Source organism: Medicago truncatula, chromosome 4 (genome assembly GCF_003473485.1).
Source record: "Medicago truncatula cultivar Jemalong A17 chromosome 4, MtrunA17r5.0-ANR, whole genome shotgun sequence".
NCBI lineage: Eukaryota > Viridiplantae > Streptophyta > Magnoliopsida > Fabales > Fabaceae > Medicago > Medicago truncatula.
In genome coordinates, this window is record NC_053045.1 from 45,211,511 (window position 1) to 45,272,044 (window position 60,534).

At 30.7% G+C, this 60,534-nt stretch overlaps 5 protein-coding genes across 6 annotated transcripts; 4 read left to right on the forward strand and 1 right to left on the reverse strand.

Annotated features, from left to right (window-relative positions):
• The first annotated feature begins 560 nt into the window (after positions 1–560).
• Positions 561–4,285, forward strand: LOC25493263 (ABC transporter G family member 1). The gene is made up of 7 exons (XM_013601726.3): positions 561–636; positions 716–1,186; positions 1,374–1,460; positions 1,542–1,667; positions 1,764–1,964; positions 2,048–2,137; positions 2,745–4,285. Exons 1-7 carry the CDS (start codon positions 574–576, stop codon positions 3,336–3,338), a joined length of 1,632 nt encoding a protein of 543 aa, XP_013457180.2. The 5' UTR covers positions 561–573; the 3' UTR covers positions 3,339–4,285.
• Positions 4,286–6,983: 2,698 nt separating this feature from the next.
• On the forward strand, positions 6,984–11,157 carry LOC11409801 (ABC transporter G family member 1). Its single transcript, XM_003608391.4, has 8 exons — positions 6,984–7,210; positions 7,636–7,715; positions 7,834–8,304; positions 8,382–8,468; positions 8,791–8,916; positions 9,347–9,541; positions 9,845–9,934; positions 10,304–11,157. The coding sequence occupies exons 1-8, from the start codon at positions 7,021–7,023 to the stop codon at positions 10,961–10,963; spliced, it is 1,899 nt and encodes a 632-aa protein (XP_003608439.2). The 5' UTR covers positions 6,984–7,020; the 3' UTR covers positions 10,964–11,157.
• A 13,722-nt stretch (positions 11,158–24,879) lies between these two features.
• Positions 24,880–34,145, forward strand: LOC11405258 (ABC transporter G family member 1). 2 transcript variants are annotated; one of them, XM_003608388.4, is made up of 8 exons: positions 24,880–25,233; positions 31,067–31,146; positions 31,226–31,696; positions 31,945–32,031; positions 32,155–32,286; positions 32,400–32,597; positions 32,706–32,792; positions 33,200–34,145. In XM_003608388.4, the coding sequence occupies exons 1-8, from the start codon at positions 24,918–24,920 to the stop codon at positions 33,890–33,892; spliced, it is 2,064 nt and encodes a 687-aa protein (XP_003608436.2). In that variant the 5' UTR covers positions 24,880–24,917; the 3' UTR covers positions 33,893–34,145. The 2 variants fall into 2 exon arrangements, with proteins under 2 accessions (XP_003608436.2, XP_039689755.1); XM_039833821.1 differs by lacking the exon at positions 32,400–32,597.
• Positions 34,146–36,425: 2,280 nt separating this feature from the next.
• LOC11405257 (ABC transporter G family member 1) lies at positions 36,426–43,285 on the forward strand. Its single transcript, XM_003608387.4, has 8 exons — positions 36,426–36,784; positions 39,984–40,063; positions 40,144–40,614; positions 40,917–41,003; positions 41,127–41,258; positions 41,356–41,553; positions 41,662–41,748; positions 42,406–43,285. Exons 1-8 carry the CDS (start codon positions 36,469–36,471, stop codon positions 43,150–43,152), a joined length of 2,118 nt encoding a protein of 705 aa, XP_003608435.2. The 5' UTR covers positions 36,426–36,468; the 3' UTR covers positions 43,153–43,285.
• Positions 43,286–54,469: 11,184 nt separating this feature from the next.
• LOC11410822 (ABC transporter G family member 1) lies at positions 54,470–58,078 on the reverse strand. The gene is made up of 8 exons (XM_003608383.4): positions 57,648–58,078; positions 57,104–57,183; positions 56,400–56,870; positions 56,224–56,310; positions 56,000–56,143; positions 55,721–55,912; positions 55,554–55,640; positions 54,470–55,240 (listed from the first exon to the last, which is right to left on the reverse strand). Exons 1-8 carry the CDS (start codon positions 57,892–57,894, stop codon positions 54,551–54,553), a joined length of 1,998 nt encoding a protein of 665 aa, XP_003608431.1. The 5' UTR covers positions 57,895–58,078; the 3' UTR covers positions 54,470–54,550.
• Positions 58,079–60,534: the final 2,456 nt, after the last annotated feature.

A 60,534-nucleotide genomic window follows, 5' to 3' on the forward strand; every position in this document is an offset into this window, starting at 1 on the left:
AGCAGGTTATTATTATAGTATTAGTAACTCACTCAAATCAAATCTATTAAAATTGTGCTAATGTCATTTGCATGTGCTTATTATTCGATAATAACCGTTTTAAATCATGGTAGTCTTTGTGTTAATGTCACGATTATTGATATTACGTAGAATCACAGCATATTGTGGTCTAAATAGCGGTTGCGGAGACTTGATAAACCACAACCCAACTATAGACCTTTCTTAAAAACCTTGATTATGATATCTTCATGTACTGTTAACACAACTAAGCTTTTGCTTTTGAGAAGTAAAAGCCTTTTAGACATACTTCAAACATTTTCCTAGGAACTCGAAGGTTAAGATGAAATCAAATATTTTAAACAAGCGTGTGAAGTTTTCGATACCTTTATAAATTCCTTTTTGGGAATTACTTGTTAAGAAAGTAATCTCATATCTATGATCATATGAAATTAAACTTTGCACATTGGAGAGGTAAAATTCTTTTTTTTAATATGTAAATGATGTGTCTAGCTATATAAATAAACGACTTTCACTTGATATAATCAATATGTTGTAGGAAGGTTAAGCTCAAACATGAAGCACACAGGAAATATTCTAATCAATGGCCACAAACAAGCACTGGCTTATGGAATATCAGTAAGAGAAAAAAAAATGTTATAGACATGAATAATTGTTTTATGAAAGGAAATTCATTAACATCTCCATTTGAAATCAGGGCTATGTAACACAAGACGAGGCTATGCTATCAAGATTAACGGCCAGAGAAACTTTATACTACTCAGCTCAGCTTCAATTTCCAGATTCCATGTCCATAACAGAGAAGAAGGAACAAGCTGATCTTATACTCCGAGAAATGGGACTAATAGAAGCTGTTAACACAAGGGTTGGAGGATGGGGTTCTAAAGGTCTAAGTGGAGGACAAAGGAGAAGACTTAGCATTTGCATCGAGATTCTAACGCGCCCGAGACTTCTCTTCCTTGATGAACCGACTAGCGGACTTGATAGTGCAGCTTCCTACTATGTTATGAGTGGAATTGCACGTTTGAATTTAAGGGACGGAATTCAAAGGACTATTGTTGTATCCATCCATCAACCTAGCAGTGAACTTTTTGAACTTTTTCATGACCTTTGTCTTCTGTCTTCTGGTGAAGCTGTCTATTTTGGTCCAGCCTATGATGCAAATCAGGTTAGGAACTAAATCCCTTATAAAAAGTACATGTTAATTTTAAATTTTTTATTCTTTCTAATTTAATAGTTCTGTTTATCATATTAATTTTGTACCAACCTCATGTCTTACACTTTAACATTAATGTATCATATATATTTTAAGCTCAAATTATATTATACATAGCGTGACACTTGATTCGATGCAGTTTTTTGCTGCAAATGGTTTTCCTTGTCCAACTCTCCACAATCCTTCTGATCACTATTTAAGGATCATAAACAAAGATTTTGAAATGGTAAGAAAACTAAGTTAGGTTAGTTTTCATTTAGGAAGTGGAAAACTTTAAACTTAATATGATTCATTTTATTATCTACAGGATGTTGAAGAAGGATTTGGTAAGGGAGTAACCACAGAAGAAGCAATTGGTATCCTTGTAAAGTCTTATAGATCATCTCAAATTAGAACCCAAGTTAAAAAAAAAGTGGAAATTATAAGTAAAAGTGTAAGTTTCATGTTACAAGAGAATTTTGCCAAAAACAAGAGAACTATATATGAATCTAAGAATTTTTCCCTCACACTAAGATTTGCATGATTTTAGGACTCTGGTGCAATAGGGAAGAAGAGGATTCATGGTGCATTTACCACTCAATGTCTTGTTCTAATAAGAAGATCTTCTTTGCAATTGTTTCGAGACGTAGGCAATTATTGGCTACGTTTAGTCGTCTTTGTTATGATTGCCATAAGCATTGGTTCTATCTTCTATGGCATTGGCTCAAGTAGTGGTTCGGCATCTATTCAGGTAAGATAGATAAACATAAAGATTAGTTTTATTATACAAATTTGGTAGGTCACACAATCATAGTATCTTCATGCATGTTTCAGGGGAGAGGTTCTCTGCTCACATTTCTTGTTTCAGTTCTGACTTTCATGACCCTTGTTGGTGGATTCTCTCCTCTTTTGGAGGAAATGAAGGTAAATTTTTTGACATTATATATGTGCTTTTATTTTAGATGAATTTAAGCTTAGTTTCATACTTTTGTTACATTGCACTTGAGCACATGTTCCATATAACATATTTTTAGGCCTAAAGTAAGTTTTAATGTGAGCTCTATAGAGTAACTGAGTGATTAAGAGCCTTTGCTAAAGATTATGCTAGGCCGGCTAACGATGCAGGTTTTCGAAATACTAACAATAGTAAATAATCTTTTTTGTTGCTCGTCCTAAAGGAAGAGTCTAGACCAGTGTTTTATGAACCGAATCAGACTGCCCGCTTCAATCCTTTGTATCGGAAACCAGCTAGTCTTTCGGCTGGTTCAACCACGGTTGGTCTCAGTCTTTCAAAGGTAGATTGAACCAGGTTAAGCCATGGCTGGTTTAACCGGTTCATTTGTTTCAAACAAAATATGTTTTAATTATTGTTATTAGTCATCTGGTTCAATCGTGGTTCAACCAATTGAACTATGACTCGAAGGTCTGACCGGTTTTGATTTGCGGTCCGGTTTTAAAACATCGGTCCTTAACTCCTTTTAGTTTAGCAATAATCTAAATGAAAATGTATTTTCTTTTTTTCATCTGTCAGGTATTTGAACGAGAGAGATTGAATGGACACTATGGCGTTACTGCTTTTCTGATTGGAAATATATTCTCTTCACTACCTTACATAATAATGATCTCAGTGATACCTGGAGGAATAGCATACCAACTTTGTAAAATGCACAAAGGACTAGAGCATTTTCTATACTTCATTTCATTGCTAATAGCCATTGTAATGTGGGTTGAAAGCCTAATGTTGGTAGTTGGAAGCATCTCTCCAAATTATGTAATAGGAATGTTCATTACTGGTGGAATTGAAGGACTCATGATTTTAACAGCAGGATTCTATAGATTACCAAATGAACTTCCTAAATTACTATGGAAATACCCTTTATACCATATATCTTTCCTTAAGTATGCATTTCAAGGATCATTCAAGAATGAATTTGAAGGGTTAAAAGTTGATGTGGGGACCAACATTGTGAGTGGTAGAGAAATATTGAATGATAAATGGCATGTTGAAATTGGTCACTCTAAGTGGGTTGATCTTGCTATCATGTTTGGCATGATTGTGTTGTATAGAGTTCTATTCTTGGTCATCACCAAGAGCAAGGAGAAGTTGAAGCCAAGTGGTCCTTAAGCAATAAATTTTCACATGTCAATGATCAATAGACCAAGGAGTAAATAAATATTCAAATTATTACTTTCTGAATTCTGACAAATGTAATGGTAGATATATATAAGTTGTTGAAAATGCTAAATCTTGTCTTTCCTCAACAACAAAAAGAAAAATGCCAAATCTTGTCTTGATTTAAAAAAATAATAGATATTTGTCGCATTGATATTTCTTTATCAATCAATAAATATTGGCAGACCATTTACCTGCAGTAGTTGTGAGTTTTATATTCAAAGTTCATCCGTTGAAAGGTTACATAAGAAATTTTCATTAGAAAAAAATGGATGTCACAAAACATATACAGTTGTGTTAGGTCACTACAATGACACTGAACTAATTTGACGATTGATTACGATATTGCCGGGTGTAGTGAGGATTGAGGTTGTTCTTAATTTGTTTGCACTTGCATAGGTTTCTAAGTAGAGACAAATTTTACACTATGCATAAAGTCATTTTAAATAAAATGAAGTATGAATAAACATATTAATTCAGTGGTGAAAACAAACTTGTGCATGATGTAAGAACAATTTTTTCTTTTTTTGGTACAGGTGTAAGATCAATTTACTTATAGATTTTGGATAAAATTTTTGAGATATATAGAAATATTATGGAAAACGATCCAACTATTACTGTCTACTTTGTTTGACTCAATTACGATCCAATTTACTCAATGTAAATGAATACAATACGACCGAAATTGCAGTTCTAAGTTGTAACAGTAAGTTATAAGTAACAATAAATTGCAATTTAAAGGTGAAAATCAATTTATCCAACTTAAGTAACAATATGTTATAAGTAACATCAATTGCATCAAAAGTTGGATCAGTTGATTCAATCCCCATGAAAAGTTCAGATATTGCCATATATTTACAAATTACAATGTTAGTGATTGATTTGTTAGAGGAAAAAGTGTCACTTTCAGTAACATGAATCGAGCTCTAATCTTCTTAGATATACCTAACTCCTTCAATACTCTAATTCATATACCACTAGACTATTCTTCCTTTAGGACATATTTCCCGATGCCTGCCATTGAGGTGACCTAATTGTTGACATAAATACAAAGTGATTCAATTAATTGATCATGAATTCAATAATTGAATCCATATTTAGACGTTCTTTAATTAATAAACACATCCAACAGCTCAATTTTCTATCTACTTTCCTTAAAGAATATTAACGATGCTAATTAATAATTTTTTTTTAAAGGTTGGATGTCAATAACTATAACAATGGGCGTGTTTATTTTAGCTTTAAAGAAAATAGATTTTATATTAGAAAAATCTAGAGAATTTTTTTAGAGATTTTGAAAAAAATCTGAAGCTACTTTTGTTTTTTTAGAGAAATTATATTTGTATGTACAACTTTTATGACAACTTTCTCTCTCTCTCTTTCTTTAGTTTTTGCACCAGTACATACATTTCTTTGTAAAAATATAATTGTCACCTAGATTGTCAAACAAATAGATGTTCAAATAATACAATTCATAAAAAAATAAGTGGAAAAAAGATATTTTTTATTACTATTTAGGCCTGGAGAATTGTTGTTGACACATTACATTTGGCTGAGAAACACTAGTAATTTACCCAAATGCCCCTCGGCAGTTAACTGCAGAAGAAAACTTCGGCAGTAAACTACCGAGGAAAACTGAAAACTTCGGCAGTTAACTGCCGAGGAAACCTCAAACCTGTTTTTTTTTTTTTTTTGACAAAAACCATAAATTTTCATTAATAATATTTATTGATTTTGAATGTTTCAATCATTATTTTGGAACGTTTCAAACAATTGCAGTATTATACTTATGTGTATATATCTTATTAAGAATAACATTTAAATCAGTGTAAAAATTAAGCATTTGAATATTCTTTTGCACATTACTTAAATAAAAATAATAATAATAATAATAAATCGTTAAAATAATTGTGCACAACGATTTTTTTTAAGGTATAATATGTTGTTATATTTTCTACATTAAAATAATTGTGCACAAAGATTTTTTTTTATTTAAGTAATTTGCAAAAAAATATTCAAATGCTTAATTTTTACACTTATTGAAATGTTTTTTGAGGACTTAAATGCTCTTTTTATTTATAATGTTTTTTTGTTGCATTTTTTTTTATTGAATCACCATTTTAGGTCTATTAATTACCGATGACAAACATTTTTATTTGTTGTTGTTGCGTTTTTCATGTTAATTAAATTAATAATATATGAAATATTAATATAAAGTAATAATAGATTATTCAAACCTATGAATAATGACAGACATCAATGAAATTAATTACTAATAATTACAAATATAATTATTCTATCATTTCTAACGTTTTTGTTGTTGCATTTTTTTTATTGAATCATCATTTTAGGTCCATTAATTACTACCGATTGCAGATATTATTCATCTCTCATATTTCTTCATTTATGGCAACAAAATCATATGAATGAAATCATAAAAATAATTATGTTTAATTCCTTAAAAAGATTAAAGAATTAAATTTAATTAAGGAAAATTTAGGTGTATTTCCTTATTTAATTTCAGGTTTGAAATTCCTCGGCAATTAACTGCAGCCGGTTCTTTTAAATTTCGGCAGTTAACTGTCGAAGGGCATTTGAGTAATTTACTCGTGTTTATCAGCCATTAGGCCTGACATACCAACTAGTAGCCACATGTTAAAATCTCATAGCGTTGATTTTTTCTTCACAAATGCTTAAATCATCGGGAGATAACTCGTGAAGGTAAAATAGAGGGCCAAAAGAGCACCTATCAAAATCTCAACTCACTGAAAAGAATAGGCTAAACAAATCGACCCAACGGAATAACATTCCTTGGAATATAAATATGTGAATTTTATTCCAAGGAAAAAAAATGTTTGGTTAACATTAGAATATCCCTAAGAACCTTAAAAAATAGAGATTATAATTAGTTACACATGAATTTATTCTCATCTTCATCAGAACTTATTCTCATCCTTTTCTATGGGAATTTTTTTTCTATTTCCAGCAAATTTAGCAAACTAGTAACAAACATAAGCATGTATATTTCTATCATTTTATTTCCAGGAATCTATGAATATAACCTTAAACAAACGCACCCGAAAGACTAAAATTTAGAAGAAAAAAGAAGTTAAATTAAGAAACTAACAAAAACTTCATTTTTTTATTAAATAGATGAACCAAAACTGCATTTTAAGTCTCTGCTTATGGATTGAAGTTGACATTGCTGGTCCTAGTTTAGTTAAAAAAGAGTGCGCTGGAACATTCAAATTCAAAAATACGGCAATCAACTCACATCAACGTACAGAAACCCTTCTGTTCTATCAGACACAATTAATACACGCATGATGCTGCATGATCTATATAGTGGAAAAACTTCCTGTAGGTTACAATAAGAGAAATGATATTTGAACAACCATTTTTTACAACTTTTGTGACAATTTTCTCTCTCATACTCACATTATCTTTTTACTTTCTCTCTCTATTGCTTTGGTTTTTGTGTCACTACCTCATTTCCTTGTAAAATTTTGGTTGTCACAAAAGTTGTCAAATATATGGATGTTCAAATAACACAACTCTTACAATAATTTGTCATCTTCTGACCATAAATAACCATTTGTAATGATGTAAGATGTACACCAATTAGTTCACTGACATGGGTGGTCATGAGGGAGAAAAGGGTGGAATTACTGTGACCTGGGAGAATTTGGAGGCCATTGTTACAAATGGAAAGAATAGAAAACTAATTCTGCATGGACTTACAGGTTATGCTCAGCCAGGGAAGCTTTTGGCAGTAATGGGTCCTTCAGGCTGTGGCAAATCCACACTCCTTGATGCTTTAGCAGGTGATTAGTACTAGTAGTCTATGTCTACTGCAATTCGCATGCATGTGTGACCACTAAGTATGAGTCTCATAGCATATTATTATTTTCAGTCAAATCCTTTCTTTTATGTATTATTATAACTACCAAGGCACTAACTTTCAATATTATGCTAGTTTTTTGAAACCTTGAACTCTGTTTGAGAATTGCTTCTTGAAAGACCAATTTCAATGATTTGGAGTTTGGACATAAATGAAATTAGTCAAATTACTCTAGAGTGAGGTTATATGCGACACAAAAAGGAAGATAATGGTCTTTCAAGAAGCAATTCCCAAACAGAGTTACATGTATCTTCCTTTTTCTTGAAGCTAAATTAGTCGTATAACTTGTTACCTATGATTGGAAGCTAGTTATACAACAATTATAATATGATTCGAGCAATGTTGCAGGAAGGTTGAAATCAAACATACAGCAATCAGGGAAAATTCTAATCAATGGCAAAAAACAAGCACTGGCTTATGGAACATCGGTAAGACAAAATACCTGAAAAACTACACAAGTCCTAAAAAATGAAACAAAGTATTAGAGAGCAGATAGATTATTTACAGTTACTGACCTTTCTGCCACCATGAACAATGTAAATTCAGGGCTACGTAACACAAGATGATGCTATGCTGTCAACTTTAACAGCTGGTGAAACTTTATACTACTCAGCTCAACTTCAATTTCCAAACTCAATGTCTATAGCAGAGAAGAAGAGGCAAGCAGACATCACACTCGCAGAAATGGGCCTGCAGGATGCTATTAACACAAGGGTTGGAGGGTATGGTTCCAAAGGCCTAAGCGGGGGGCAAAGAAGGAGACTAAGCATTTGCATTGAGATTCTAACTCACCCTAGACTTCTTTTCCTTGATGAACCAACTAGTGGACTTGATAGTGCAGCTTCCTACTATGTTATGAGCAGGATCGCAAGTTTAAGTCTAAGGGATGATATTCAAAGGACAATTGTTGCATCCATACATCAGCCTAGTAGTGAAGTTTTTCAACTTTTTGATGACCTCTGTCTTCTTTCCTCTGGGGAGACGGTATATTTTGGTACAGCATCTGAAGCAAATCAGGTTAGGAATTAGAATCCTTGTACATATTGATTTCAAGTTGGCAAATTACACATATAGTAACACTTGATTCAATGCAGGTTTTTGCTTCAAATGGTTTCCCTTGCCCAACTCACTATAATCCTTCTGATCACTACTTAAGGATCATAAACAATGATTTTGAACAGGTATATATGCCAACCCTGACCCTAAATAATGTTTATTTGAAAGCTTTGGGAACTTTAGAGGTACTGTATACTACAGACAGTATAATAAAATAGAATTAGCAAACAAAATTTAATACCTGAAAAATTAAAATTCATCTCCAATTCCGTGCCAGCCTTTAAAAAAATTAGAGATGGATTTTTTTTTTCCTCTTGATTTTTGTCGCTAAGTTAGTTTTTTTTATAGTGATATTTTACAGTTAAGTATATTCAAAATTCCCTAGATTAGAAGGAAAAAAACAGTTTAAGAACTGAAACATAATGGATTCGTCTAATTTATTTTCAGGACACTGAAGAAGGCTTTGGTAAAGGAGTAATTACTGAAGACGCAATTGGTATCCTTGTAAATTCTTATAAAGAATCTGAAATTAAACGTCAAGTTTTGATTGAAGTTGCAAAAATAAGTGAAAGAGTAAGTATCATAGTACATTCCTAAACAAGACTTAGACTAGAAAACCACAGAATATAATGTACTTTTCAAATCCAGCAGTGAGGGAGGTGGAAAATCTACTCGAGATTACTTTGATAGATGGGACCTGAAAATCTTTCGAAAAATCCAACAACGACAAACATCGTCTTCTGGAAGTAGAAATTCTCGTATCCTCGCCCTCATGACTGAGACACTGACTTTATCGGTGTCGGTTTGATAAATACAAGGGAAAACAAATACAATATGAAGGACGGTGAGCTTCTACTTCCAATGGTTGTTGTCGATTGTCGTTAGAATTTCAAAGTGGCTTTTAAGTATTGATCCACCGTGACCATATATCAAGGTGTTCCACCATAGAACCAACATTAACTATATGATTTAACATTTTGCTTCGTGAAATTGTACATACTAGGATTTGAGTGCAATAAGGAATAGGAGGACCCATGCTCCATTTCAGACTCAGTGCATGGTTCTTATAAAAAGATCGTCCCAACAATTGTATCGTGATATCAGCAATTACTGGTTACGTCTTGTAGTCTTTGTTGCCATTGCTATAAGCCTAGGCTCTATCTTTTACCAAGTCGGTTCAAGTACTCGATCTATTCAGGTAAAATACGAAATGATAATGAAAGCATGCTTTAAAAGAAAATTAACTTTTAATTATATAATGTAACAATCATTAATATTAAATTTCATAAAAATGCTAGCAACATATTCTTCCTTATCATTTGAAATTCATATAAGTTCTGCTAATTTTAATATAGAACCTAGAAAATTTAGTGGAACCAATGTCAATTACAAACTGTAAAAAATTGTGTCAAAAGAAGTATATTAGATAATATATTACCAGCACTCCGAGTGATTTATAAATTTGAACGGTAACCATATCATTGTACATGGCATGCTTCAGGTTAGAGGATCGCTACTTTCATTTTTTATGTCAGTTTTGACTTTCATGACACTCGTTGGTGGATTCTCTCCCTTGATTGAGGAAATGAAGGTAAATTTGTTGTCTTTTGCAATTGAAGTTTCACTGCATTGAACTCTAGCAGTAGACTATTGTATCCAAATTCTAAAAGAACTAGACTCATCTAAAGTAAAAAGAAGTGTAAATAGAGTAAATTAGGATTGCTATATCAACATTTGATTTGTTCACATTCGATATGTTAACCAATTGTTGATAATGCTTACTTTACACTCTAAAGTGAGTTAATCAATTTTTTTAGTTTAATTTTGTTATTTTTATTGAATTATAGTATCAATTTACGAAAGAAAAATGCCCTCCTTTGGTTATTATAATTTTGGGTACAAATGCGTCTGCAATATTGTTTTCATTTCTAACTAACAATGTTCCCTTCTACCATATTAGGTATTTAAACGAGAGAGATTAAATGGGCACTATGGTATTACTGCTTTTCTCATTGGCAATATATTATCTTCTATTCCATACATGGTAATGATCTCTCTCATTTCCGGATCAATAGTGTGTTACCTTTCTGGACTACACAAAGGACTAGAGCACTATCTATACTTTGCTTCTATCCTATTTGCCATTATGATGTGGGTTGAGAGCCTTATGATGGTTGTGGGGAGTATCTTCCCAAATTTTGTGATGGGGGTGATCATTGCTGGTGGAGTTGAAGGACTTGCGATTTTAACAGGTGGATTCTATCGAATTCCTAGTGATCTTCCAAAGCCATTATGGAAGTACCCTTGCTACTACATTTCCTTCCTCACTTATGCTTTTCAAGGATCCTTCAAGAATGAATTTGAAGGCTTAACATTTGTTGGGTATCAAGAAGGAGGTACCATAACCGTTAGCGGTAGAGATGTACTAACAGATATATGGCATGTGCAAATAGGTCACTCGAAGTGGGTTGATCTTTTTATCATGTTTGGTATGATTGTTGTTTATCGAGTTCTATTCTTGGTCATCAATAAGGTCAAGGAGAAGTCAAACCCCGCTGTTCCGTCCATAAATCGATCCCAAGCAAAAACTTTCTCTAGAACCAATATGGATGAACTCTAAATAATGTTCTACATGGATAATAAAGGATATGATATTATGAAAAAATTACAAGTCAATTGTAACTTAAAATATTATACTTGTACTTTGAGTGTGGTTGTTTAGCTCAAGTAATAAAGAGTGCTATATTAAATTTGTAAGGACTCAAAGCAACAATTTCCCAAGTTCTAAGTTAATGAAGGAAAAATTTAGATCTATATATGTTGGAAGCATCTCAATAAAAAGGAAACTATGAATATTTAGATTTTAGAAAGTAACATGTTTTATTATGTTATGATTGTTATCATCATCGGGACATGTATGAGACATAAGTAAATTTTAGCGAACCTGCGCAGCTGCCCAAACTTGATCCGTATCCTGGAGGAATAGGGTCCCCCAAATTCACCGGAGGCCTTTGGCGCCTCCAGCCTCTTGTTCTTGTTGCCATGAATCTATGTACAATGCACAAAATATTGAGCTTAATAATCTCAATATCTCATAACATAGTAAAAAGAATTTCAGAAGAGACAGACATAACATGTGATCTAAGAAAGTTTCTAACTAACCAGAGTCCAATGAGATGTCTTTATCTATATCTTAATTTTATCTTATTATATGTTTCCATTCAAGCACATACATTAATCAATTGAGATATTAGTAAAAGCAAAATATCATTTTTCAAGTTGTGAATCGATTCATAAAGGCAAGTGAATTGTTGATTCACATAAAGCTCATCAGATTATGCATAATTTCCCAGCAACTATACCAAAAATGTTCCATTTTTTTTTCCTCATAGAAGAACGATTTACCAAAACGGTAGAACCAGAAAATTAAACGAATAGGGAAATGTGGTGCAGGAATGAAAACCACAAATATCAAATTGAATGGAGCATAAAAAAAAGGAGAGAAGAACTCACATGTATCCGAAATGTGACGAAGCAATGGTGGAATCATAAGCTCAAACTTCTTCGGCGCATGCAACGAAGGAGAATCAACGGGGTCTTCTCTTCCTGGAAACTTATGATGAAGTTATTATGTTTATCCCGTAAACTTATTAAATTAATAAAAAAAAATTGTATTAAAGTTTTTTTTCTTCTTCAAATAAAATTGAGTAGGTTTCGTCAATATGTTTTATAATAAAATTGACTAAATAGGCAATTACCCGCTCAAATCGTAAGTTTCGTCAATTATCCTTTTGAAATTAACAAAACTTCAATTATCTCTCTGAAATTGCACAACGTTAATCAATTTACCCCTTCCGTCAAATTCTCATGTTAGTCAACATGATGTTTTGCAAATAGCCCCTGAAGTTTTGCAGTTATGTGCAAAATGCCCCATGAACTTAAAAGTTTATATTTTTTTTTTTGGCTTAAACTTCGCTGACGTGGCACCCACAAGTGGGCGATGGGATTGGTCCCTTCGGATTAGTCGATTCTTGAATCGGATACCGAATTTTTTTTAAAAAAAGTTATAATTAATATGTTTTTATAATGATTATAACATATACTTGTTTTTGAGTTTTTTTTTTTTTTTTTTTTTTAAGTTTCAATGACAAATATTTATCTAACTTTTGTTTTTCAGTGATAATTGTCACGTATTTTTTTATGTATCACTCACAAATATTTAGCAACAATGTATGAGGTTGAAGGGGGTTGTATTAAGGAAGGTGGGAGGTCATGATCTGTTTAGTGGTGGCAAATTGTGGAAATTCGTAAAGGGGATGGGTTGACAGTGCAGTGCATATATGGTTTGATGAGAATTTGGTGCCTATTGTGGGCGATGAGACCAAAATGCTCTTTTGGTCGGATGCGTGGATGGACGGGGTCTTTGTGTGATAGGTTTAAGCGTAAGTATGATTTAGCTGATAATCGTCTCTTAACAGTTGACTGGATGTATTCTTTCGATTGACAATTTGGTGGAGATGCTTGAAAATAGCAGCGTCATTTATTTGCTTGGGAAGAGGAGATGTTAGGGGAGAGTTGTGAGCTTTTAGCTAACATTTTTTTACATGTTAATGTTGAAGATAGGTGGAGCTGACATCTCACATCCAATAAAGGCTACATCATTAGTGGGGTTTATCACATGTTGATGACATTGAAGTTGAGGAGTCCGGTCGAATTTCTTGACATTATTTAGAATAAAGCAATTTCACTCAAAGTATCTATATTCCCTTGACGCTTGTCAAGGAATCAAATTTCTTGAAAGGACAATCTAGTTAGGTGTGAAGTTATTCAACCAAATTTGAATGTGTGTGTTAGTGGTTGCCATCCAGAGGAAGGCATTGATCACCTGATTTTGAGTTGTGACAATTATGGAAGCATATGAGTCTTAGTTAGGCAATGGCTCGGTATTCATTTAGTGAACCATTTACATCTATCTGACCATATTTTGCAGTTTGGTGCGATAGGAGGATTCTCCAACAAAATATAAAAATCAGATATTTTCTCCATGTTATTTGACTTGCTTGTGTTTGAGTTATTTAGAAGGAAAGAAATTGCCACTATTTCCGGCAAAAGGAGATATCACTTAAAGCTAAATATCCAATGTTAATTTTTGACCTTAATCATTAATTAATGGGTGAATTAGATATTGTATTTGGGTTTAGCCATTTAGCTTGTGTGCTTTGTTGTGATATTGTATGTAACATTTCGTACTCTTGAGTTATATATGTGCACTTCTTGTGATGGTTAGAACTTTTGTTTTGGTTAATATACTCTTTAGCTTGTTAAAAAAAAAATTAAAAAACAAAATGTTATTTTTTTCGTTGAGGGTGGTAATCAAACTATGGATCTCCTCATCTTTCAATTTCTTAACTCCTCTTTTTCCACACAAACCATGATGTAAAAGTAATTAACTCAAAACAATATTTTATTTTATTTTACAAATTTTATTTAGGAACCAAGGCAAAAACTACATATTACTAGCAATCAGCTGTTCCTTCAAAAAAAAAAAAAAAAACAGTAAAATAACTTTTACTGATGGTAACCTAATTCAAGTGGCCGGAGTATGAATGCTGTTTGGTGACTTTGTCAGTGTGGACTCTGTCTTTGGGGGACTATTCATACCATACATGATCCATTAACTAGGACTCGACCAACTTTAACTACTGTTCACGTCCAACATTTAAGAGCCCTCCCTATGTGTCTGGGCCTTTGGTTCGTCCACATGTTTAGAATTTTAGCTTTTATGTTACAAAAAATAAAAAATATGTATGTATAATTTGACAGAAATATGATATATATGGGACCAGTAAAAAAACATAACGCAATCTGGTGGCACTTCTGGCTGGAAATTCTTTGGAACTGACAGAAGAAGCTGTGCATCATGTGTATGTGCTCTGAACTGACATAACTCAACGATTTTTCAAAAAAATTGAGTTCTTCCCTATATATTTTGGACTAAAAAATTGTCATTTTGGTCTATAATCTTGAACATTATAGATAGGAATCGACCAATTTAGTCTTCCAAATTCATGAGAGAAATGATATATGTGACGATCGACATAATGCATAATGAATGCGCTACCAATGTGTTTTGCTGGTTATCAAACTTTGACGCCATCCACGATTTCCTTGAAATAAAAAACTAAAATTTCATCTGTAACCACGTGAAAACCCGCAAAGTTGTGCATAACATTGCTCAAATCACTATATTGATTAATGCAATTTCAGATCTCAATCCATGCAAAAACTTACTTGTTGATATTATCAAGCTTAACATTACTATGAGGTTGGCATCCCTAAATAGGTCCTGTACCATAAGTGTACACAATCACACTTCACTGTAAAACTTCTGTTGATTTCATTTTTCATGTTGTCTATCACAAAGTTTGCTCAAGTGGCATATGTTCTGTTTTGTATTCTACCTTGCTTTAAATTAATTTAACACTTACTATATATTACACAAAATATATTTTATATAGTAAGTACTAAATAGACCAAACACATTGAACATACATATTATCATGAGTTCTCTTCTTCAACCACATGCTAGTGATTGTGAGCAAGACAATAGCTCTAAACTGTTGCCAACAATTGTGGAATTTGAGTCCACATTTGAGGTGGAAGCCACCAAATCAGTGGAAACTGATAAGGAGGAGGGTATTTTCTTGACATGGGAGGGGACCTTTGGGTGACTATTTCAAATGGAAGAAAACCAATACTTCAAGGTCTAAAAGGCTATGCAAAACCAGGACAATTCTTAGCTATAATGGGTCTTTCTGGTAGTGGGAAGTCAACTCTTCTTGATGCTTTAGCAAATAATGAATGGTATCTATTTAAAATATCTTGTTTGACCCTATTACTTTCATAGTTTATTTAAGACCCTATTATGTGATATGTAAATATTATCACAAGCATTTGATGCTGGCTGATGTATTCATGGGCCTCAAATTTGTAGAAATTCATATATCATACAATTGTCACCTAATAATATCACCTTAAAATATATTTTTGTACCTGATTGTTATTATTCTGGTCAATGACGATGATTCAGATTTTGTGCAATTTGTCTGCGCACAATCAGTCAAGTCTATACCATTCAATCAAGATCGAACGATTCAAATTTCAATAATTTTATTTGTTTAAATTTAAAATACTGACCTTGAAATATAGATTGTCTCGGGACAATCTAGATATAGCTAACTACATGCATTGACGAGGATGTAACACCGCAAAACCTAAATCCTATGATGATGACCTTTAAAACCTCAAATTTTATTTCTTAAAAAAAAAAAACCTCAAATTTTATTTCAATTCTAAAATGTAATTATAGGGGTCTCCTCTTGAATAATTCTTGAGTGGACACAAAGATTTGGACCTTCTATTTGGTTACACACACAAAAAAGTGGACATGATATAATCATTTGAAAATTAGTGATATTTAATTATTACTTCTTCTAATTTTTTCCTTTTTATGTGTGTGTGACCAAATAGAGGGTTCAAATCCTTGTATCCACCCAAGAGTTTCTCGTCTACTCTTAGTTTCAAAGATTTCTTTGTGGGCCAAACTAAATAACTTTGCATAGAAGCAATTCCCTCCATGCTTAACTCAAATTTCAGTAGTTTATATCTTTTGAAACACAATAATAATATCTTATACTTGATATGAATGTTCAGGAAGATTAGGCTCTAAAACAAAACAAACACGGAACATCCTAATCAATGGTCGCAAGAGAAATGCTAGGAACACTCTCTTTCTAGCACTCTCTCTAACACTCACTCTTATATTGGGTGAAACTCATGTGGGTCTCACCACTTTATGTGAGATCCATTTCCAATGTGTGGTACCCACATGAATTTCACCCAATAAGAAAGTGAGTGTTAGAAAGAAAGTGTCCATAGCACTCCTTGTGGCCGCAAACAAGAACTAGCTTATGGGACATCTATAAGTATTTTTCTAAATATAAATAAATTTTACTTTTTAGGTTCATTCAATTAATAATTACGTGGTTCATATTAACAAGGATTTTGAAGAGGTATGTTGAGTATCTATTGTTCTTGCGTTATAGTTTTGCAAACATTTTGTGTGCAGGGAGAATCTTAGTTTTAACCTATTGGCTTCAAAAAGTGAAATTAGTTCAGTTTTGAATAAACTATATACTCCATCCGTTTCTAAATATAAGCAAATTTTACTTTTTAGGTTCATTTAATTAATGATGTATTTTTAGTTTTTAGGTTCATTCAATTAATGATGTATGAACTATATACATCATTAATTGAATGAATTTAAAAAGTAAAATTTACTTATATTTAAAAACAGAGGGGAGTAGTAATAATTTAACTGGTTCACTTATTATTTGCAGGACCCTGCAATAGCGATAACTGGAGGACTATGCACAAAAGAAGCTATCCAAATTCTTGTTAAATCATATGATTCATCTGAAATTAGTCACCAAGTTCAAAAAGAATTTTCTCAAATTAAAAAAAAGGCTGAGTTTTAATTTGTTATACATCATAAGAAGGGAAGCAAGGAAAAATAGAAGAGAAATATTACTAAAACTATAAATTATGGTTTTATATCATGGTGCTATGTGAGCAAGTAACGATTGCGTCACAATCTTTAATATTGTGAAGAACAGCTATTGTGTCGTCTGATGCATCTTTAACTGCAGCCACAGAGACATCAAAAACATTGATGTCGCAGCCCAGATTACAGTTACATATTTTTATTAAGCGTGACTCTATAATCATAAAAATGGACAAAAGAAATATAAATATAAAGTAAATGAACTGATTTATAGTTCAAGGGAAGTGTATGTTCTTATTTAAAAAAAAACTAATTTAAGCTAAGATCACAAAAGAGAATATAAAAGTTGATGAACAAATTGATGCATGCAGGTCTTCGACACAAGGAAAAAGAAAAGTCATGCTGACTTTTTAACCCAATGCCTCATTCTTACAAGAAGGTCTTTTGTGAATATGCATCGTGAAGTAGGTTATTATTGGCTACGTTTACTTATCTACGGTGCATTGGTTCAAGTCTTGGAACTACATTATGTTCTTTGACATTTGTAACGTGTGAATGTACACGGTCAACCCTCCTACCGTCCAGATTGTGTGTAGAGTGACTGCAAACAATCATCCACATTTTTCAAGATTTTAATGCATGTTTTGATTATTTGAATCTATAATATTGAGTTTGAAATTTAGACCTTCTCATCTTGATCATACAATCTAGATATAACTAATGGCTTAGAGTCACGTGATTGTGAATGCACACAATCCAAATCGAAGTGCTTCATATCAAAACTTTAAAAAGAAGAAACAAAATGAAACAATTTGGTACTTTTATAATTGAAGATGAATGTATTCAAAATTCATTATAAACTAATTTATATGTCATTTGAATCTTAGATTTTTAACCCTAAAAATCCCTCTCTTGAGATTGAGATGCTTGATCAAATATATGCCACAATTCTAAATCTTTTGGTGTTTTGATTAGGTATTTGAACGAGAAAAAATTAATGGGCATTATGGTGTCATTGCATTTACCATTGGCAATATTATCTACTATTCCATTCTTGCTATTGATGTCATTGTTCCCAGGACCAGTGGTTTATTACCTAGTTGGACTTCACCAAGGACATGACTTTATATCTTTGCTTTTTATTTCAGTCTTCTTAGTTGAAGGTCTCATGATGATTGTTGCAAGTATGGTTCCAAAGCCATTTTGGAAAAATACCCTTTGCACTATATTTCCTTTCACAAATATGCATATCAAGGATTGTTCAAAAATGAGTTTCAAGGTTTAACATTCGCTATTAGCAATCAAGTGACTAGTGGTGATGACATATTGAGACACTTGTGGCAAATGGAAACAAGTTACTCAAAGTAGGTGGATTTTGCTATTTTGGTTCGAATGGCTTTGGTTTATAGAATTATGTTTTTGATTATCATCAAGTGCTTTGAGAAGGTGAAGCCTATTGTTGCAGGAATTAATTCTCCTCAAGAAATTTTTAGGTTCACTAAAGTGACTAGGAGCAGTGAGATTTGATTAGCTTATTTGGCTCTTGAGTAAACACACAGTGATAATAAATTTGTTGCTGAGGCATGCTAAAATTACAAATGAATCTGAAATTCACAAGATGCTGAAATTCTTAAAATTAACTCACATAAGCTAAAAAAACAAGAAAATTGTATAGATATTTGTCTGTGATGCTTGTGTTTCTAAAAAATATTTAATGGGTTGAAGTAGTGTGTGTGTGGACATTTTATTGTCAGATAAGCCTTGAGGAACAGTTTTATTTGGTGAGACTTTTCAAATTTCTTCGTTGATAATAAATTATACCGTAAATGTTTTATAAGTGTAGCAACCAAGGTCATTATTTGTAAGGGTCAAGATTCAGATTTCAGATTTCTCACTTCTTTACACAAATCTATATAACTAAATTACTTGATAAAAAAATAATATGGTAAATTTTCCTTTACAAATAATGACTTTGGTAAATTTCATCGTAAATTTTTGTTCAAGCTAAAGATTTTTTTAAGTATAAAAATGCTTATTATGAGAGTTGGATTCCGAGCTCAACATTAGTCAAACTGTCAAAGAAAAATTTAAGACTCTGAGGACATCAACAGAGATAACTTACTTATGGAGTACATTACTTCTATCAACAAAGTCCCACAAAGCGTGTTTGTATTCAATGATCTACATTAATGTTTATTGAAAAAGTTGAGCAATGTAGTTGAATTATATAAACAACAAAATCCGTATGCTTCTTCCATATCACAATCAATGCACATTTGTTTATTTTACCTATATTAAAAACATACGATGAATAATTGAGTCATAAAAAAAGTACTACCTACAAATCATCCTAATACTACCTACAAATGAAAGATACTAATTTTATCATAAAAAAACAGTATACTCCGTCCCATGATAATTGAGTCATATGCAAAAAGAAAGTGTCTCAAAATATCTGAGTTATTTCAGTTTTCAATAGAATATTAACTATTGTTTTTCCTTTATAACTCTAATTAATATTACTTTCATCACTCTCAATTCAATATATTTAACTTTGCATTTATGATAGTAGAGAATGCATCAATACTTAACAAGAACAATTAAAGTCATTTTTCTCTCTCATTTATTTATGCATTTTTCTTAATATATATGAAATGAGCAAGTGGCTCAGTTAATTCGAGAGATGGAGGGAGTATTAATTTGACATTAATACACAACTTTGGCTTATTCAGAGCGATGTTGACTATTGGTCATGACAATCAAACAAAACAATGTTAGGTGCAATAGCGATTTTTATCAAATTAAAAATAATTTTTATTTTTTTTTATATCTTCGTGAGTTTAACTCAGTTGGTATGGATATTGCATATTATATGTAGGGGTTGGGGTTCAAACCCCGTACATCCCACTTCTTCATAATTAAATTGTGTGAATTCTAACCACTAGACTACTTGACAAAAAATAAATAAATATCTTATTAGTCGAAACCGGCAATTAAGCAATTTAAGAACATGAGTTTATGATAGCAGGTTAGGCGAGCGTTAACATAGATGAATGAGGTTCAGCCGAATCTTTCTCGAGTCTACTGAAGTATGTGAATGTCAAGAAGACATTAAATTTAGTCAAAATTCATTAAAACCGACCAATAAGGCATTTAACTCGTGCTACATGTTTATAGTGCTATTGATTGAAGGAAGCAATGAACACAAAGTGTAAGATTGTAAGTTGAATGTGTGTGCCATGTACTCCTCACTAGAGGGACACTCACGTATTACGCACATAAATAATCGAACAATAGCTTACACTACAAAGTGGAAGACAGTAAGTTGAATGTGGGGTGCCATGTACCCTCATTAGAGGAACACTCACACATTACCCGCGTAATTAGTCAAACACGCCTAATTTCTGTAGGTCAAATCATTTTGGCTACTAGGATTGATGTTGCCTTTAAATTTTTGAACTTTTATTTTCGACACACAATTAATCAATCAAAGTTGTTTTACACATTTTTATATCTTTATTTTTCTGTCTTTATCTTTACTTTATTCATTTTTTTAGATTAGTAACTCAAAAATCCCAAAAATACCATATTTAACACTCTTCGAAGTAGTTAAGGAACCCATAGATGAGGGACATAGTTCCTTCATCATCATAATCGCTTGAAGAAATAAGATCATAGTTGATAGCTATTAATAAATACATCTGCTAACTTTCAAGTTCGACAATAAATTTGACACGGCTGACAGGACACTACAACTTTTACCATTGAAAAATTCAAGTCACCAGGTCAAGACTACGTTTAGCATATAAACTTGAAGTTTGGAAACAGTCATAGAAGTATGAATTAAAAACATTAATTGATATGATAATTTTAAATGTTTTAATTGATTAGATATGCAAATTTATTTTTGGACCGTCAACCATCATCACTAAACCCTTATATACGTGTGTTTGTGTGTGAACTACGGTTTTCTACAAGAGAAGCAAGTAATGTCGAAGTAATTCTGTCTGTCATCAACTTGTAAGGTTTAGACATGAATTCGCGAGCCCACATGAATTCACGAAAAAAACATGTGACATACCTTTCTATACTGTTTTATTAAACGAGAAATGCTACACATATCTCACCTAGTTATTCCTCTCGGTACGTATGGCTTCAATTCATCTATGATCCATACATTGATTGTGATAGTAGACACATAGCTACACATTCACATTACCCCTAAAAAAAATATAGCTGCACATTATTATTATTATTATTATTAATGGAAACACTGACATATATTGTGATTAATTATATTTTTTTTTTAAATTGTGTAGTAGTTAGAATTCACTTTTTAAAGTGAATAAGTAGTATATTCGGAGTTCAAATTCAAGTCTTGCATATTTCAAATTTGGATATGAATTTTTAAGTATGCATCGTAATTAAATAATTTGAGTAAAAATAATCAAATTTGGCCTTGCCCTTTCCTTTTCTACTTTAGCTTTATAGATAGATTTACATGACTTTATAAAGATGGAGTACACTATGAATAGGTTGGGTATGCCAAATTCCAGATTTATTACCTTTTAAAAATGTCTTTGGCCTAGTCCCCTTTTTCTTTCGAGTACTTTTCTTCTTTTGGTTATCTATTTGGTGTGGTGTTCCTTAGTTAAAAAATAAATAATTTGAGTAAATAAGATCAAAATAAGCCTCTTTATAATGTAATACGGTAAAACGAGAACTAACTTGCTTGTTTTTTTTGTTTTGTCTATCGTGTTTAATTGTATACTTAATTTATCATATTTGGTTATAAATTTTTTAGAATGATCACAATCAAATAAACATTTAACTTCCCTAAAAAAATATTTAACTTTTTTTTTTTAGCAAATGTTTAACTTATATTGTTCCTATTAGGGTGGAATTGTTCTTATCAAAATGGGATTTAATAAGTTTTTTAATTAAAGATTTAAGAGGGTATAGAGGAATTTTGGCTGACTTTTTCATTATTTCAATTATGTTAAATAAATTTTTCTATAATAATGTTTATTGTTGCTGTCGTTGAAATAGATAAATATTGTTTGTTGGATTTGTTATATTGTAATTTGAAAGTCATAAACATCTATATTTATACTTTTAATTAATCATAATTTCATAATAATCCTGTTTATAATTTACAAACGTTAGCACAATAATAAGAGTGAAAATACTGGTGATCGTCTTTCTGCTAGTTATAATAATTTAAATGAAATGGTGTTCAATTGAAAAATATCTCTAAAAAAAAATCAAAATTGGAAGATAATAAGTCAATCCAAAATCTTGGTGGCTTAACCCTTTAACTTGTTTACGGACCATGTTGTAAATTTATTTGCTTTTGTTTCTTTTTGGTTTATGTTTTTTTCGATCTTTGATGTAACTTATACTCCTTTTTCCGATCTCCTCTTGACACATAGTGGGCTAGAAAAACCAGACATTTTTAATTTAATATAATCTATTTTAACTTCTTAAAAAAAGATATAGGTAGAGTTTTTTTTTTTAATATTGCTACTTTTTTATACAAGAATACTGTTCAAATTTAAATGAGATTGTTACTACTTCCTATTATAATGAGATTTAACTAATTTTTAAATAATCCCATCAGAAGAACTAATGTTTAAATGATATTATATGACTTGTAACAAAAAAAATTGATATTATATGACTATATTAAAAGGATGTAACTGTAAACGTTCTAGTTTAAATGAATGTGTTGCGAATTTGATGAAAAATCACACCAATAATAAACTTGATGTGTGGAGCAAGGGATAGTCAAGCAACCAAAACAAAGTGTATGAAACAATTATAATCATAAGCCAAAAGTAGAAAACAGCGAGAGAAAACAAAAGAATTTGTTGATCCAATTTGGTCCAAATTGACATAGTCTGGGGGAAAGAGCAGCCCTCCGTTCCACTATAATGATGAGTAACTTTACAAAAGAGATATTAATGGGTTACAAGAATAAGTCTCCCGCCTAATTCTACCCAAAATCCCAATCTCTTTCCGTAACCAAGAGACTCAATCCTAATAGTGTTTCTCAAGGTGAATCAACTCTCAAACCCTAGTGTTTGTTGCCAAGAGACAAACTCTATGCAAACCCTAATTTTGTTGTTGCCTTTCTAAACCCTTGTTTCAGCCCCCTCTATCTCAAGGTTTACTTTGATACAAAACCTATATTTATAGTAAAAAATCCCTCAAAAATTGAAACAAAATCAGGCCCAAAGATACGTTTTATTTTTATGATTCTACGCAAAATCGTACTCCGATTTTGCCAGATCGTGCTCCGATTTTACGAATGGAAAGTGTCAATTCTTCTCCAAAAATCGTACTCCGATTTTGACAGCTTCGTAAACTTCAATTTCTCCAATTTTGAGTCACTTTCACAACAGAATCAATTATTTATTTGAAAAGGAAGAAAGGTAATGCACCAACCCTTTATTGTTGTTTTATTAGGAGGTTTATAGAATTTTTATTTTTTTAAACTATAATTGTTGATGTTGTTTTTATTATTATTATTATTACTATTACTATTATAATTATTATTTTTTTGTCTATATTATAATTATTATTGTTGTTATCATTATTATTATTAATAATATTATTATTGCTTCAATCATCCATCTGTCCTAGAGATGCATGGCTCAACATACAGTTATTAATATTTTTGAGAGGATATTCAGTCTTATTCTTATTAAGTTATTTTCTTTTATCAAAATTACTATATTTTTTTTTAAAGATTTTTGCAAAATTGAAATTAAAATCTATCATATTCGATTTTTTTTTTTTGTTACACATTATATTCGAATATATCAACTTATCAATATTTGTTCTAAAGCAAAGAAGCAAGCAACATCAAAAATAGAGTCATCCCATTGACATAACTAACTCAATCTTTTGAATTACGAATAAGTTTCACTTATTAGTTTTATAAATAAATCTTAGTAGTATTTATTTTTGTTTGAATTATATTCTTTTAGACATATTTCTTTCACAAAAATGAAATATGGGGGTCAGATGTTTGAATTTATGTTTAACACTTTTAAAAAACACTTATAGACTTGCATGTGGGGAAAACATAAAAGATCAATTTAATACAAACTCATAGATTAAACGACTATAGATGCAGTTTTTCCTAAATTATAATATAATATATATTTAATTTCCATTAGTTCAACCGCACGAGTTGAATCATTAAACTAAGGAGGCTTATTATAGAAAGAAAGAAAAAAACGTGTGTCTTTCATAAGGTGAGATATTTTGGGTGAAGAGATCGTGATTCAATCTAATGTAAGAAAGAACTTAGGGGACTTTATTTTTTGAAAGAACTTAGAAGACTTGTAATGTAAGGAAGAACTTAGGAGACTTTTGTTTTTTTGAAAGAACTTAGGAGACTTGTAGAGCTTGAACCTCTGAATTCAAAACTTCAAAGTTTATCTTTCTACCAAAATACGAGAGGGTCTTTCGTAATTCTAAAATCAATCTAATTTATGAACAATGTTGCTACTTTGAATGTTTTTAATTTGGTAAAATACTGTTATTTGTAATATTTTATGCATTGATTTGAAATAATTCGGATCATATTTAAATTTGATCGTTATATTTCTTTTGTTTTTTATTGTCTTTACCATATTAAAATGAAGGTAATGTGTGCGAATACGATGCTTAGATACCATATGACATGTGAACATGTAGTAATGTTGTGCCTACGAAGATATAAGTTCGATTACAAATATTTTTTATAAACACGGAAATGGAGACGACATTATAGTATCCTGTTTATTGGGGCCGTTGCCATATATGCATCCATTGTACTTAAGCCGATAAAAAAAAATGTGACGTGAATGATAAAAAAAAATGTGACGTGAATGAAAAATGTGGAACACGCACGTGCTTAATTAAAGCACATTAAAAACTCTATATATGTAGCATGACTTTTCTCACAAGTTCACACATTCTTCTTCTGCATATCTCTCTCTCCTCTTAACTATTGCTACCGATGGCTTCCCTGTGTCTTCCATCTTCTGGTTGCTGTGAAATTAAAACAAGTTCGGAATATGTACTCCAAAGAACCGTTCAAGACATTGAGGCTAACACAACCACACTAGAAATGATGATGAAGAGAGAAAAGGAAGATGAAGTTGATGGTACATGCTTAACATGGAAGGATATATGGGTAAATACAATTTCAAATGGAAAGAATGGAAGCAAATCAATTCTTCAAGGATTAACTGGTTATGCTAAACCTGGTCAACTCTTGGCCATAATGGGTCCTTCTGGCTGTGGCAAGTCTACACTACTTGATACATTAGCAGGTACTAATAAACTTAATTAAGTTATTTTTCTGTGTGAGAAATGCTAGCAACACTCTCTTTTGAGCACTCTCTCTAACACTCACTCTTTTGGGTGAAATCAATGTATGTCCCACCACTTTATGTAAGTTTCATTTTCAAAGCGTAGGTTCTACATTGATTTCACCCAATAAAAGAGTGAGTGCTAATGAGAGTGCTCAAAAAAGAGTGTTGCTAGCATTCATCTTTCCTATGATTATCATAGTTTGTATTAGTTTTTCTAAACGTTACCTAATTAGTATTAATTTATCTTTGAAAGATGAACATTAATATTATATACTCCCTCCGTCCCGTTTTAATTGAGACTTTGGCTCATTTAACACTTATTAAGAAAAAAGTGATAAGTGAAAGAGAGAGAAAAATGGTTTTGGATGCCCTTATTAACTATTAGTGCATTTTTCTTTATCATAAATGCAAAGTAGAATATGTTGAATTGGGAGTGGTGAAAGTAGTATTAATTAGTGTTATAATTGGAAAAATGTAATTAATATTGTATTGAAAAGTGAAATGGATCAATTTTTCTGAAACAATATTTTTTTGAAAATGACTCAATTATTATAAGACGGAGGGAGTATATACTAACATAACTATATACACATGCCATTAAAAAATAATATCTTTACAAGTGACATTTTTGTAACAGTGATACACAAAATGTGTGTCAAATATATATTTTTTAACATGCTATCTAGTAGAATGACCGACTAATAATTTGAGAAGTTCAATCTCATCGTCTATGTATGGATGTCCCATTTAACAACAAAACTTAGTTTTGTATGGACTTGTTCCACCGAAATTGACATAAGGAAAAATCAAACATGAGATATTAAGAGGAGTCACTCCAAAGTCTCAAGTCAATGTGTGTTATAAAACTTAAAAGCAGAAAAGAAAGACATATAAAAATGGACGAGGCATGATATATTTTTGCAACAATTATACACAAAATGTGTGTTAAAACTTTTTTTGAAAACTCGATATCCGACACAATGATCTGACTAATCTAAAGAGTCTAGAAAATTGCTTTTTTGACATACAAAATTTCTTAAAGATACATGAAAATAATGTTTTTACCCTTAACGCTGGATTTGTACTGCAGTATGTATACCATTTTGTGACTGATTTTCACATTCTCTTACTCTCTTATAATATGGCGTGGATATTACAAGTAACCATTTTCATTCTCTATTATAGGACATTTCTCTTGTTCATCGGTCAATGTCTTGTAATTCTGAGCAAATTTATTGTGGTCACAAACATTAGATAAATTACACCATCCATTTCAAAATATAAGCAAATTAGATACATCAGTAATTGAATGAACCTAAAAAGTAAAATTTATTTCTATTTTAAAACAGATGGAGTATCCTGTTTCTTTTTCGGGGAAGATAAAATATACTGTTTCAAATTTATTGTATTAATGCCATTCTATCACAGAGAAGACAAGATTGGTTCTCATATTGTTTAGACAATAAATGCATGTGGTAAAAAATATTGAATGCATCCTCTCTCATTTTGCTTCTGATAGCTACACTTAATTCTTCAAAACCGATCAGTTCACTCTAAATGCATGAATGGATGTATTATATTTAATCAAAAAACAAATTTTGATGCTATCGTAGTTAACTACCGTCGAACAAATCCGGTAATTAACTACCGTTAGGGGTAGCGGTAGAGGCATAAACGTTATTTCCATGTATTTTTAGAAAGTTTTGAATGTCAGGAAAACAATTTTCAAGAGTTTAATCCTACCGTTCACTTACGGGTGTCCCATGTAAGCCACAATGAAAATGTGTGTTTAACACATCGATATTTGTTTTAACTCATCAAAGTTGACATAAAGAAAAATCGAACATGAGATTTTGAGAGGAGTATACTTCAAAATCTCAAACCAACGTGTGTATGTTAAAACTTAAAAGCAGAAAAGAAAGACTTATAAAAATGGACAAGGCGTAATATATATTTTCTAACATATAAATGACATTTTGCTTAAAAAAAACATATAAATGACATTTTTTATTTATTTAAAATTTCAAACTTTTTTTCAATCTTATAAGACACTTTTTATTTTCATTTAAAATCTTAACTCTTAGGAAAGAAAAGGACACAAATGAGTTAGGGTGTGGGTTGGAAACAATTTTTTATAATTGAGCCAAATATTAGTAAAAATATTGATCATCCAAGCAAATTATCTCATTCATCATAAATTTTCTAAGAGATAAGAACCTAGTATATATTCTGGTAAAAAAGAAAAAAGGGCCTACATATATATACATATAGTGAAAAAACAACCAATATATAATCACTAATTATTGCTCCCTCCAATATTTCAAAGATGAATATTGAAAAAGAAATGTTTTATTTTTGTGTGGTGAATTGAAAAACAAATGTTACGAATAATTAATAATTCATTGATATTTTCTAAATAAGAACAAAAAGCAAATTTGTCTTTGATCAAACAAAAAGCCAAAAATATAAACTCCTGTCAAATTATAAGTACGTGATGAATATAACATGTTTTTTTTATCAAATAATCTAGTGGTTAGAACTCACACAATTTAATTGTGGAGAAGTGGGGTGTCCCTATCAACTGAGATAAACTCACGAGAATTTATTTATAAATAAAATATAAAATGTTTTTTTTTTTAAAGAAATCATAATGGAATTAAATAACACACCAAACAGCAGTTCTCAAGCACAAAGTGTGCCTAAGAAACCACTAAAAGTTACAAGAGTTTAAAAAATACAACAACCAAAGGTAACACCAACTAGCTAAAATATAAAAAGTTAGTTATACGTAACATACCACTGAACATGTGAACGAAAATAACAACGACATTCTTGCCGACGTTTGACGTGTATATACAGATTGTTTCTACATCCTTATTCCTTAATTCGTGTAGGGTACCATACATGTGTTCATGATGCACGTACAAAATTGAGACGACTTCAAGGAGAAATATCAAATTAGTTTCATTTTTTTTTTTAAGTAGTCTACTTGTTAGAATTTTATGAATATATGTGAGAAATCTGAAGTTTGAACACAGTTTCTATATATATAAACGATGATGTTAGATAATTTAAGTTATTTCTCTTAAAAAAATTATCTGGAGGTAAATTCTTAACTATTTGGTTGGATATTGGTACTACGTTGACAAAAACTCATTTAAAATTTAATTTATAAATAAATTAATGCAAAAATATGATATTTATGTTGACGAGTATATATCCAACTAAATTTCAAAGATTCAAATGTTAACAAAATGGAAAACTTGGGTCATATACTTTTTAGAGACTTATTAACCCAAAAAAAATGATAAATAAGATCAAGAATTCTTAGTATAAAAATTTATTTTGTTAATGAATACCTAATTACCTAGAGAAAAAGAATAAACGTCATTTGGCCCTCTGCCCTCCACATTTGCAGCAAAGGAAAACATGAAAGTTTGGATTTCATTCTATTTTTTAATATAATTTTATTCTTCCATATAGAGAGAAATGTCTATAAAAGTAAATTATATAAAAAAAATTACTGAAAAATAACAATCAATCAATCCTGTACCAAGAATTTTCAATACCAAAATTTATTTTGTTAATGTATACCTTTTGATTTTTTTTGTGGGAATTAAATTTTCAATTTTATTCTATTTTTTCAATGAAATTTAATTCTTCCATAATGTTTTTCAAAAGAAAAATATATTTTTTTATTGACTAAAAAATAACGACCACTAATCCTGTAACAAAAATACAACAATCAATATTTTCTTACATCTTTTATTATTTATCTCAATATTCTTTATTGTAATAAAATAGTGAATACCTAAACTACATTCATTCTCATAAACAAAATAGTGAAACTGAATGTTAAAATAAAATAAAATTGTGAAACTGAAAATGCAAGTTTGCTACGTTTTGTTTATTGATTGCGATAAAATAGTAAATACCTAAATTGCACTTCATTCTCATAATAAAAATAGTGAAACTGAAGATGCAAGTTTGCTACGTGTTGTTTATTGATTGCGATAAAATAGTAAATACCTAAATTGCACTTCATTCTCATAATAAAAATAGTGAAACTTAAAATGCAAGTTTGCTACGTTTTGTTTATCGATTGTGATAAAATAGTGAATACCTAAAATGAATACCTAAACAACACTTCATTCTCATAATCAAAATTGTAAAACTAAAAATGCAAGTTTGCTACGTTTTGTTTATTGATTGCGATAAAATAGTAAATACCTAAAATGAATACCTAAATTGCACTTCATTCTCATAATAAAAATAGTGAAACTGAAAATGCAAGTTTGCTACATTTTGTTTATCGATTATGATAAAATAGTGAATACCTAAAATGAATACCTAAACAACACTTTATTCTCATAATCAAAATTGTGAAACTGAAAATGCAAATTTGCTACGTTTTGTTTATCGATTGTGATATAATAGTGAATATCTAAAATGAATATCTAAACTGCACTTCATTCTCATAATCAAAATAGTAAAATTGAAAATGCAAGTTTGCTACATTTTGTTTATCGATTGTGATAAAATAGTGAATAGCTAAACTGCACTTCGTTCTCATGATCAAAATAGTGAAACTCAAAATGCAAATTTGCTACATTTTATTTATTAATTGTGATAAAATAGTGAATACCTAAAATAAATACTTAAAGTGCACTTCATTCTCATAATCAAAATAGTAAAACTGAAAATACAAGTTTGCTTCGTTTTCTTTATCAATTGAAAGAGAATTACTATTTAATCGATACCACTATATTAAGGTGATATAAACTTTTGGTGCTGCTTAATTATTTTATTTATAAATTTTCTATCTTTTACTTAATCAAATAATTACACTCGAGGTTGAAGTGGTAGCCCGTCGTAGGAAGCATTTTTTTTTTAGGGACGGTCGTAGGAAGCATTGTAAACTCAAGGTTTCTTTTCCTCGATATTTTTTAGTCAACTAGTTGATTTTTTTTAGAGTTTATGGCCAAAACTCACACACTATAAATGTTGAGAAATAGAAAATATCAAGTGCCCCACGTGAGCTTACTTAGTTGGTAGGGACAATGCATGATATATGCAAAGGTTGGGTTCGAACCTCAGACATCCCACTTCTCTACATTCATTAAAGTGTGCGAGCTCTAACTTTTTTTTGAAGAAGCCAAAATAGAATTTATTAAAATCACAATGAGTCCTAACCAGTACAAGGAGTGCTAGACTAGGAATCGTAAGTAGCAACATACAAAGGGTAAATGGGTAAACCCATGCACTCGTGCATCAAAGACAAAATGTAAAAAAAAACACATGAAACATAACAAAGGGCTATCTTCGAAATTCAACGAAAAAAACCGAAGGAAACGAATCCAATGCTCTATCTCCCTGCTGCATCGCCACTGCCACGCACCACAAAACCGCCGTCACACCCGGACCCACCACGACACAACCCGAAACCCGTTTCTACTCAATACCGATCCACCAAAACAACATCACCACCATCAACTCCTCCCACCACCACCATCACCTCCCACCACCTAACCCGTCACCTACATCACCACCAACAACATGGCCTACAAAACCAACATCACCTCCTCCACGCTAATCTTTATCAGATCAGACGAACCCCGGACTAAAAACCGCAGACAAACAGAGAACAACCATCTATTTTGAAGAAAAAATGTAACAATTTTTTCTATTGATTCTACCATCTATTATATATATATATAAAATTAAACAAGAACTGTCATCAAAGAATGATGATGATGATGATATATCAATACAAATTAATTTTTTTCCCCAGGGAGATTAGGCTCAAACACAAGACAAACAGGGGAAATTCTGATCAATGGTCACAAACAAGAACTTTCTTATGGAACCTCGGTACAAATTTAATTTGAACTCTTCCCAAAAAAAAAAAAGGATTATGCTCAACTATTAATTCTTCCATTAATCTATGTAGGCTTATGTGACACAAGATGATACCTTATTGACAACCTTAACTGTTAGAGAAGCAGTGTTCTATTCAGCTCAACTTCAGTTACCTAACACAATGTCCAAGGAAGAGAAGAAAGAGAGAGCTGATATTACAATCAAAGAAATGGGTCTGCAAGATGCAATGAACACAAGAATTGGAGGGTGGGGTGTGAAAGGCATAAGTGGGGGTCAAAAAAGGAGAGTTAGCATTTGCATTGAGATCCTAACACGTCCTAGACTTCTATTTCTTGATGAGCCAACTAGTGGACTTGATAGTGCTGCTTCTTACTATGTTATGAAAAGAATTGCTACTTTGGATCATAAAGATGGAATTCGGAGGACTATTATTACATCCATCCATCAACCTAGTACTGAAGTTTTTCAACTTTTTCATAACCTATGTCTTCTGTCTTCAGGTAGAACAGTTTACTTTGGACCTGCTTCTACTGCTTGTGAGGTTAGGAACTACCCCATTCTTTTAGACTAATTACAACTCTTCAATTTTTCATATCATGTTTGATTGTTTTTGAATAAAAGCGGATATGTAATTCTTTATTGTGTTGACGAGTTTGTGATTTATTGTTAGTGTAAAACAATTTTATACGCACACCATACATATCTCATTTTCTCATATTTCATATCTACTATAAAAAAAAGTTTGTTTTGTTTTCAATGATGATTGATTTTGTTTTTGTTTCAATGTAGTTTTTTGCTTTGAATGGATTTCCATGTCCTCCTCTACAAAATCCTTCTGATCATTTACTTAAAACTATAAACAAGGATTTTGATCAGGTACTGTTGATTAGCATTAATGACATATTTTTGTTTTTTCATGATATCATTCCTCTTCAATGCAACATACATAAGAAAATAGTTTTTTTTTTTTTTTTTAAATATATGTCGAAATTATTTCAGGATATTGAGACAGGATTGGCAGGGACAGGAACAATCCCTACTGAAAAAGCAATTTGTATTCTTGTGAGTTCATATAAATCATCTGAAATGAGGCAAGATGTTCAAAATGAAGTAGCAGTACTATCTAATAAGGTGCACTATGTGGCTAACTAGATCAATGTGTATTTTTCAACATTAAGATTAAAACTAATTAATTAATTAATTTTTTTAATGCAATTAATTAAATTGAAATGTGTATTTTTCAGCACACTAGCTCAATGGATCACAGGAAGAAAGGACATGTTGGGTTCCTTAATCAATGCTCAGTTCTTATCGAACGGTCATCAATAAACATGTTTCGTGATCCAGGCTATTATTGGTTACGCTTAGTGATATATGTTGCATTGGCTATAAGTTTAGGCACTATTTACTATGATTTGGGTACAAATAATGACTCAATTAAGGTATTGAAACTAAGAGTTGATAACTAGTTAGAATCTAGGAAGGCTTTGATTTTAATTAGTTATATATATATTATGTGTAATTGTGCATTTTGTTTTTCATTATTTCAGAATCGAGGTTCACTTCTCTCATTTATCGCTGGATTCTTAACTTTCATGAGCATTGGTGGATTTCCTTCCTTTGTGGAAGACATGAAGGTAGTTCCAAAAACTATTCTAGAGTGAAAAAAATGGTTATGGATTGCCTTTAGTGAGAAATCTCATGTATTTATGCACTCTTATGCAGTTAACACATTGAAAACTGTTGAATTAAGATAAGACGATTGAGATTTTAAAATTTGATAATTTAGATCAGAGATAATTTATATTGACATCTGGATTGTGTGATTGTTAACCACAAACAATCCAAATTTAAAGAAGTATGAATTTCATCTATAATTCCACCACTGTGAGAGAATTATAAAAGGATTTTTTTTTTTTTTTTTTTTTTATCTCTAATTTCAGTCACTAATTTAAATTCTGAAGTATCAAAATAAATCAACTGACCCTCTTTAGTCCTGACAAATTTTTAATTTTCTAATTTGAGTTCTACTAATTGTTTGTAGGTATTTCAACGAGAAAGACAAAATGGGCATTATGGTGTGATTGCATATGTGATTGGGAACACTTTTTCGTCAATTCCATTCATTTTATTGGTTACAATAATTCCAGCAGCTATAACTTATTACCTCCCTGGTCTACAGAAAGGATTTGAACACTTTTTGTACTTTGCTAGTGTTTTATTTTCTAGCCTAATGTTGGTGGAAAGTCTTATGATGATAGTTGCAAGCATTGTCCCTAACTATCTCATGGGAATCATAACTGGTGCTGGAATTCAAGGAATCATGATTTTGGTTGGAGGGTTCTTTAAATTGCCACATGAAATTCCTAAGCCATTTTGGAGATATCCACTACACTATGTTGCATTTCATACATATGGATTTGAAGGATTGTTCAAGAATGAGTATGAAGGGTTAATATTTTCTACTAAAAACGGACAAGGCACAAATGGTTACATTAGTGGTGAAGAGGTTTTGAGAGATATTTGGCAAAGTAACATGAGTTACTCAAAATGGGTTGATCTTGCAATTTTGCTAGGGATGATTGTTTTGTATCGAGTTTTGTTTCTTGTTATTATCAAAATTACAGAGAAGGTGAAGCCTATTATTGGACCATTATTATCTTGCATGTCACCCAATACAACAATACATGTTGTGGAGAAGCCTGATGCTACTCCTTTGGATGGACAAGTTGTATAACCTTAAATGGATTTACCATGAATTTGTTGTATGATGTAGGAGATCATTTCTCACTTTTATTAATCGTATTTTTGTCTGTTTTCGGATTATATAATCTAAATATTAGTTGTAGTTCGGTAAGTGTAAGAAGTGGAGAAATATCAACTTCACATTTAATAGATAGATGTTGCAAGATATAATAAACTCTAGTGTTGTTCTTGTTTGGTGACATACCCAAAAACTTTTTATAATATAGACAAAATATAATATTTTATTTTTTAAAGCACAGATACATATCATAATTGTTCTATTCAATTTTAATATTATATAAATATTGAATGATTTTTCAAATGTCCATAAAACTATAGAAGTATCCATGTCAATATAAGTAGCTAAACAATTATTTAAATGTTCATCTCTGATATAATTTTATATTTTATTTTGATAATATTCACAACACAGAAAAATGTAAGGGTAAAGGATAGACTTAGTATATTAGATAATATTATATTTGTTTTTATAATGTAGGCTACAGTTTATTTATTTTTTCTCCTACTTGTGCTTTAATATGCTCTTTTAAGTGTATCAAATATTAAATTAATTATATTTTAAAACAAAGCGAAGGCCTTTGCCCACATCCACACTAAAGGTTGTCCCTGTCTTATTAATTAGTTGTAGTTTGGCATGAAATGGAGAAACAATGTCAGCTTCACATTTTTATGGGTTGATGATAATAAATAGTACTCTTTTTATCCTACAATGATTGAACTATTTAAAAAAAAAAAAAAGTTTGTCTTAAAATGAATGACCCTTTTGTTTTTCAAGGGAATGTCAATTGCTTGTTTTTCAATTCTACCATCTAATTGTTTTGACGTGTTAGTCATTGTCTATTTTTTTTCCTAATCAATTTTTTTTCCTGTTTTTTATCCTATTTAATTCTATCATCCAAAGATAAAATAACATGTGGTTCCATTCGCCATCAGATGATCAATGAAAAATTCAATCCAATCTGATTCAAATTAATGTGGTTTAATTTGGATTGGTTTTTGGATATCCAAATCATAGTTTGTAAGTTTTTTATTAATATTTAAGTGTTTTATTTTGTCTACTATGGATTATCGCGTGTTATTTTTTCACGGTTACCTATTATATATTGCATTTTATTATTCTTATGTCAATCTATTTACAATAAACCCGAGTGGAGCACGGGTCAAAAATCTAGTAGATGACTTTTACTCTACAAGAATGAGTGTTTAACTATTGCTGCAAGTAACTTTTCGTATGATGGAAAAATATGTGGTATACATTTCTATTTCTCTCCTAATTACGTATTTCTTTTGGTACGTACATGGCTTCAATTCGTCCATGCATGCATTGATTGTGATAGACATTTCTTGACTGTGATAAAAAAAAAAAAATTGTTGAGGAAAATGATTGTGATAGACATATAGCCACATATTATTATTATTATTATTATTATTATTATTATTATTATTATTATTATTATTATTATTATTATTATTATTATTATTAAGGCTTTCATTCATCCGTCCACCACAAGAGAGCTGTCCTAGACATGGTTCAATTTGTTTTAAATATCAATTTTTAAGTTTCAAAACATAAAAATTTAATGATTTTCTAAAAAAATTTATAATATTCTTAACATAACTGTGAAAATAAAATTAAAATGTCAAATGATACATATTAATTGACTTAATAGCACAGACTAACAATTGTGATGAAAAACTTTTAGGAGATTAAAGTCGAAAAATAGTTTAGAGTGTCTAAAATGAAAAATTTATATATTTATATGAAAAAAACATATATAACCTTAAAAATAATCAAATGAGAGTGTCACATTTATTATGTGAGGAATTTTGGAAGAAGAAGTGGTACTTGAATCTAATGTAACTTATGGAAGGAAGATGATAGGAGACTAGCAAAGCTCAAACTTAGAATTTTAAGTGAGAGTGTCTTATAGTTATAGTAATTCAATGAGGAAAAAAAACTAGTTTGTGAACAATATTGCTACTTTGATATTTTCTCCAAATAATTGGAGAATGACACATGACATTATTCCAACAACACTCTGGTTGGCATTATTATTATTATTATTATTATTATCTCTTAATCTAAATTGCTATTATATGTACTCTCTACGTCTCATTTTAATTGTCTTTTTAATATTTTTATCTATCTTAAAATAATTACTACTTTAAAATATAAATGCAATATTTATTGATTTTTTCCACTAATACACTTTATTTATTAAATTTCATCAACTTAATTAATAACGATGTTTATATAAATTATATATTTTATCATTGAAATCAACTAAATTAATTTTTTTTTTACCGCTTCCAACCTAAAATGAAAAGGATGAAATGCCTCTTCTTTTTTTTCGATAAATTTGTACTACCAAAAATGAACACATGACGAGAGATGGAAAAAAAAAAAAAAATGAAAAGCACACGTGCTTAATTTAACCACATTAGAAACTCTATATGTATGTGGGATGAATTTTCTTAAAAATTCACACATTCTTCTTTGCATATCTCTCTCTCCTCTTAACCACTCTTATTGCTAATTTGCTACCGATGACTTCCATGTGTCTTCCATCTTCTGGTTGCTGTGAAATTAAAACAAGTTCGGAATCTGTACTCCAAAGAACCGTTCAAGACATTGAGGCTAACACAACCACACTAGAAATGATGATGAAGAGAGAAAAGGAAGATGAAGTTGATGGTACATGCTTAACATGGAAGGATATATGGGTAAATACAATTTCAAATGGAAAGAATGGAAGCAAATCAATTCTTCAAGGATTAACTGGTTATGCTAAACCTGGTCAACTCTTGGCCATAATGGGTCCTTCTGGCTGTGGCAAGTCTACACTACTTGATACATTAGCAGGTACTATTAAACTTAATTAAGTTATTCTCCTGTATGTGATTATCATAGTATCAAACCTAATAGATTGGAAGCCTATTTCATCAAGTAGTCATTTATACTCCATTTGTCCTAATTATAAGTATGATTTAAAAAAAAATAGAAAGACAATTATATATATAGTACTACTTTTAACTTAATTTAAAACAACAATTTGATATTTAATTTTTTTTTCCACGTAATTTGGTCATTAATTCACACATGTTAGCATGAATTTCCAAGCTTTAAATCTATGATTTTCTTTTGGAGCATTATATGTATTTAAGACTTAGAACTAACAGAGGAAAAAGAACCAATGATTTAAAGTATGCAATCATTATCCAAACATAGGTGAATGACCAAAATAATCTAGAGAAAAAAAGAGATATTGCATGAACAATTTTTGCAAAAAACAATTGCCCCTAAATATAAGCATTCTTTAGAATTAATACATTAATTCTTATTTTTCTAAACATAGACTATTAATATAATGAATTTGTCCATCTTTAATCAAGTGATTAGACTCAAATGGTTAATGAGTTCAATTAAAGAACGAATCTTTTAGAAGAACCCGATTTTGATTCTTGAGTGGAACAATTTCTAATCAAACTTTATTACCAACTTTCACCCAAACTCTAGATTACGAGGACCTCTTTCTTAAAAACGGGATGGTCGGTGATAAACGTCGAAGGGGTCTATATTTTTTGTGTGAAATGGTATCATCTATGCCTATTGCATTTCTAAAATTGGATTTAAAACTAAGATATATGGTTAAGTTGGAAGAGAGTCATTACAATCTTATCTAAGTACTCTTTGATAAATTAAAAGAGATATATATTAACAATGTGATACTTTTGATTTATTTTTTAATTTAAAATTTCAAACCATTAAAAGAAAATGACACGGAGGAGATCTAAAAAAAAAAAAAAACAGAGAGAGACACAGTGAGTTTGATGGGATTCCAAACAAAACGTTTGTAAAGGAAAAATTGATGATTCAAAAAAATTATCTCACTTATAATAAAATTTCCTAAAGATAACCTACATATTATTGGTCCTTAAAGAAAAAGGGCCTGTATATAGAATAAAAAAAAGGAAGAACAATGTTCCATATTTCGCCTAAAAACAAATTCCATATATGAAATTGTAAGAAAAATGTTTAAACTCTAGATATATTTTTCATATCAACTTAAAATATGAGAATATAAGCTTTTTTTCAATAATTCTTTTTAACTCCAAAGTGAGGAAATAAGTTCTTAATGCACCCCTATTATTGTTCAGGTAATTAAATCTACGTATGTAAAGGGGAGTTCGTTTTAAATACTCTCAAGTCTCAAATATAAATTACTACAAAAAAAAAAAGTCTCAAATATAAGTAAAAGTTAGTTAAAAAAAATGATGAATTTGATGAAAAGTTGGACTAAATACATCAAACTTTCTTTAAACAACATTTTTACTTAAATTTAATACCGAAATAATATTTTTCTTTTAGCATTTTAACCAGAAATTAAAAAACATAGTTAGTTATATACGTGGCAAACTACTGAACAGGATCCCTAAAAAACAAAAACTACTGACAGACATTTGACGAAAATAACAACATGCTTACCGACAGACATTCGACGTTTATACAGATATGTTTCTACATCACCTCAAAAAAAAAAAACCTACATGTTTAATTTGTGTCGGGTACATGCAATGCATGTGTTTCACGATGCCGTATAAAATTGAGACGTCTTTAAGGAGAAATATCAATTTAGTTTTTAAATGGTGATCTTGGATAATATGGATTGTTTGGTAAAAAATATTGGATTCCAATATTAACAAAATTATAAAATGATCACTTAATTTTAGAACCTAAGAGGTATTAGATCATCCACAATATAACATCTCATTTAAATACTTAAATTCAAGGTTGTTCATTGGCAGGAGCATCCAGCTGGATGGAGTTGGACCTAAAATTAATAGGGGCATCAAATATTTGTAGGTGTAGTAGTATAGTTGTTGGGGTGAATTGTAAAAAAAAAATTGAGGTTTTTTTTTTCCACCCTTGTTGCCTAATTCAGATTATGAAATTTGAAATGTTGTAGAGTGTTTTTACATTTTTTGGATTCTTTAATCTGAAATGTTAAAAGGATGCAAGAGAAATCAGGAAAATGAAAAAATAAATTTTCAATTTTGTTTCTCTTATATGATAGGTAGGTCCAAACCAAAACTTATTATAAAAAAAAAGAAAGAAAAAAAAAACAAATTAAGTGGACAAGATAGGAGACCAACTCAACTCATACATATCCGCTAACAACAAAACAAAGTGAAATCAAAATAACACATATTCTTAATTTATGATTTTAATTGTCAACCAAAACTTTCTATGCATTCAGTATTAGTCCTGTTCAATTCAAATTTGTTTAATTTATGTTTAAACTCTTAAATTTTTTAACAATTTTTTGTAGACGTGTTAAGAACATTACTAAAAGTTCATCCGCAAAAAATTATTGCAAAATTTAATTTATATATATCCAGATTTTATTACTTTTATCTTTAACTTTTATCGTTTTCAAAAATTCATATTTAATTCGTTTCATTTTAAAAAATTATAAATGACTAATACTGAATGCATAGTATTTTTGTGAGGACTAAAACAACTATTAAAATTAAGTAAAGACTAAACTTAAAATGCCTCGATTTTATAGGTACTAAAAACATATTTAACCCAACAAAAAAAAAGTCAGATGTGGCATCCACGTGTGCTTCACCGTTTGCTCAATCAGCAACAATTAACAGCGAGGACCTATTTTGCTAACGGAAAAAAACGTTGGGGACCAAAAATTTAACAAAATGTATGTAGGGACTAATGTTGGAAACACACCTATCTATTTATAGGGACCTAAAACATAATTAACTCTTTTTTTTATTAGTTCCATTTTTAATATTAGAGCACGACCTCCAATTTAATTGGAACACCGATGTTTAAATGAGTTTGTTTGTACATGTCACTCATTATGTAACTAATACTTAATAAACCGTAAATATCTTCGACCTAACAATATTAAATGGGTCCGAAAAATAACTCCATATCATCAAATTTGTAAGAATAATTTGTCTATTATTCATAATTATCTAATTTTTGAAATATTAAATTAATTCAATTATAATTTATCTTATCTTATTACTATCATTTTCAGGGAGATTAAGCTCAAACACAAGACAAATAGGGGAAATTCTGATCAATGGTCACAAACAAGAACTGTCTTATGGGACCTCGGTACAAATTTAATTTTGAACACTTCAAAAAAAAAAAAAAAAATTATGTTCAACTATTAATTCTTTCATTAACCTATGTAGGCTTATGTCACACAAGATGATATCTTACTGACAACCTTAACCGTTAGAGAAGCAGTGTACTATTCAGCTCAACTTCAATTACCTAACACAATGTCTAAAGAAGAGAAGAAAGAGAGAGCTGATATTACAATCAAAGAAATGGGTCTGCAAGATGCAATGAACACAAGAATTGGAGGGTGGGGTGTGAAAGGCATAAGTGGGGGTCAAAAAAGGAGAGTTAGCATTTGCATTGAGATCCTAACACGTCCTAGACTTCTTTTTCTTGATGAGCCAACTAGTGGACTTGATAGTGCTGCTTCTTACTATGTTATGAAAAGAATTGCTTCCTTGGACAAAAAGGATGGAATTCAAAGGACAATTATTACATCCATCCATCAACCTAGTACTGAAGTTTTTCAACTCTTTCATAACCTTTGTCTTCTGTCTTCAGGTAGAACAGTTTACTTTGGACCTGCTTATGCTGCATGTGAGGTTTGAAACCAACCCTTTTTTTAATGTTGGTTGGATTAACGAATATGCACGATTGATATAAAGTTATTTTACACTGACATTGAATTACAACTCTTCAATTTCTCATATCATGTTTAACTGTTTTTTGAATAAAAACGGTTATGTTATTCTTTATTGTGTTGATGAGTTGTGATTTGTTATTAGTTTAAAACAATTTTACACTCACACAATACATATCTCATTTTCTCTTATTTTATATATATTATCAGAAATTTTTATTTTAGTTTACAATTATGATTGATTTTGCTTTTGTTTCAATGCAGTTTTTTGCTTTGAATGGATTTCCTTGTCCTCCTCTACAAAATCCATCTGATCATTTGCTTAAAACTATAAACAAGGATTTTGATCAGGTAATGTTTATTAAGCATAATAACATTTTTTTCCTTCTTCATGATTTCATTCCTCTTCATTGCAACATACATAAAAAAGATAGTAAAAAAATATATTTTAAATACATGCTGAAATTATTTCAGGATATTGAGACAGGATTGGCAGGGACAGGAACGATCCCTACTGAAGAAGCAATTTGTATCCTTGTGAGTTCATATAAATCATCTGAAATGAGCCAAGATGTTCAAAATGAAGTCGCAGTACTATCTAATAAGGTAGAGTGTATGGCTTACCATATCATGCGTAAGGTTAAATTGTTCAACATTAAGATTATAATTAAATAATTGAACTTAAATAATGTGTATTTTTCAGCACACTAGCTCAATGGATCACAAGAAGAAAGGACATGCAGGGTTCCTTAATCAATGTTTAATTCTTATTGAACGGTCATCAATGAACATGTTTCGTGATCTAGGCTATTATTGGTTACGCTTAGTCATATATGTTGCATTGGCTATAAGTTTAGGCACTGTTTACTATGATTTGGGTACAAGTTATGACTCAATTAAGGTATTGAGACTAAGAGTTGATAACTAGTTAGAACCTAGGAAGGCTTTGATTTTAATTAGCTATATATATATAATGTGTAATTGTGCATTTTTCTTTTCATTATTTCAGGATCGAGGTTCACTTCTTTCTTTTATCTCTGGATTCTTAACTTTCATGACAATTGGTGGATTTCCTTCATTTGTGGAAGACATGAAGGTAGTTCCAAAAACTATTCGAGAGAGAAAAAAATGGATTTTGATTGCCTTAAGTGAGAAATCTCACACATTTATGCGGTCTTACTTGTTCAACACATTGATAACTTTTGGATTAAGAACGGCCCACTCAAATTTTAAATTTGATATTTTATATCCAATAATTTATATTTAAATTTGGATTCCCTCAATCCAAGGACTTGCATGAATGTGTGTGATTGTTGACCACAAACGATCCAAATTCAAATAAGTGTAAATTTCGTCTATTCAATTTTGGCCACATACAATCGTATGTCGTTGTCAATTTTGACGACCTTTCTATCAACCAATCAGACCACTACGGCCATCTCAAAACCAACCTACCACAAGGAGATCACCGTCTACAATGATCTCACATGCACATTGGCCTCTCAAACTTTGCCTCGACACACTAGTTTCGAGTCTAGTCTTGGTCTTTGGTGCACAAATATCTAGGTTCTATTATGGTGACATATATTATCATCGGCGGATTTTCTGGTGATGACTCTTCTCGCATATGGATCATATCAGTGATGACTTTTCTTCCCACCGACAACGCTCAATCCGGTGGTGACTCTTCCCACATATAAATATGTTGGTGACTCTTTAATTTTCTAATTTGAATTCTACTAATTGTTTGTAGGTATTTCAACGAGAAAGACAAAATGGGCATTATGGAGTGATTGCATATGTGATTGGGAACACTTTTTCATCAATACCATTCATTTTATTGGTTACAATAATTCCAGCAGCTATAACTTATTACCTCCCTGGTCTACAGAAAGGATTTGAACACTTTTTGTACTTCGCTAGTGTTTTATTTTCTAGCCTAATGTTAGTGGAGGGTCTTATGATGATAGTTGCAAGCATTGTCCCTAATTATCTAATGGGAATTATAACTGGTGCTGGAATTCAAGGAATCATGATGTTGGTTGGAGGGTTCTTTAAATTGCCACATGAAATCCCTAAGCCATTTTGGAGGTATCCACTACACTATGTTGCATTTCATTCATATGTATTTGAAGGATTGTTCAAGAATGAGTATGAAGGACTAAGATTTGATATTAAAAATGGACAAGGCACAAATAGTTACATCACTGGTGAAGAGGTTTTGAGGGATACTTGGCAAAGTAACATGAGTTACTCAAAATGGGTTGATCTTGCAATTTTGCTAGGGATGATTGTTTTGTATCGAGTTTTGTTCCTTATTATCATCAAGGTTACGGAGAAGGTGAAGCCTATTGTTGGATCATTGTTATCTTGTATGGTCGTGTCTCCCAATACAACAATACATGTTGTGGAGAAGGATGATGCTACTCCTTTGAATGGGCATACAGGGGGCGAACCGGAGGGTGTGCGCGCGGAGAAGCGACTAGAGCCTAAATTTTAAAGGGCATACATTTTTTCTTTCTTTCTTATAACTATATTTGTTATTATTCTATCGTAGTTTTAATATATATAAACTTTTTAATATTGATGTAATCTTTAACTCTTTTTACATAATATTTTGGTTCTTTGGTTCACCGGATATTGTATAAAAAATAAATTACTATTTTTTTTTGTTGCACATTTTTGCATGAAATGTACACATAATCTCATTTATAATTCGCAAAAGGAATCTATAGTAACAAGGATAAGCATGCATGTATGAAATGAACATAAGTAATAAGAAAGTGTTTAATGTTTGGGCACCTATAATGCTTTACAAATAAAAATCGAGACGTCAAAATCAATATTTTCATTTCCATCAAAACATTAAAAAAAAAAAAAAATTCAAAAATATAAGTAATGTTCTTGCACTTGTTTAAAAAAAAAGTAATGCTCTTGCAATCTAAAAAATTAAATATAAAATGCTCAAATTTATTTTAAGTGTTAAAGTCAATTCTAAAATTAAAAACTCAAACTTTCAGTTTTAAGTAGAATCAATTTTAGAAGTAAAATCAAATTTACTCTAGACCAACATAACATTTGAGAAACAATCTTACACCTCTAGAATAAATTTTGATCTCTCTAAAAGTAAAATTGAATATAAACTAAGTTTTTATTTTACGTTTGAACCTTTTTTTTTTTTGGATGAGAGAATATTATAGCAAATGATGAGTTTGAGTATATGGCAGGGTGGGTGGTACATCTGAAGGATGTGCGGGAGGAAGGATCGTACTAGAACCTAAATTTTAAAAGGCAGCTTTATTTGTTTCCTTCCTTGTAACTATATATATTTGTTATAAGGGAAATGCTAACATGGATCCTTGAGGCACATGCTAATAAATTTAAAATAGAAATAATTATTTTAAAGGTTTTGCATTCAACTTTATTCAACTTTTAAAAGTTAAAATTTTATTGTTTTCTATAAAAAAAAAAAATAAAAAAAAAAATTGATTTCCTTAACTTGTGTCCTTAGGGCACAAGATAACAAGATCCTTGTTATAATTATATTGTCGTGTTAATATGGATGACTTTTCAATATTGATATAATTTTTAACTATTCTTCCATAATATTTTAGCTCATTTGAGGTAGTATAAAAATTGAATGACTAGTTTTTTTTCAAGCGTGCACACGCGCGTGCGTACACACACTCGTTATAATTTGCACAATGTGCATATAATCTCTCATGGATGGTCCTATGAACATGTTACGTAACTTAAATGGATTTAGATTCTCTACATAGTGGATATAGTGTAGGGGATTGTTTCTCGCATTTATAATTGTAGTTTGGTAGATGTTCAAAGTGAAGAAATATCAACTTCACATTTAGTAGGTGTTCAAAGATATCAACTCTGGTGCTTCTTATTGATTGTAGTTTAGCATGTATAATTAATGGAGAACTTTCCATTTTTATTGTTGGCGGTAGACTTTTTTTTTTTAAAGAAACTTGAACTAATTTGAATTGACAAATATATAATAATGACCAAAGAGCAAGAAAAGAAAAAAAAAATAACAAACAAAAAGGAGGGGCACTTTATCAAAACCTCCTCCAAAGGACAAACTCACTTTGAATTTAAGCGTACATTGAAAATCACCCTCAGAGACCAAGGATTTCACATACTCCTCTAGCTTCGAAGGAGTACTATTGTGATCATAACTATACATTATAGGTACTATCCCTGCAATATTGAGTAAAAGATGACGGTAATCACAAATTTGTGTTTAAATATAATGGTCTTTCATGAAACCATTTCGCCTCCCACTAATTAACTACCTCAAGAGTCATGATACCAAAAGCAAAAACATCTGTTTTTTCTGATAGCTCACCGTAAGAGATGTATTATGGTGTCAATATATCCACTTCACCATGAGAGTTAGACTACATGTTAGTTTCATGCTATTTGAAAAGTGAAATATATGTTGAGCAAATAAAATCATATGAAACCAACAATGTTCCTTTTGCTATGGACATGTTTAGAGTCGAGCAAAATATTTTGACACTTTATATCACGGTGTCCCCTCACGTAAATATTCTAAACCCTTTGCGACACCCAAACAAATGTCCTGGCGCGTGGACCAATCAAGTATGATATCATTTCCTGTCAAAACAATCCAACAATATCCTTGATTAGTTGTATAGAGAATTTGTATAACAAATAAGTGCACATACATGCAAAAAGACAGAAAGATTATCATACCAGAAAATGCGCAGTCAAGACTCTCTTGTTCTCTAGGTATTCAAAAACTATGAATCTTTCACTTCCATTGGTACAACATCCATACAAGTCTACTAGATTTTTATGCTTTGTAATGGATACTGTTGCAATTTCATTCACGAAATCATTCATACCTTGATCAGATTCTTGAAGTAGCTCCTTCACAACAATTAGCCTCCTATCTCCAAGTGTGCCCTACAAAGAAAAAACTTAAAAGAGATAATGAATATATTTGCAATAGCTCCTTCACAGCAATTAGCCTCTCCCATCTCTACCATTTTCTTGAAATTGGGATTTAGAATCAAATTAAAATATTTGCATAATGTTAAAGTTCAAAATTTATAATAAATTTTACCGTTTTAAAATTAATAATTGTAAATTGAAGGTCGAATCATTTGTGTCAACTAAAGTGGAGTATCATATTATTTTATAGAAAGATAGATATTCACCTTTTCAATATTGATGTAATCTTTAACCATTCTTCCATAATATTTTAGCTCATTTGAAGTAGTATAAAAATTGAATAACTAGTTTTTTTGCTTGCACACTTTGCAAGCATGCACACGCGCGCACGTACACACACTCATTTATAATTTGCACAATGTGCATATAATCTCATGGATTGTCCTATGAACAACATGTCACACAAACTTAATTAAATGGATTTGGATTCTCTGCATAGTGGAGATCGTTAGTTTTAATGAAATATTTTTCTTTCATTAGATGAGAAGTGATACATAGACCACCTTAGTGTGTAGTTTGGTAGGTGTTCAAAGTGAAGAAATATCAACTTTACATTTTGCCACATAAGCGTTATTTGGCCATATTACTAAAAAATTGGACACATCAGTGTTTTTGGAGGGGTAAGATTGGGGTTAGGACCAAAAGTACAAATAAAAAATGGTAGTATATGGACAACTTTGTTCGATTTGAAAAAGAGATAACCTATTTCGTGAGTTGGTTAAAATGCGAGGACCAAAAATACAATTAAGCATTTATAATTCACTACTACTTCCTTCATCCCAAATTATACGTCACTTTGACAGTTTCACACAAATTAAAAAATATAATAATATTGTACGAAGAAGAGAAAATATGAGTCACTTTACAAAAAATATTTTTTATTAATGATAAAGAAAATATAAATTAAAAGAATTGAAAAAAAAAAAGTAGAGTAATAAATAGTAAAACATAAGAGAAAATTGAGCAATAATGTTTCATTGATATTACAAAATAATATATAATTTAGAACAAATTTGTTAGAATCACATATAATTTGAGACGAGTAAAAGTTTAGAACAAGATGAGTAATTATTTGTTGTACAATAATTAGATTTTGGTACATATGGTCCAGGTAAAGATCCTCTCCAATTATACCATAGAATTTGTCATTTAGAGAAAGATAGAGACATAAAATAGGTAGTGGGTTATGCCATTAAGGAGGTCCCACCATCATTAATTATTTTTTGCTTTTTTTATATTTTTTTATCTCTCTAAATGGTAGAAATAGAGAGGATGATAAATAGAGATGATCTTAACTCATGTGGTTTAATATTTTAAAATGGAATAAGCTTCCTCAAAACAAAATAGTTAGAAACATGTAATACTTTTGTACCTTCCAAGTCATGGCACAGCATCTGTAAAGAGAGTAAGTTCATCAATCATCAATGTTTCCATACAAATCAAATATATCGTCAATGACATATATATATATATATATATATATATTAGGCACAGAGGCTTTGTTAACTCAATCCATGGAGACATGTCATAGGCCACATGTACCATTTAATTGGTTCACGTCTAGAAAATTCCAAATCCTTTGCCAAACTAATGATTATAAATGTTGCAATCATTTTTTTTTTACAATGTTGCAATCATTCAAAATAGGGTTAAATATAGGGTTTGTTTGGTAACATACAGATAAGAGTTTATAGCTTATAGTTGATAGTTTATAAATTCGTCTTATAAAAAAAACTCTGTTTGGTAACGGTTTTTTATAATAAGCATATAGCTTATTTCAGGTACTTATAAGCTATTTTTCATAAGCTACTTCAAGTAGCGTTTGAACTTATAGTTTATAGTGTCTCACTTTTAATTCCAGTTTTACCCTTATTAATTTATCTAAAATTCATTTATACCCCTTTATAATTTATTTAATGTTAGTTACATTTATATATTTTGTTTTGACGAATATCTTTACCCTTAGCTTAGCACATTTCAGTGACATATATATACCTCCCCGCTGTGTGATTTTTTTCTAAATGATAATATACCTCACTTGTTTTGAACTGTATAATTTTTTTTTGAACTGTATAAAATTGTTTTCCTAGTTTTGAACCGTATAAAATTGTTTCAAGTCTTTTGTGAAAAAAAAAAAAGTTTTATGTCTATTTACACCTTCCTTGATTGATAATGCATTTAATAATTCAGTAAAATAAATTTCATGAAGGTCCCGTAAAAAAAAAAAAATCAAGAAGATATTATTCATTATATCTATCAATTATTGTTAATAATACTTTTTTTGTGTTATTAATAATACATTATGATAATTGTCAATTTTTTTTTAAGAATTTTGATAACCTTCAATTGTTGTTTAATTGTTGGGTAAAGTATAAACACTCAAATAAAAATAAATATCAAATAAAATTTTAGTGAATAAAATTTGATTTATAATATAGAAGATATATTAGATAGGCATTGTAGCTAAGTATTTTTCTAAATTTATAAATTTAAAAAATAAAAAAAAGTTAAACTAAGAATTCCTTAATACTTTAATGTCAATTTTTATTTTAGAGTTACATATCAATTTATATAAACTATATTATGAATTAATAATACTCTTTTATGTCATTTTATATTTATCAGTTAGGTCAACTGCTCATTTTACCAAACACCTCAATTAGCTTATAAGCTATTAGTCATCAGCTATAAGCTATCAGCTATCAGCTAGCTTATCAGTTATCCGTCATTTTTACCAAACAGAGCCATAGAGTCTTGCTAACCATGTAATGTTGCAAACGTAAATCTACATGTGGTCCAATATTTTTTTTTTAAGAAACAAAAATGGAATATATATTTACACAAACAGAGACACCTCCTTAGCACAAGACATACTAAAGAGGACTCTCAAAGATACAGAGTAGCTGTCAAAATAAAGCAAAAACAAGCAGTTAGCTGATAAGTGTAGTTTCTTTAGCTGTTTTTGGTGGTCTGTGGTTTGTCACGGCCGTGTAGTTTTTTTCTGCTGCTGCGGCAGTAGTTTTTAAGAGGTTTTTTTATCGAGTTTGGTGTTGGGGTGTCCGCGTTTTCCGGCACGGTTGTACTCTTTTTCCTCCTTGCGGGATAAGTGCATCTTGTGCTATCCTTGCTAATAAATTTTGCTTATTAAAAAAAAAAAAAAAAAAACTGATACCCAAACGAGTCAACGGGTTGGTCCTCCACTACTGACAACCATAAACAAAAATGACATTATTAGCCCTCAACCATCAATAGAAATGAAATTTAACATTCTCTATAAAGTGGGATAGGATTCCTCAAAACAAGATAATTAGAAACAGGTAATGTTTTCTTACCTTGTCGCTTTCCAAGTCATCACATAACCTTAGAATTTTTATACCTCTAGAATAAATTTTGACCCCTCTAAAAGTGAAATCAAACATAAACAAGGTTTTAAATTATGTCTGAACTCTTTCTATGAATCACCAAAAGATAGAATATATCGAGAGGGTTATAAAAAAATGATGAGTTTAAATATATGCATTCAGGGGCGGTACATCTGAAAGATGTGCAGGAACGACCGTAGTAGGACCTAAATTTTAAGGGGCAACTAAATTTGTCTTATTCCTTGTAACTATGTTTTTTATAATTCCATTGTTCTGTTGACGTGGTTGAACTTTTCAATATTGATGTTATCTTTAACTATTTTTCTATAATGTTCTGGTTCATTTGAGGTAGTATAGAAATTAAATAACTAATTTTTTTTTAACATTTTTGCAAACATGCACGCGTGCGTACACGTAAGCGCATACACTCATTTATTATTCACACAGAGCACCTATAATCTCGTGGACAGTCATTTCAACATGTTACATTACCTTAAATGGATTTAGAATCTTTGTATTGTGGAGATCGTTAGATTTAATGAAAGATTTATTTCATTAGATCTAATGCGGTATTCTATAGTTACCATTTATTTTAAGAAATGAAGATGATCTCAACTCGTTATTGATATAATGGTAGGGAAGTTGTCCATTAGAGACTCGGTTTTTTCAATTATATCTTTACCCATGTAAAAACAGAGTTAGTCTTACTTAGTCACAAACCAAAATAAAAAATATTTGGATGCACACCCATAAATAATAAAAAAAAACTAAAAAGAGGATAAATTAATCACATCATTTTTTTTAGATAGACGAGATGACAAAATCATCATAAACTCACACACACAAAGTGGAGATACCGTGGTTCGAACCTGATCATGACGTTCGGCCTAACAATTTCGACATTTTTATCAGTTGAACTAGGACTTATGAGACAATCACATCATTTTTTATTATTTGTTCCTTTCCTCTTTTAGTTTTTCTCATCTACGCATGTGTGTCCAAATATTTTTTATTTATATACGTGAGCAAATATAATTTAATTGTAAAAGAGAGCATGCACAAGGATCACATGCACAATCTCTGTGTTTGTTTTATTTTTACTTATAAAGATTAAATATGTTATGAATTTTGGTGAAATGTTGTACTTCCTATTTCAATGCAAAGAGCATAAAATATTTAAGAGTGTAATTGAAAAAAAATGGCAATTATATCTTGAATTAATAAAACATATAATGCATGTTTAACAAAAATAAAATGTTTAAACTACTAAACATTTAATTTAAACTAGACTTTTCACCCGTGCTGACGCACCCGTGCTGACGCACGGGTCATATACAATGTAAAATAGTAGACAAAAGCAAAATGATAATGTACATTCAGAACTTATTATTAAAACGTCTTAGCTTTAAATACAACAATAATTTAAGTTTAGAGTATCTACATATTAGTGGATTTTTTTTTAAACACAACATTCGAAATACTATCAATGCAAATACCGTCTTCATCATGACAATTTAAAGTCTTCATTCTCTCTTGTTTGTATATCCTAGGAGATAGCTTAATTCAAAGTGCTAATCAAACATGTATTCACAGATAACAAAAACGTTACGATCCACTTGACCTCCAACTATCAACATCACAAATGCATCATCACTTGACCTATTTGTCAAAAAAAAAAAATCACTTGACCCATCATATAAAAAAGCTACCGAAAATTAAAAACTGATAAAAAGGATTATGAATACCACTGAAAGAAATACCATAAATCAAAGATCCATGTTGTGTGAGTGCATGTTAATTCTAAATCTATCTTTGAAAATAATGTTGATTTTAGAAAACTGGAAAACTTGACTTTAGTTAAATTAGTCATTGAAAAACAACAGTACTCATTATAGAGACAAAATAACAGACAAAATAATCATAAAATAGTACCAAATGCAATGTTTATAGAGAATAAGAGAAAGGGACAATAAACCTTTATCTTATTGTCATCGTTGCAAGCGACCGACCACAGTGAACACAACAACGGTTCATAAGCAGAAGGCTTTTCATTGGTTCCAAATCGAAACATCAAGATAAAGCATTTGAATTTTCAATATAGGCCCCAAGTCTTCAAAACTGCAACATGGCAGTTCAAACAACATTAAAATTCAAACTCTATCACATATAAGACTTTTACAACTTGTCAAAATAGCTTGCAAATGAAGTAAGGAAATCAAATTGTTTTAAATTTATAAGCATGTTAAGCAATTAAAGGTAAAACAAAGATTCATATTAGTTTAGTGATGGGTTGAATCATATTCTTGAACCGGAAAAATGTAAAACAAATAACCAATAAGAAGCATATTAGTGGACTAAATCCTAACCTAACCTATACAGAAGCCAAAGGAAATAATAGCACACAAATTAAAGAAACGAAAAATGAAGGAGATGCCATTTCAGAGACTCCCAAAGCCAGGAAGAGTTCGTGAGAAACAATGAGAGAGAGAGTTGAAGATGAATGTGGAAAATGGCATAGAAGACATTGAAAAATGAGAGAGTTGACATATTAACCTTGGAAATGAAAAAGGTGTGACTACCAAACTTCCTTGAGCAGAGTAATGTCAATAAAGATGATTAGGATAAGCACTTAGATGAATATGTAAAGGCTACTACTTTGTAGCCAAATTATTTTAGGGTTAACTTATTAGCATTAATTGCTGCTAATTTGGCTCCAAATCTTTAGGGTTAAGTTATTGCAACCTAATAAGATTAATGAGTAAGGGATTCATTGGTTTTTGTCATAAGGGACGCTCAATAGCTGCAAAGTCCCATCTGCGTCCAAACAAAAAAACGTTGTTACGTAAAAAAAAATTAAACGATATAAATTCTATTTGAGTAATTATGAGTTTTGGTTGCTTAACTAATATCACGGATACTGTTTAACATTCTCCTTAAATATATTTTGGTCTCTATAAATATTCCAATTTTTTCATTTTAGTCTCTCTAAATTTTTCCTTCGAATTTTGGTTTCCCAAAAGTTTTTTATCCTCGTTTTCTTTATCTCTGCTTTTAAATCAACTCATGTGTATCATTCAGAATTTTAAATGAGTTTTACAAGAATGTTTAGAATATTATAAGAATCTCTATCGAAAAATTTAAATTTTTTTAACAAAAACATTAATTAAATAATTTTTAAACACCAAAAATATAAAAATTCATATTTAATTTCCCTGTCCATGAACGACCAATGGTCTATAAATGCGATGCTTATTTTATGCATTTCTCCTATGTACCTAACTCTACTTTCATAGATCTCTTGATACTCAAACCAAGGCGTTATAGCAATATCTATGGCTTTTTCTCTCCATCTCTTCATCCAACATTTCCTCCAAACAAAAGCTCAACTATTCTGGAAATCAAGGTATCTAAACCCCTGCATGCTTATTGTAGTTTCTATAATAAAACGAATTTAACTATTGCCTTGAATAAAATTCACATTTCTCAAAGTGGAAAAGGCAAGGTACGTAATGATAATTTTTTATCTATTTCTTTATCTTCATATGAAATTTTTTTAGACCATTAATTTGTATCTAATTAAGCTGACCCTTTAAATTAATCATTTAGGATGATCTTCGTATAAGACATGCTAAAGCATTGGAGTTAAGCATGTATTTGTTAGCAATATGGCCGATTCTATCCAAATATTAGGCATTGAATACCAGTTTGAACAAGAAATTGAAGCAACGTTTGAGGCTATGCTTAGATTTAATGGTATCCAGAAAAATAAATATGAAGGACTGTCACAAGTTGCATTTCAATTTCGTATGTTAAGACAAAAAAGGTATTACATTAGGTTAGTTTGCCTTCAAGTATTGAAAAAAACCGAAGTTTTGCACAGAAAAGAATAGCTTCCTTGGACAAAAAGGATGGAATTCAAAGGACCATTATTGCCTCAATCCATCAAAACCTAGTAATGAAGCTTTTCAACTTTTTCATAATCTTTGTCTCTTGTCTTCTGGTAAAACAGTTTACATTGGACCTGCTTCTGCTGCATCTGAGGTTAGAATTAATTGTTTCATGTTTATTTCAATTATAATTAATTGATGACCATTTAGTGATTAATTCTGTTTTTGTTCCAATGTAGTTTTTGCTTTTAATGGATTTCCTTGTCCTTCTCTCCAAAACCCATCTGATCATTTACTTAAAACTATAAACAAGGATTTTGATCAGGTTATATGTTAATCAAGCATCAACAACACATTTGAGTTTGTTTTCTTCAAGATATCGTTTCTCTTTATTGTAAAATAGTAAAAAATAAAAAATAAAAATAAAAAATCATTTCAGGATATTGAGACAGGGACTGGAACAATGACCGCAGAAGAAGCAACTTGTATCCTAGTGAGCTCATATAAATCATCTAAAATGAACCAAGATGTTCATAATGAAGTAGCACTACTATCTATTAAGGTACACTTTGTGGCTTACTAGGTCATAGTTACCTGATCATAAATTGTTCAACATTAGGATTAAAATTAATTAATTGAATTTAAATTTGTATTTTTCAGCACACTAGCTCAATGGATCACAAGAAGAAAGGACATGTCGGGTTCCTTAGTCAATGCTGGTTCTCATCCAAAGGTCATCGGTGAACATGTTTCGTGATCTAGGCTATTACCGATTTAGGCACTGTTTACTATGATTTGGGTACAACTTTACAAGTTATGACTCAATCAAGGTAAGAGACTAAGAGTGAATAATAATTAGCTAGAACTAGTGAATATGGCTTTATTGAGCTAGCTTAGCTATTTAGTACAACGTATAATTGTGCATTTTACTTGTCATTATTTCAGGATCGAGGTTCACTTCTTTCATTTATCTTTGGATTTATAACTTTCATGAGCATTGGTGGATTTCCTTCCTTTGTGGAAGACATGAAAATAATTACAAAAACTATTCCATAGAGAGTGAAATTGGATTTAGGTTGGCTGCAGTCAGCAATCCTACACATTTATTCAACACATATGTGACAGTTGGATCTGCATCATACAATTCATATTTCATGATTTGTATTTTAGATAAAAAAAAAATAATCAAAATTTATATTGAAATTTGTCTGTCCAATCTCAATGCACAATCATGAATATGTTGACTGCATGGGATAGATGATTGCAAGCAATTCAAATCCAAAAACATGAAATTCATCTCTAATTGTGGTCGCTGATTCAAAATTTTAAGTATCATAATAAATCACTTGATTCCTTAATGCATATTTGATATTGTGATGGGTTTGACAAAATCACACCGAGCCACCTTGATTTTGCAGATTTTGGCAAATTGTTGGTGGCTCATAGGTACTGACAAGTGGGCAGAGACAAACGACTAACAATACTGATAACCGATGCTGGAGTTCAAGGAATCATGATTTTGATAAGATAAAATAGCATAAATTAATGACCATGAACTATGTTTTGGAAGGCATGTAAAATATAAGAAACCATATAAAAATTAATGTTTTGGAAGACACAAGACATGTCCAAAAAACAAAATTGAATGCACTAATTATACAACTTCTACATGTAAAGGAGTGGCAGTAGGATTCTCCAAGATTTGTCTTGTTTGCCTAGGAGACACCGACATAAATGACATAACAATAGGTTTAAGCTTCTCAGTAGTTTTGATAATAATCAAAAACACAACTCGATATAGAACAATCATACCCAACAATACTCCAAGATCAACCCACTTTGAGTAACTCATATCTACATGAAATTTATTTCTTAGAATCTCTTCACCACTAATGTAATTGAGTGATCCACCAATTTCATCTCTTTCAAATTTTAGTCCTTCAAACTCATTTTTATAGGATCCTTGAAAAGCATACCTATGAAAGGAAATATAGAACATAGGGTATCTCCAAAATGGATTAGGAAGATCATTTGGCAATCTAAAGAATCCACCAGCCAACATCATGATTCCTTGAATTCCAGCACCAGTTATAATTCCCATTAGAAAATCAGGAACAATGCTTGCAACTATCATCATAAGACTCTCCACTAACATTAGACAAGAAAATAGAGCACAGATAAAATATATGAAGTGCTCAAATCCTTTTTGAAGACCTGGAGGGTAATATGCTATAGCTCCAGGAATGAGGGAAATCATCAACAAATATGGAATAGCTGAAAGTGTGTTTCCAATTACATATGCAGTAACACCATAGTGTCCATTTAGTCTTTCACGTTCAAATACCTATACAAATTAACAGCATATATATGATACCATAAAAGACCGAATAAAACAATTATCTAGTGACTACATACATACATATATCAAGTAATTAGAGAAACTGGTAATCGAAATTGTAAGACTCTCAAATGACCAACGTTCACCGAGGGATAATTTTGAATGATTTTTTTCATTTTTAAAAATGTATTTACCAATTCACAAAAGTTATGAATTATTCTGACCGATGCTTACAACTTTGAGAATCAATTTGACTATTCATTCAATATATATATTTGCAAAAATTTTAATAAAAATAGTTTGAAACTTTGAATTATACCTTCATATCCTCCACATAAGAAGGGAATCCACCAATGGTCATGAAAGTTAGGAATGAAAACACAAACATAAGAAGTGAACCTCTATCCTGAAAAAGTGACATGCAAAATTAGAAGATACTAGCTAAACTTTAGGTCAGGTAATGTAATATAAGGTATTGTTAATTACCTGAATTGAGCCATTACTTTTATCCAAATCATTAAAGACAGTGGCTAAACTTATAGCCAATGCAATATATATGCCAAGGCGTAACCAATAATAGCCAAGATCACGAAACATGTTCACAAAAGATCTTCTGGTAAGAACTAAGCACTGATTGAGGAAGCCAGCATGTTTTTTCTTGTATGTTGAATTATTATCCTAAAACACCCATCAAAGTTTCATCATGTCAATATTATTTTTACTAAAACAATTAATAATTAAATTTAGCTCAAATTTAGAGGATACCTTTAAAGACAATACTATAGACAATACTGATACTTCATTTTTAATTTCTTGGTTTCTTTCGGATGAAGAATATGAGCTCACAAGGATATCAATTGCTTGTTCTATGGAAATTGTTCCAGTCTCTGATAAATCCATCTCAATATCCTAACATTGAAACATATTTCAAAATCATTTATATGTTTGAATATGTTGTAATACTAATCAATGTTACTAAATCAACTTACCTGATCAAAATCCTTGTTTATAGTTTTAAGTAAATGATCGGATGGATTTTGTAGGGGAGGACAAGGAAAACCATTTGAAGCAAAAAACTACATTGGAACAAAAACAGAATTAATCACTAAATGGTCATCAATTATATATAATTGAATATTAACATTAAAAAAAAATTAATCCTAACCTCAGATGCAGCAGAAGCAGGTCCAAAGTAAACTGTTTTACCAGAAGACAAAAGACAAAGATTATGGAAAAGTTGAAAAACTTCAGTACTTGGTTGATGGATTGAGGCAACAATGGTCCTTTGAATTCCATCCTTTTTGTCCAAGGAAGCTATTCTTTTCATAACATAGTAAGAAGCAGCACTATCAAGTCCACTAGTTGGTTCATCAAGAAATAGAAGTCTTGGACGTGTAAGAATCTCAATGGAAATGCTAACTCTCCTTTTTTGACCCCCACTTATTCCTTTAACACCCCACCCTCCTATTCTTGTGTTGATTGCATCTTGCAGACCCATTTCTCTTATTGTAAAATCAGCTCTTTCTTTTTTCTCTTCATTAGACATTGTGTCAGGTAATTGAAGTTGAGCTGAATAGTACACTGCTTCTTTAACGGTTAAGGTTGTTAATAGAGTATCATCTTGTGTCACATATGCCTGTGATCACATTTACATATTAATTGAAAGAATTGGTTAAGTTAATTATCATCGTGTGTGACATATGTTTGTGTTGTGATTAAATATACATGTCAATTGAAATAATTTATGGACTAATTTTTTTTAACAACAAAATTTATTTAAAAACCAGATCACTGCTCAAGATGAACAGAGATTGGTGATTTAGAGACTACAATTTATTTTTATTAAAGTATTTTAGATTTTATATATACCGAGGTTCCATAAGCCAATGCTTGTTTGTTGCCATTGATCAAAATATCCCCTGATTGTCTTGTGTTTGAACCTAATCTCCCTGAAATAGATATAAAATAATATCATATTTTAATTGGTTCAAAGACTACATGCATTGGAACTTCTTTATACATAAGAATCTATTTGACTTAACATTTTAGACATTTGTATATAAATATTATTTAATGTGTGTACATAGAATTTTCCAGTAAGATGAAATAACGCGTATATCAAGATGACACGCCACCTGTTTAAGAATTGAAAACACATCTTCATCCTAAAAACAAGTTAAAACCACATGGAAGTAGTTTTGACTTTGATTTTTTAATTTCACAATCAACTTCCCTTCATAGTTTTAATTCAACCAGATTTGAATTTTGCCATTTAAGATTACAAACAAGCATTGTGAAAATAGTATGTTAGTGATTGGGATTTGGGAAGTTAGTTACTTGCATGCATAAAGTGTGAAGAGAAATGTAGATTTTGTACAAAGCATAAATGGTTAAGATGATGTAGAATATATACCTGCTAAAGCATCAAGAAGTGTAGATTTTCCACAACCAGAAGGACCCATAATAGCCAAAAGCTGAGCTGGTTTTGCATAACCAGTTAGACCCTGAAGAATTGATTTGCTTTCATTGGTTTTTCCTGTTGAAGCAGAAACAGTCACCCATAAATCCTTCCAAGTTAAACAAACTCCCTTCTCTTCTCCTCCATTCATCTTTTTTGATGCTCCTACCTCCTCTCTTGTGCTTTCAATCTCTAGAGCCATATTGTGAACATATAAATTTGTCTAAAGTCTCAAGTCAAATATATAGACAGTTTGGCATGAGGGTTTTTAGCATATATGCATTTGGATTTTTCTTCTTATTAGTATAATAATAATGAATGAATGTTTGTACTTCTTCATTCAGATTACGTAGAGTCGTAGACTATGCTTGCTCTATTTGGTAAATAAATAGAGGACCAGCTAATAACGTAGTTTATATATGAGAGAACGAAGGTTACCAAACAATTTTCTTTCTAAAGTCGTAATTAAGTTTATAAACTAATTCTTGTTGTATTTGTCAAACATTGTCAATAAAGAATAATAAATAAATAAATAAATGGTGATGGCTCCGGTGTACTAAAACAAAGGGCGCCCTCTTGCTTTAGTTTAGTTCCGCCGCCCTAGTTGGGAGGACCTCTCTCATTTTTAGACTTTCCGACAATTATGTGTTTTAATTTAAAATTTGTAGCCGACAAAATGGAATTTTAATAAGTTAAGGATATTAATTAGTTAATGTTAGTTGACTATAAATATAAAATGATTTTTTTTTATTTAAGTTGAAGGCATGACAATGGGGCGGGGTAGGGACGGGTTTTACATTCTCCGTCCCCATACCCGATTCTCTTATACTTACCTGTTACCCTACCCATACCCAACGGGGATGAGAAATTGAACTTCATCCTCGTCCCCGACGGGTTCGGGTATCCCCGCCTCATCCCCGTCCCCGCATTGAATAACTGTTTTTAATAAAAAATAGAAGTTTTTTTGAAATCCCTAGAGAAATGTTGTAATGCATTATCCAGCAATATGCTCACTTTAAGATTTGTTAGACCGATTAATTTAGTTGCTCCTTTAAATATCAACGGTAGTTTTTATAACGCGAGAATTATCAAACAAAATAACATGGCATATCAACATAAAATAATTTTCTGCATTCGGGACGGGTTTGGGTATGGGTTCAGGGTGGATACCTATATACCCATTACCCGTGTTTTGAAATCGGGGAAAACTCAAACTCATACCCAAACCCAGTCAAAACGGGGAAAACCTGTCAAATTGGGTTTGGTTCGGGCGGGTAACCACGGGTATGGGTTTTGTTGCCATGCCTAAGTTGAATAAATAGAGTGTGTGAAATTTGAACCTCAAACATATTATCATTTATTGTTCATACCAATTAAGTTAAGCTCACGGGCATTAGATATAAAGTTATTTGTGTACCAACAAAATAGAAAATAATTTATATCAATCTTCATATTTCCTTGTTCATACCGAATGGAGCTTTCACAAATTAAACTTGATGTTTTTTAATTGAATAACTGCAGAGACTAATCATTCCAACCAAGTAGGGGTCGTTATGTATGACGAAGTTTTCCCTCTGAAGATTTTACATTGTTATACTTTATTGGTAACATTTATGACTATATAGAATAGTTAGGATTATCTCCTCGTGAGTCTAGCTCAATTGATAGAGACATGACATTATATGTGTAGGGACAGAAGTTCGAACCTTATATTTTCCTTAAGAGTGGTATAACCAATTTACAATTCCTCGAGCTTAAGCAATCCACTTCTTAGATATTTGAGCCTATTAATGCTTCTACTATATTATATAGGAAAGTTAATGTCCCATGAATTTACCATTTTGCCCCTATAAGGGGCAATTTGGTAATCTACTTATTGGTTAAGTTTTTTTTTTTTTTGAACCATGGCCTATGAATTTCCATTTTTACCCCTAACCAATTTTTTTAATTATTTTCTAATTAACTTTTAATTATTTTTCAATTTTTATATTTTTAACTATTTTTTAATTTTTTCTTCCAAATTCAGTTGCTTCTACATTCTTTCGAAGAATTTTTTTTATGCAGTGATTATCTAAGGTTATTATTTTACCTTAGATAAATATTAAATGTAAAAGTGTGGAGGAAAAAATTAGGTTAAAATTAGAGCTGACATTTTGCATAAATTAAATCTAGAGTTACTATAGTAAAGTCACGCGAAAAAATAGGTTAAATCTAGGGTTAATATTGCATCACGGGTTAACATTTAGAAATAAGAGATGACATTTTGCTTAAATTCAATCTAGGGTTAGTATAGTAAAGTCACACGAAAAAATTAGGTTAAATCTATGGTTAATATTGCGTCATAGGTTAACATTTAGAAATAAGAGATGTCATTTTGCATAAATTAAATCTAGGGTTAATATAATTTGTTTAGTAAAATTAAAGAGAAAAATTAGGAGCGATTTGTTTATTTTGATTTCCCTAACAATTAACGTTAACATTTTGATTAAATTAAACAGTGTTAATTAAATATGGTTAATACAGTAAGATTAAGCAAAGAAGTTAGGTTAAATCTAGGGCAAAATTTTGCGTTCGGGTTAACTTTAAGAAATAAAATAGGCTAAGTATAGCAAGACGGGTTAACATTTATAAATAAGAGATTAAGTTAAGCATAGGGAGGCGGGTTATCGGTTATTCCTTTCCAAAAAAACAGCATATAATTGGGAACATACTTTTATTTTACTTTAGATAAACATTAAATGCAAAAGTGTGGATGGAAAAATTAGGTTAAAATTAGAGATGACTTTTTGAATAAATTAAATCTAGGGTTAATATGGTAAAGTCACGCGAAAAATAGGTTAAA

What these genes read in the sequence shown, in the direction of transcription:
- LOC25493263 (XM_013601726.3), top strand. Translation starts at nt 574, where the DNA reads ATGAAGCACACAGGAAATATTCTAATCAATGGCCACAAACAAGCACTG. An exon ending in CAGCCTATGATGCAAATCAG is followed by an intron (nt 1,187 to 1,373) that starts GTTAGGAACTAA and finishes GATTCGATGCAG; the next exon opens with TTTTTTGCTGCAAATGGTTT. An exon ending in CTCTTTTGGAGGAAATGAAG is followed by an intron (nt 2,138 to 2,744) that starts GTAAATTTTTTG and finishes TTCATCTGTCAG; the next exon opens with GTATTTGAACGAGAGAGATT.
- LOC11409801 (XM_003608391.4), top strand. Translation starts at nt 7,021, where the DNA reads ATGGGTGGTCATGAGGGAGAAAAGGGTGGAATTACTGTGACCTGGGAG. An exon ending in CAGCATCTGAAGCAAATCAG is followed by an intron (nt 8,305 to 8,381) that starts GTTAGGAATTAG and finishes GATTCAATGCAG; the next exon opens with GTTTTTGCTTCAAATGGTTT. An exon ending in TTGCAAAAATAAGTGAAAGA is followed by an intron (nt 8,917 to 9,346) that starts GTAAGTATCATA and finishes TGTACATACTAG; the next exon opens with GATTTGAGTGCAATAAGGAA.
- LOC11405258 (XM_003608388.4), top strand. Translation starts at nt 24,918, where the DNA reads ATGGCTTCCCTGTGTCTTCCATCTTCTGGTTGCTGTGAAATTAAAACA. An exon ending in CAAATAATGACTCAATTAAG is followed by an intron (nt 32,598 to 32,705) that starts GTATTGAAACTA and finishes TCATTATTTCAG; the next exon opens with AATCGAGGTTCACTTCTCTC. An exon ending in CCTTTGTGGAAGACATGAAG is followed by an intron (nt 32,793 to 33,199) that starts GTAGTTCCAAAA and finishes AATTGTTTGTAG; the next exon opens with GTATTTCAACGAGAAAGACA.
- LOC11405257 (XM_003608387.4), top strand. Translation starts at nt 36,469, where the DNA reads ATGACTTCCATGTGTCTTCCATCTTCTGGTTGCTGTGAAATTAAAACA. An exon ending in CTGCTTATGCTGCATGTGAG is followed by an intron (nt 40,615 to 40,916) that starts GTTTGAAACCAA and finishes GTTTCAATGCAG; the next exon opens with TTTTTTGCTTTGAATGGATT. An exon ending in TCGCAGTACTATCTAATAAG is followed by an intron (nt 41,259 to 41,355) that starts GTAGAGTGTATG and finishes TGTATTTTTCAG; the next exon opens with CACACTAGCTCAATGGATCA.
- LOC11410822 (XM_003608383.4), bottom strand. Translation starts at nt 57,894, where the DNA reads ATGGCTCTAGAGATTGAAAGCACAAGAGAGGAGGTAGGAGCATCAAAA. An exon ending in ACTTCTTGATGCTTTAGCAG is followed by an intron (nt 57,184 to 57,647) that starts GTATATATTCTA and finishes TATCTATTTCAG; the next exon opens with GGAGATTAGGTTCAAACACA. An exon ending in CATTGGCTTATGGAACCTCG is followed by an intron (nt 56,871 to 57,103) that starts GTATATATAAAA and finishes ATGTGATCACAG; the next exon opens with GCATATGTGACACAAGATGA.